Raw genomic sequence first — 72,089 nt, 5'->3', positions numbered from 1 at the left:
TGATATAACGGGAGATGACGCGGAAGAGTAATTGTTTGCAAAGACAAATTGCTTTCTGTTGGACAAAAAATCTTGAATCCAGTTAATTACAAGTGGGTGAAAATTCAGGCGCGATAGCTTTAAAAAAAGTCTTTTGTGCGGGACCTTGTCAAAGGCCTTTTCAAAATCGAGCAATAAGGCATCTACTGGTACATTAACATCTATGGCGGAGCTAATGTAATTTATAAATAAAGCTAATTGTGTCTCACATGAAAGGCCTTTTTGGAAACCGTGTTGGTTATGGTGGAAATAGTCAACAGAAAGAAGAAACTTAGCTACATTTGAGTAAATGACGTGTTCTATAAGTGTGCAACATACACATGTCAGTGAGAGGGGTCGATAGCTGTTAGGGGAGAAAGAAGTACCTTTTTGGGGGACGCAAATGATCTTTCCTACTTTCCAGTTCCGTGGCACCACTCCAGTTGTCAGTGACTGCTGAAAGATGCGCTGCAGGATTACACTACATACACGTTTTGTACTTTTCAATATTTTAGAATTTATGTTGTCGACACCTGCAGATGATGATAACTTAAGAGACTCGATAGCTTTTTCAATTCCTGCAGCAGTGATAATAAGTTCCGACATGGGTGGATGATCAAGAAATGGAGTATCAGGCAAGGTGTCGTCTTGCTCATCAATGAAAACAGAACAAAATGCAGAGTTCAGAACATCGGGTACAGCGCAGTCAGGTATCACAATCACCGCGTAGCGAGACCGATTTGTCGGGTTGTGGGTTTACTGTTTTCCAGAATCCTTTCGGATTATTTCTCAACATGTTTGGAAGGGTAGAAGAAAAGAATGTACGCTTTGCTTTAGCGGCAAGAGACTGAAATTCTTTTTCGGTGTCGCGGTATATCTGCCATGCTAAAGGCGTATTCAGTGACCTAGCCGCGCGGAATTTTCGTTGTTTTTTGTTTTTCATTCGTTTGAGTGATGAATTAAACCATGGTGTTCCAGATCGCTCCCTAACCGTAATAGTAGGAATGCGAGTTTTAGTTAGTTGCTGCACTTTATTTTTAAAAAGGCACCAATTTTCCTCGACATTTCTCTGGGAGAAGTCGCTGAGAAACCATTCACAAAAAACACCTAATTCATCATTAATGGCATCGTAGTTACCTCGGTCGTAAAGCGTTATTTTTTTTTTACCTTTGGCGGATGTGGTAGCTGATACTTGTAAGTAGCGAAAACAACTACATGATCACTCAAAGGTGTAAGATAAGCAAGTGAAGAGACATTATTAGGGTGAGACGTTAGAAATAAATCGAGCAGGCTTATTATTACTGTGACGCGTTGCTGCGGTAATGATTTGCTATAAGCCAAAGGTTAGACAAGAATTTACAAAGTCACTTTCTACGCTTTGTTTAGTTGCAGTAATGAGAGATCAGACCAATTGATACCTGGGAAGTTAAAATCACCTAATAATATTAGATGAGCATTACTACATTTTTCTGTAAGTAAGCGAAGTGCTTCATGGAATTCAGATAAACGAAACATCAGCGTCAGGGGGACGGTAGCAAGTTCCTATGATAACAGGCGGGTAAGATAGATTACAACAGATAAATAGCAATTCTAGGCGAGAGGGAATATCAACCACCAGACACTGAAGGCGATGGTGGGTGGCAATCATGACACCTCTACCTCGCCTGTTATCGCGATCCTTGCGAAAGATGTGAAATGATGGAAAGGACAACGCCAAATCACTATCTTGGATAGATGGATGTAGCTATGTTTCTGTTAAAGCTATAACGTCAGAGATGGTGGTTTCGATTAAATGTCGTAGTGCGTCTCGCTTCGGAATAACACTTCTGATGTTAGTATAGATAATGGACAAGTCCTCTAGATTATTACGTCGGTGCTTAGGGTTCTTGGCTTCTAGCTATGATGATTGTGGTATCACTTTTTGAGTAGCACGGTCGAACACGTAAACGCAGTTATCGATAATAAGTTTATTGTGACGTAGCTTGTACGGAGTGGACTTATCCTTTGCAAATGCTGCGAGGTTTTTGCGTGCAATTCTGGTGTTGTGGGAGTAGTCTTCAGAAATGCTAATTCCTGAATCCTTCAGCTTCCTGGCGCATGACAGAATTTCTTCTTTATCCTTGAAGTTACTGAGGCGTGCTAAGATCGGCCGATTTTTATTTTGACAAAAACGCCCCAACCTATATGCTCGCTCAATGTCCCGGGATTGCATGGTCACGCCAAGGTTAGTCTGACAGACATCTATTACTAGCCTCTCAGACTGCGCCCAGGTCTCGCGTTCAGCGTCCATGATACCGAAGAACACAAGGTTATTTCGGCGTGATCTGTCCTCAGCATCATCTATCCTTGTTTCAAGATTTACGATGCGGTTTGTGATTTGTTCAGTGGTTGTGCGAAGGCTGCCGATATCTGTGTTAAGTTGCTTTATCGAAGAACAGTCGCTTTCAATCTTTGACAAGCGTTCTCTTATTTCAGAAAATGCGTCTTCGTTTTGTGCCAGCGTGGCGTGAATTGATTTGATTTCGGTAAGCAAAGATGCCTGACTTGACTGTATTTGTTGTAAAGAGTGTTGGCAGGGCCAGGGTTTTCTTCTACGTCGCCAGCGAGAAGCAACAGCTGTAGTATAACGCGAACACAATCATGCACAATCATAAGACAACGGCCAGGGCATGGCAGTACTACTAATCCCAAATGACGAGTGCGCGGTGCGAACAGGGATAAAGTGTTTTTTACCTGCACAAAAAGCAGTCGAGGTCGTTTAGCGCAGGTCATCGTAGCAGTACCGCCATGCCTAGTGAAGATAGCAGCAGGATCACCGAGCTTTATAACCTCGTGAATATACGTCACCGCAGACGTAGTTCCGCGTGGTTTTCTGAACGAAGTCGGGTGTGGGCGGGGCAGGTCAGATGATTGCCTCGGAGTGCACAAGCACTGGGAAGAAGGCATCGAAACGCCCCTTGCCAAGGCAGTGCGCTGGTCTTGTGAAGTGTGGCTCTTTGATCCGTGGAGGACCCGAGCCGATGGCACCGAGGTTCCGGAGGCAGCACAGGGCGCTTCATGGTAAGATGCTTGAAGAATAGCCTGCAGATACATCTGCACAAAAAGCAGTCGAGGTCGTTTAGCGCAGGTCATCGTTTAGCGCAGGTCATCATTCCATCAAACGGCCATTTATGTTTTGCCTTACCTCAGACAGCGCCTCCTCTATGTTGAATCGGCCGCATCTAGCTGGCATTGATAAAATAGAGGAGGCGCTTTGTGAGATATGGACGCCATCTGGCAGTGGCGTCGGGAAACATGAGCTTGTGCAGAACCCAGGGCCACTGCCAGGTGGCCGCACAGTATCATCGACAGAGGGCTTTTTCGTGCATAGCGTCGCATTTTCAGCGCAGCCTAAGAAACACTAGGGTCTTTAGAATTACGTATCAATGTATTTTCTAGTAAAGGAACATACCACCTAATACCTACGTATTGATGTTGCGCCTCAGATATACGTAATATTTGGTTTTTGATCGACAATGTTCACAAGTATGAACGCAGCTACCAGTTCAAGATGGCTGAGCGTTCAGCAAGTGCTTGAAGTTTGGCCGGGTGGCTCAATCGTGTGACAAACAGACAGGCAGAAAGACAGACCAAAATTTCTGCGTTCAAATATCCCAAGAAAGACTATCGTCTTTGTAACGTGTTTAACACATCAGCGCTACCGCAAGTCATCCTTACGGTAGAATAGCGCAAATACCACGACGAGAGAAGATGGGAGACGATCTCTCGTCTTGGTATTTGCGCTATTCTACCGTAAGAATGAACCAACTCGCCCAACAAGTCACCTTACGCAAGTAATCGGCAAGAGGGAGGATCTTCCCGATGATAACGTCTGTGATAGTAACACTAACATGTTTCGACACAAACTTGAGGTGCATTTTGTAAATATGGCGTCGTAAGATTTTTATCGTTTAAGTTTCAAGCTTTTTTATTTTTGCTAAGCGTTGCGCTTTCTTTTCATTAACGTGCTGCAATCTGCTGTTGTATGTACTGTTCCATCACGCTGACGTACTGCATTGCTCGAGTTGTTTCGCTGTATTTCTTGTTATTATTCCCTTGCGCTACTGCAACCCTGTTCCTTACGTGTTTCCTTCTGACTTCACTGTAACTCCCCTTACGCATTGCCCTTTGGCCTGTAACATAGTTTTCAATAAATGAATGAATGAATAAATAAATAAATAAATAAATAAATAAATAAATAAATAAATAAATAAATAAATAAATAAATAAATAAATAACTCCACCTGTTGTTTCAATGAACTCATCGAGTTTTTTTAATTACCCTGACCGTTATTTGGACGATGCATGATGAAAGTCATCACCAGCTTCATGCTAGCGTGAAATGAATCACGCCGTTCCCTTAGATCTAACCGTTGACGTGGGAGGGTTGAAGGTTATCGGCACGACCATCTGGAGATGGTCGTTTGTCAAAAAGAGTAAGGGCGTTTTTCTTCCTTCCTTACAACCTTTGTCCCAAAGAAAAAAAAAGGGGGGGGGGAGCGCAATGATGACCCGATTGATATTTCGCTGATTTCAGTACATTCTAGCGTGCATTTTGTTGAACGCCGAAAACTTTCTTGGCCTGTATAACTTCCAGAACTACAGAAAGAATTTTCTCTGAACAGAAACAGAAAAGTTGGAGGCTTGGACACAGTACCTGAACGCACGCTATCTAAAACAACGAGATGTTACTTGAGGAGGGCTACTGATAGCACCATCGACAAGCAACAAAGATGGCGATGACAAGAGAAGTCTGTAATGAAAGACCTCTTCCACACTAATATGATTGTAATTTTCGTTCGTATAATAAGTCACCGAATATTCAATGCGTAGGCATTAAAAAAAGTTTGACATTCTACTTTTTGGAGAGCCGAAGCGTATTGCTGAACTTCCTCATTTTCTTGTTTCTGGTTTTATTTTGTTTATTATTTTATTTTACTTGCGTCAAGCCACTTTAAGAACAATATAAAAGTGTAAATTTCATCGCGATTTGCTCTTACATTCTGATTATTTGTGCGGCGTCAGCCTGAAATAAGAGTTTTAGGACGCGGCAGGTGAATGTTGTATGTTGCACCCATAACTCCGCAATGTATTACACAAGCAGAATATTTGAGCAGGATATTCCTAAGATGATGTGTGCACAGTTTCCAAAGTGAGTTTCGCACTCGATTAGTCGCATGACGCCATTGCAGGCCGATCGTGGGTTCATATTAACTGCAAAGTTTAGCGCCTCCCGAAGCATGAAAATTGACCGCCGCCGTCGGCGGCAACACGGGTGATCAAAAAACGAATCATCAGGTGATGACGTCACATACCTAAAAAATCTTTAACGTCATCATGACGTCACTATGACGTCGTCATGGCCTGACCTAACGTGACGTCATGTGATGACATGACATCATCGCTTAGTCAAACGTGGGCCCATCACGGAGGCAGTCCAAAACCAGGTGACGTGCAAAAAGTGCGCAATGCCTCCGATCCTGGAGGCAATGCTAAACCACGCTAGGTGCACAAAAGTTTCGGAGAGGGACGGGAGAGGACCAATACATCGACTGAGAAGAATAAGTAGATGGCTTTCGCCTTTGACCCGCCTTAGGTGAATATACGAGGTACCTTGTGAGTTCTTTCGCCCAACCGCGATACCTTTGCCAACAATGTCTCATAAGAACATTGACTTTCTCTACTGTAACTCGCTGATCTTACTAGGGAACAAGTCAGGTGACTTTGTGTCTGATTTTCTTTCTTATTTTCTATTTATTGACTAATGATACCAGCACTATTATAAATTATACTATTAATCATATCATTATTACGTAAGAGAGCTAATGGTTGGGCTCGTTTTGTTCATTTTTATATGGAGGGTGGTTGCAATCAATTTTCTGCCGGGCCAAACGCACGAGTGCATCGAACGGCGAAAGAAACCCCTTTCCGTGCCATTTGTGGCGAACCCGCACAATGGAGACGCTCACCGCACGTATATAGGCCTACATTACGCGAAGCCACCGCGCTTCAATGTATCGACCATTTGAAACACCCGGCGGTCCTCAAAGCTCCTGAATATCCCTTGTGAAACGGGTTGTTCCCACTGCATGCTTACTAACCGAGCCCTCCCATATCGTCAGAACCAGCCATGATCGTCCTCTGCTCATTTGCGATTTGGGTGATTAAGGGTACATTTCGCGTTCTCTCCTTTCGTATTGTTTGAGGCCGTGGGCCTACAACGGCGCCTGGTCACGTGCTGGAGTGCTAATATGTGTAAGTGTTCTTCTTTTCTAACTAATATAACGGACAGGCTTCGTTTTCTTTTTTTTTAAAGTTCATATTTTGCAAAGCTTGTGCTAAGCTGGTATGGCCAGTCGTTAGCAGTCGTTCTGTATGTGATTGGATAAAAGTGTGCAACTACAGTGCCATGAAAGGAGCGATTGGCGGCCATCTGCCGTTATAGATACCCTTGCACGCATTAATGGGAGGACTTCGCTTACAAAGTCTTAGCGTACCGCTCTTTGTTGTCCTTTTTTACGTTTTGTAGAGCCCTCTGTGGTGTATAGCACTCTCTGCTTTCGACCTTTCCTCCTTTGTCTCCTACACAGCGCATCCGATCAGGTTATGCTCGATGCCTTTCCTTTCTTCTTCTTCTTTTCTCTCTCTGAAATTTTTTATCGCACTGCTTTTGCGAGGCGGCCATTCTCAAAACCCAAAGCTGTCAGCTTCGCACTGTACAGCGAGTAGCGTTGTTCCAGCGTACGAGCGTGGCTATGGTGAGCTACTCTTTGTGGAGGTTCCGACGAGAGCGCAGCGAAATTGAACCGAGCGAACAGGGTTGCCAGGTTTGGCTACTTTGCGCAAATGTGGCAACTTTTTAAGGTCTTTGGTGGCAGAGAAATCGTCTTGGCTACTTGGCTATTTTTGGCAACTTTTTTGTTGAGTTCTTGCCCCCTCAATTTGAGCAAAATTATCAATATCTGGTGACGTCGGAGCTGCTGGTGTTGGAGTATATGGGGCCAAAACGTGGCAGTCAAATCCTGCTTTCAAATCCGAAAATTGAAATCGGTACTTCTGTTATGCAGATAATGAACATTAATGAGAAGGGTGGCACAGCGGCATAGCCAGACGTAAGGGTAAATCGTGGCGATCATAATATAAATATAGAAACTACACAAGTGATAAATTGCCAGTCGAGCAGGCCTCACGCACGCAAAAACAAAATCTTTTTGGATACCTGCAGCTGGCACTCAGCGAGAACTGTTGCATGGGGCCCCATTTAGCAGACCGGCCACTGCTGCTTGAAAATGTGCGGAAAACACGGTCACTCGAGAAAGGCGATAAAATCAGGACGACGCGCTTGTGGAAGCGCGTCGTCCTGATTTTCAAGCAATGCGTCCGAACCAACTCTCCCCATTTTCAATCCAGCCATTGTTGAAAGCGGCTTCAGACCACAATTGGAAGTAAACAGGAATCAAAAGCGTTCCGCATCTATGGCGCTGTGCACTCATCGGCATTAGAAATCTGGTATCCAACGTTTAGCACAGAAAAACCACTACACAAGAGACAAAGGCGGCAACAGAAGCACTCACTGACAACAATTCTTAGTGACCGCTTGCATTGCGGCCTTTGCCTCTTGTGTCCTGGTTTTTTTATACTCTATTTAGAATGTTGTACCAACTTGCGCCACCACTCAATCTCTTTGTAATATCCGACGAACTGCTTGTATCATTTCTTAGGCTTAGGTACGTACGGCGGCCGCGCCACGGTGGTCTAGTGGTTATGGCGCTCGACTGCTGACCCGAAGGTCGCTGGATCGAGCACATCATTTATTCGAACTTAGTTTCTTTTCTTGAACAGAATTCGTTTTTTTTTCCTTGTCAACACGGTTTCAGGAAGCACTTTTCCTATGAAACACAGTTACTCTCTTTTACTAACGATCTTTTTCGAGCTTTCGACAATAATTTCATAAGAGACTGCATATATTTAGGTTACGCCAAAGCCTTCGACACTGTTTCGCATACTCTCCTTCTTCGTAAAATGAGTAAGCTAAGTATAGATCCTAACATCCTTTCATAGCATCCTAACATTATGCCTTCATAGGGCTTTCTTCCAAAACCCCATTCGACTTGCTGCGCAGCCAGCAGGAAAGAAGGATTGAGGCAGGAAAGAGCGCTGCGCTCTTTCCTGTCTCAATTCTTCTTTCCTGCTGGCTGCGCAGCAAGTCGGGTTAACAAATATGAACCAACTAGTCTGCAAAGAAGTATTGTTCCAAAACCGTTTCAAGACCTGGCGTGGCATTGTGGTAGCATGCCCGACTACCAGGCCGAATGCTTGGATTCAATTCCTGCTGGGATAGTGATTTTAAATGCGAAGCATTTCTTAAAATGTACTTGTGGGTTAGTCGGTTGGTCATATTTACGATAAATGGCAGTGCACACCGGGTTAAGGCACATACACGAAACACGAAAGCGCTAGTGTCGTCTTTTTTCGTGTTTCGTGTATGTGTCTTAGCCCGGTGTGCAATGCCATTTATCGTAAGCATTTCTTAGCGAACATAAGGCACCTTGGCCGTATCTATCTATCTATCTATCTATCTATCTATCTATCTATCTATCTATCTATCTATCTATCTATCTATCTATCTATCTATCTATCTATCTATCTATCTATCTATCTATCTATCTATCTATCTATCTATCTATCTATCTATCTATCTATCTATCTATCTATCTATCTATCTATCTATCTATCTATCTATCTATCTATCTATCTATCTATCTATCTATCTATCTATCTATCTACGTGTGGACGCTCTCCTGGTCTTCTCCATAACTTGTAGTACACCAAAATTGACATAGCCGGGGATCCGTGTATGACGAACACGATTCACTGGTCATGACGTGAATAATCGAAATACCTGTCGCGTACGTAATGAAACCCTTTTGCTCAGTCCCGTGTGGCACATACCTGCGTACCGCAGTTCATATTACGCGGGTGTGCGCCACAGGCGATTCACGGTCTCAATTAAGAGATTAACAGCGAACATAAGCATCGAAACGCAAGGCAAGTGAGGAAGCTGAAGGCCGAACGCCCCTGGGACACGCTCGACTACAATCCACTCGTACACGTGGTCCGCCAGAATGACGCATTATCACTCATGCTGACTGAGGATGACGTCAAATTGATTGGGAGCCGCTTTGTGATACACGAAGAAGCCGCCGGTAAATGCCCTGGCGGTTTACGGCTATACTACACCAATCAGGACGTCAACAGCTATAACTTATATTGCCTCGATGCTACGATCGACGTTTTATGTCATACCGTATGGGATAACATAACTGCCTAAAAGATTGAGCGCGTACACAGGAATGCCCTGGCCGAGGTGGCAAATATGAACGCAAGCGACATGGTTGGCCTGCCAGCCTAACTTTGCCTTGGCGTCGGCAAGCCCTACTTGGTCACGGCCAACATCGGCGTAAGCGACGGCCTCGTTAATGGAAACATGGGAACATTGCGGTAAATTGAGCGTGACGAACACGGCAACCTCGTGCGACTGTGGCTTGAATTTCCAACGTCCACGGTGGAAATTGTCGTCCCAGCTAGGACGAAACAGATCATTGCCGAACACTCCTCAATTCAATCGAAATGTGTGCCCGTGGGACTGCGAACCACCGCAACTACGATATATACGCCAGACAAAACATCTCGTGTAACCGGACACAGTTTCCCCTCGCGCAAACAAATGCCACAACTATACGCGTCACGAGGGGCCGCATACGCGCTGGTAGTCTTCGAATACCTTCTGCGATATTGCGCCACAGTCACTTTCTCGCGGTATACTTCGCGTAACATCGATTCCCATGGTACGTGGGATCTGCGGAATTTTTTTTTCTTTGCATTCGTCGGGTCAACACTGCCGATGTCGGTTTTTCTTACCGCTCTCGCATAAATTGCGAATGCCTGTTCTCGCCGTTCCTGGGTAGATATAAACTGTCAATCACCTGTGGGCGTACCAGCGTACAAGGCTGGTATGCGCCACACACAAGCGCTAACACAAGTTAGCGCTTGTGTTCGTCTGGTACCTCTTCCTCGTCCCTGTGTCTTCCCGCACAATGCTACTAGCCAATTTACGATGGACCATCAAGCCCATATTGGTACGCTTGTCGAGCATACAAGGACCCGTTGTTTACGGGTAAGTGTCAAACGTGTCTGTTGTGTGACGACGTACACAACAGCATTTTTATATTATTCACGTCATGACCAGGCAGTCATATTCGCCAAACCCTCATATTTTCCCATACAACTTTTGGTCTATATCAAGTAAAGGCGGTGATCACGATATCACCCGTAGCCATGGGGTGGTACACCGGGCCCGCGCCACCCCCGAATTTTAGGGGCGAAGCTCCTTAAGGCGGCACCCGTTCGTCCCTCGTAGTCGTCGTCGTCGTAGTAGTAGCAGTAGTAGTAGTCGTAGTCCGTAACAAGTCTTACGCTTTGACCTCCAAGGTGGTGCCGGTGGGAGATTTTTCCTGCGCGTTGTTGAACAATAAAAAATTCGCAGCGTGCGCGTTAACTAAAAGCCGAATTCTTCTGTCTCTCATTCCCCATTAGCAGCCATTGGCATGTTCCAGTAGGAAACGTTAGTAGAAGTAGAAGTGTAAGTGTTAGCTAAAAGCCGACTTCTTCTGTCTCTCATTCCCATTAGCAGACATTGTTTACCTCCAAGGTAGTGCCTGGTGAGATTTCTCCTGTGCGTGATTAAACAATAAATATCTTGTTCAAAACGCCGTTGATTGATGAAATAAACCAACGAAAGATGCCAGATGTTTTGTAAAAGCAAAACGAAAGAACGCCAGATGTTTCTAAAGCAAAACGAAAAGACGCCAGCTGCTTAACGAAAGACGCCAGATTTTTCGAAAGCAATGGTTTTCTAAACAATGAAAATTCACAGCGTACATGTAAAATTAAAGTGAGCTGCAAGTCGTCATAACTCATCTAACCATTAGTATAAACGTTCCCGATCTCACGTCGGTGATGATGTACTGGGCAGAATTCACGGAACATTCACGGTTTACCGATGAACCTCCGCAGCTTCGCCCACTCATCATCATTCACTCCGTGGATATGCTGTGATTTTTTTATTTGCCATGGCACATAGCACACAGTCTGACACTAGACCACATAGGCCTGTCCGACTACCACTTCAGATCAAAGAGGTGCCCCCTACCCTTGAAAAAAACATTGGCGATGCATGCACTAAGCCGCGCAAGCTAGAAACAGCTAAACTGGACAATTCTGAAGACTGATCTGGTTGTTTCTAGGTTGTCTATAGGCCTTAGCTAGGTGATGCAGGTTGCTTCTACGGCGATTCTCAGCGCAGAGAGTTTCGAGTTACACCACAGACAGTCAGGCACGATATTCATGTCCAAAACTCCAGAGACAGAAACTTGCGCTGACACCAAGGGTTCGCGCCTCTCATAGATCTACGGGCACGTCGTCGTTACCGTAGGCATTCCATCGCTTCGGGGCCATCTCGCATCGGCCGTTACCTTTCACGTTCCCTTGTATTGTGTCTGTACGTACTCGGGTCTTCGACTCGCCACCGTCGCTTCGCAGCCATTTTTTGGACTAACTGCTACATTCTTCATTTTCAGTGGACCAGTGGTGAGTACTAGGATTTGCCCACCTTCTGTGGCACACACCCGTTTATGATGATGATAGCTTTCTGAAAGGCCGCACAAATTAAGGCTATATTAAACAGCTTCGCTGTTAAAATCTGATTATGTCGGTGAAGCTGCCCGACAGCACGAACTCTCCAGGCCCCCTCTTTTCGCACCCCACCGAATTATCGTGCGGTTTAAACGCCGGGCCTTGAGTGAGCTGAGGTATACGCATCGCCGTATCATCGGCGTTTTCTTTTCTAAGATTTCAGCTCCGGCCAAAATCTTCGATTTTTAGTGGACCAGTGGTGAGTAGTGGGATTCGCCCAATTTCTGTCGTACCTACCAGTTTATGATGATAGTATTTTTGGTCCTTCGGACAAGGAACGATTTGCTAAACAGCTTCGCTGTTGAAACTTCGACCAATGCCTCTGGTACAATGTAATCTTTTCTTGAGCAATGAAAAGATTACCTGAAAAGATTACCTGTGAAAGACTGATTATAAAATGATTCAGTATAGCATATTCACAAAACTGAAGCAAATGTTTACAGGTGAGCTTAAACGAATGCACTGTTCTGCGCTTCCAGCCTCAGTGCATTGTATGAGCGCTCCTTATCCGCTCACTGTGTGGTTTGGAGTATAATACTTTTTATATGGTGGCCGCATGTCTAAACTGAAAAAAATTGAAGATGTACAAAAAATTAACCGCCAGATGTTCTCACGAACTGACACAAACTAGTTAATATAGTTTAAGGTTCGTTTAGTGGATTGAACGTCCGTGTTGTGTACATTTCAACACAAAGATCTTTAAAGACATATGACGGATTATGCTACTGTTCTGTGAGAACTGGTAACTGGTTTCATATTTTTTGTATAGCCCATTGTAGCGGCTTAGTGGTTAAAGTGTTCTACGCTAAGCAAGAATTATTGGCCGAACGGCTGAAAATAGAGCGTCCTGGTACATTTCAAAACTTTTGGGAGGTGCATGAAACGATGGGAGAAGCATTTTTTCCCCACCATGTATATTTTCCAACATTTTGAATGAACCATGCTGTATACTCAGCCATGACACTTGCATTCCTACATTAAAAAGTAAAAATTCTTGTGACCCTAGATTCATGTGCACAGTAATAAACTTGAAGTGGTGAAATAGTACTGGAGCTTTCTATTATTAGGTGCCTCATAATGAGATTTTGATTGTCCCCAATATTTTTAAATGTTTAATTTTATGCATGCCTTGTCTGCAGACTGCTGAAAGGACAGCACACTGCGTGGTCTTCAATGGACTGGGTGTTGACGATGCAGTCCATTCTTCATCACATCCCCAAAAACAGCTGTTTGGGGTTCACGACCTCACTCAAAGAATTGCAGCAGTGGTGGAAGCTACTCGAAGGGTGCAGCAAACATCTTGTACATTTATGGAATATCCTTATGATGCGAAAGTTTCGAGCTCAAGCTATGTCACCTGCCTATTTATTTTCCCAAAACAAGCAGCAGGTTGCCAAAAGATTAACAGCATGCGCATGCAAAAACTATTTACAGATGCATAATGTCAGCAGCATCGCATGAAGAAGTGTAGACGCCCACCTGCGTGCAACTTAAAAGGGTGACTGACAAACAGCGTGTCATCAATGCAGCAGAAGGTTGTCTGTTTATTAAGCCCTCTATTTACCGCAAAATCCATTGGAATTGCCTCCTTTCGGGCACTGGTGTAACCCTGCTTTTTTTACAGCTTTAAACCAGCTGCGCGAGCCAAAATTGTTAACATGTGCATATGTGGCATTCATATCTATTCACAGTGCTTGTTTAATGTTTGTAGCACTCTTAAAATGTGGTTTACAATCTCGAAAGATGTGCAGAGTCAGTCTTTAAGCTTTGCTTTGAAAGGGGATTTACCAGCAAAGTTTATTTATCACACATACAGTTTCCAGAATAATTTCAGTTTACTTGCCAATTTTTCAGAAGAATCTGTTGGTGGGCCTGTTGGTACGTACTTGAAGAAACGAAAGAACCAGCTTACGGACATATACACAGGAAGAGAAGACGACAGACACTCCCTGGAACTAGCAACATGTTTAATGAAACCATCACACAAAACGTTCTCAGGAAAGCCAAGCGTGCCTGCGTCGTACATAAAGCACATGTAATTCACAAAAAAAGAGAGACTGACATCAGTAACCTCATTTTTCTAAATAATCAATCTCTTTCTTTGATAGTGACACAGAAGGTACACTAATGCATTTTTTCGAACCATGTTTCCAGATTTGATCACTTCACGTTCATATTGCGTGATTCCCTTACCAATGATTTGCGTGCCTTTCAGATCCGGAGAACAGCCGCACACCTGGCAATGAGCAGGCAGATTTGCTTCTTCTCCTGACATGATAGCCAATTTGCCAATTTTTGCTTAGAACATATTATTGACATTCAAGAAAAATTTTGGTGATTAGTGTGGCCACAACAAGACTTGAAGACAACGGTTTAATGATAGAGCACACTATAGAGCAATACATGGTTTTTTTGCACTTTAAATATCCATACTAGCTTTTACAACTGTTCTAAAATCATGAAAGCAACTTGTACTGGATAGGCCTATGGTATGCACACAGTCAAACACATAGTCTGAAACACCCCACCACGGTGGTCTAGTGGTTATGGCACTTGACTGCTGACTTGAAGGTCGCGGGATCGAATCCCGGCCGCGGCGGCTGCATTTTCGACAGAGGCAAAAATGTTTGAGGCCCGTGCACTTACGTTTAAGTGCACGTTAAAGAACCCCAGTCGGTCGAAATTTCCAGAGCCCTCCACTACTGCGTCTCTGATAATCATATCGTGGTTTTGGGAAGTTAAACCGCAGATATTACATATTCTGAAAAGGCAAGATGTATCAAACCGCATGTGAGTTCCTTGTACGCAGAAACTGTTTGTGATTCCAAACCATCTAAGTTTTTTCAGACCAATTGACCGACGGTTATTCACTAATCAACTGATGGAACCTTTGTCAAACTTTGCCTAAGGAATCTTTGTCAAACTCTTGATTGTGCAAGCACATACCCACTCACATAGAATGTTAGGTGCTATACGCACTATATATTGGGATCAGCAAGCGTAAACCAAGAGGGTCATCCTAGGCGAACAGTCCGAGCTGTGGGGCTGGTACATCTCAGATTTTGCTGATAAAATGTGTGCCTTTTTGCTGGAGCATTCTGGTAAAACAACTTGTGCATGAAAACAAGTTTTATTTTCTTGACTTCCTCACGAATTTTGCACCATTTTATAAAGCTGTGCGTAATAGAAAAGTTTCTATAGAATCTTTTTTGTATGCTGGTGTGAAAACTGCGCTTGCGCCACAGCACTGGTTCTGTGCAGACGTGCAGAGATTGTGATTTAATTTCCGCCTTGCTTCCTTTTGTCCATCGGCATTTTCTGGAATTTGTAGGGGATGCGTTCTTTCTTACATTTTTATTAAAAAGCACATTGATGCCGTTCCTGGAATAGCCGTTACCTTAAGTGTGCCCCAGTGAAACAGCAGATTTAATGTGTATCTTATAAAGAAAAGTTGTATTGGCAACAGGCCTGTCAATACTTTTTCATTCTGTGAAGAATGTGTTGGTCAAACTAGAGTGTGTGAATTTTTCAGAGAGCATCAGCTGTCTCTGGGGTAGGCTGTGCTAATGCATTTTTCGTTCCCCTTTTCAGAGAGTTAACTAGTCATCTTGGAGCATGCAAACTAGCTAATAAGATGGATAGCAGACGCATGAAACATCAAACTTAAAGCTGACAAGTGCTTATCCAAACCATCAGGTTCCTGATGACCAGGAATGTACTACCTGGATCAATTTAAGTAATTTTGTGCATTCCTGCTTTATTAAACCTAACTCTTTGTTTCATGAGTGCCAGGCCTTTATGTTGTTTTATTCCTAGATGTGTATTTCATTTCATTTATTAAAAACAGTCATTGCCACGTCATGAAATCGCTCATGTGTCCTCTTGTCTTTCCAATGTGTCACATGCTATATGAACCCAAACCAACCAGCCCACCTCACTATATATGCGCAGCTTCATTTACGCTGTAGCATATACTGCAGTTTCTCTCAGTTAAAAAACTTTGATGGTATTTTTGTATTCATATTTGCGTGCTGTAATTGATTACTGTTTCACTGTGTTTTAGAGTGTTCATTACATGTTGTTTGAAATTGCATTGTTTCACGGCAACATCTTCTCGATTATGTGATGCGCATATTATTTTACATCTTTACATCAAGTATTCTGCATGGTTCGGATGCAGTGACACTGTTAAGGTATTGTAATGGTGGTTATTGTTTTCACACCAGTATTATTGCTTCCCCAACATTCTGAATGTTTGAACAGACAAGAAATAATGTAAAACGAAAATGCTATTTCAAGACTGTCTCGTCATTTTATTCATTAGACTACAGTATTGCTAGTCATGCATATTGCACATCATGCATGCCACGAGACATGTAAACTGTGGCGTACGTATCAATGCGGAGATTGCAATGTGCTTTGATATATTAGTAATTCGTTATATTGGAGAAATAAGGCATGCTGCACTGCACTACTGTTATTACTGCTGTTTGTATGCTTCACTACACTATACGTGTGTGTTGCATTGACGTATGTTAAAACCAATTCTTCGTTGCAAAGCTCCAAAAACAGGCATGACGTTCCAGCGGTCTTCTCAGCAACCAACAAGCTCTCGAAGCTTTGTGCCCGTATTTCTTCGCAAACAGCGAAGCTTTCATGCGAAGAGAAGCACGCCCGGTCAATTCTGCGTTGCATGGTGGGCGTTGTTTATGAAATGCCGTTGAGCTGTGGGCTGTGGCAATTCGTACGTAGGCCAAACAGGCCGCTGCTTTAATGATCGCGTTAGGGAGCATATATTATCAATTATTAATGGTTTGGGTTCACACCTGCCCTTACATTGTGCATCGTGCGGCTGCGCACCACTGTTCGGAAAAACTCGTGTGATAGGACTAAGTAGGAAAACGTTAGCACGTGAGGTACTTGAAGCATATGACATACGGAAGAAGTGAGCTGGCCTCGCCACGGTGGTCTAGTGGTTATGGCGCTCTACTGCTGACCCGAAGGTCGCGGGATCGAATCCCGTCCTCGGCGGCTGTATTTTCGATGGAGGCGAAAATGTTTGAGGTCCGTGTACTTAGATTTCGGTGCACGTTAAAGAACCCCAGGTGGTCGAAATTTCCGGAGCCCTCCACTACGGCGTCTCTTATAATCATAGTGTAGTTTTGGGACGTTAAACCCCAGATATTATTATTAAGAAGTGAGCTGAATGCGTCAGTGTTCCTTCGATCGCTTTGTACAAGAATGAATGCCTATTTTTAGATAGCGCTGTGCGATAGACTATTTTTTTTTCTGATTGTGCTGTGATAGCCGCTTGTTCTTCGCTCTCTGTTTGTGCGCATATCTGAAGCATATGTATTTGGGTGATGTGAGGAAAATAAACTAGTTGAAAGTCTGGCGTCCTATCCTGTCTTTTCTTGTTTCCTTGCTTGCCTCAGTTGCGCCACATATATTGTATTAAGCTATGCACCAACTCGCCCAACGCCACACCCTGCTAAAGAAATCGTGCACATATCTAAAGACTCTGAGAACTTAGGTGGCTAGGAACCTCTACTGCAGGATTCTGTAGCGGAGAGCAGGTTGTAAAAAAATGGCTGTAGGGGTGGGGGGGGGGCGGCGCTTGCTCGGTTATTGGCGCATATTTGAAATCTCCCGATAAGGGCAATGGGGCGCTTGCTCAAGTAGGGCCGCTTGCTCGGTATGTTACGGTAGGCTTTCTAGTGCTTACATGGGAGCCATCCGGGAGGGTAGGTGCCGCTCCAATATTCGAAGTTTTTTGCAAGGCTCTGGGGTGTAATGTGTTATTGCGCCCAACAAAAACAACCTTACACCCTCTGGGTGAAAGTTTGGGAATACGCCTATTTATAGGCGTTGTCCTGCTTGTTACACCGATTTTGTGGCGTGTAGGGGTGCGAGTTATAGCCACCAAAAATAGCCATTTGGGTGTAATCTGGTTTACAGAGTACTGTGCAATGTCAGTGTCCGTTAAAGAAAAGCTCATGGTCAACATTTCCGGAGCTCTCCTCTGCGGCGTGCCTCATAATCACATCGTTGTTCTGGCAAGTGAAACCCCAGATATCTTTATGCCCCATCGCGAGGCAATCTTAAAGATCTTTCATCATTCTCGCTCATACGCAATTATCGGTGAATGCGTGTCCGGCCTTGCCTACGGTACCTTATACCATAAAACACTTTTATTAGTCTACGTTGAGAGGTGCCTTCATTTCCAAAAGTAAATCCTTAATCTATACAAGAAATTTTTCTTTGACCGCGACAGCCTAAAATTGCCGCTTCATGGAGGCCAGTGCGGAATACTTGAGGATAAATACTTCATCTTATTTTAAGCAACAAACATAGATAGGCCATGGAGAGGAAAAAATATACAACTTTGTTGAGATAAGAACTAAACGCAGGGTTATTGGACGAGCCGTGAGAGTGTGTAAGCGTCAGCGTACGACAACAAAGCACAAACAAGTTTTTTTTTTTGAAAATTTGTGACGGCGAGGATGTTAACGTCATAACTAAAATACTTGTTGTGGTTTTATGTTGTAAAACCAGGATAATATTTCGAGAGAAGCCATAGCGGAGGCTTTCGGAAGTGTGGACAACCTGGGGTTCTTTAACGTACACCTAAGTACACGGGCCTCTAACATTTTGCTTCAGCCAAAATGCAGCCGCCATGGCCGGCATCGAACCCGCGACTTGTGGGTCAAGTAATGACGGCTTTCTCTTTTCTTACTTTACTTAGGCATCATGACGAATACATGGTACGAAAAGACCATACTCTAGTACATTGCTGGTACGTATTCATTTTGTTGATTTCGAAGTGCTCGCCATTAATTGGTCCGAGTGATATCATCTTCTTCCTCGGTAGTTCTTGGGGATATTTTCGCTCAGCACCCGCGCTAGTGAGAAAGCAATGCTCGCAGTTAATAAAGCGAAGGATGTAAAAAAAAGAAACTACAAGAACTTAAGAGTTAAACTGTATCGGCAACTTGCGAGAACTCACGAGGCGCCTAAGCCCCTCCAACGCTGCCTTCCTTCCAGCGACTGCGCGCAGCTGACGAAGAAGGATAACACAACACGCCTAACATTGGATTTTTGCAGCGTCAGTGCGGGCCAAATTTTTTGTACAGCTCGAGTAAGCTGAATGTGCTCGCTATTCTTCTAGTGAACCCTCCAAGCATCGCCGTAACCAGAATGTGGTAATAAGTGACTCAGCAGAGTGGCAACGATGGGCGGTAACGATACTGTCGTATGTCCGGCAGGGAAATGAGCTTAGCCTCCCCTCGACGCGTTTGTCTATTTTCAGACAGCGCCTTTTCGCTGGATTCGTGGCGTGATCTCCGGTCACTTAAGTGTTGGACGCCCGATGCTCGACGAAGGTGTGTTTAGTGATCGTTTCTTGGGGTGAGCCAAACGAATATTTTATTTACTCAACTCTTACGCTATTCTATACAGATTAGAAACTGAAACGAGGTTTTTGATCAAAAGGAAGTGGAGGTGCCATCATCCAGAAACCGTGGCGATTTCCATGCCAGTCGACATCAGGTATCAAGGCGAAAGCATCAGATGGCTCATCAACCGCGAATAGTGACCGTTGTCATGATGACGTCATTATGACATCACGATGGAGTCACAGCACGACATTGTCGCTTGGTCAAAGATGATTCAGCAGTTACTGCAAGACCATGTGTGCTGCAGAAAGCGTTTTGGGTAGGGGGGTTCCGTACAATGTATAGAGGAAAAAACCAAGAAGATGACTTTCGCCTTCGAGTCGGCTTTGGCGCATGCATGAGGTACCACGTGACTTTTATTGTCGGGAGACTTTCCCGTGTTCCTCGTGATCGTTCATGGAGAGGGCACAGCAAATGGTTTTGTGTCCACGTTTTACAAAGTTAGTGCGAAACCTTTCATCTTCATTCTTTCTTTCGATGTAGGCCCTTAGCGGCAAATAAAATATCACGAGGTGGAGAACGCTATTGCATGTAGCAGCAAGCTGGTCCTTTCTGCGCGCGAAAACCGGCAATCGAAACGAAATAGAAAAATTGGCCGCGTATCTGCGTGCTTCGCCGCAAATGTCGTCTAAAGACGATAGAAGAGGCGCTGCGTGAGATATGGACGCCATCTGGCAATACGTCGGGAAACATGAGTGCTGTGTTGCGGGCTGGTAGTCCCGGCGCAGCGGCAGGCGAAGACCGGCGGTGACCAACGCGATCAGCGGGAACGCCAGCCAGCCCGAACACGTTGTTTGGCGCGTTGCGCCGAAGGAGAAGAAACGTCCGCACTCAACGAGTACTCTCCACAAACTCTCTTATTTACATGTCGCCTGTGTAAAACAGGAATGCCAGAGCGGCGCCCACTGTCATTCGTACAATGCAATACTGATCCGAAACCGAAACACAACATGAGCTTGTGCAGAGGGCACGGAGGAAGACAAGTTTCAGCGCAGTCGCATTTTCAGCGCAGCTTAAGAAACTAGGGTCTTTAAAATTGCGTATCTATGTATTTTCTATTAAAGGAACACACCGCCCAATACTTACCTTATGATGTTGCGCCTCAGATATGCGTAATATTTACTTTTTGATCGACAACATTCACAAGTATGAACAGCCGTACCAGTTCAAGATGGGTGGGCGGTAAGCAAGTGGTTCAATTTTGGCCGGGTGGCTGAATCGGGTGACGTGCCGACAAACAGAAAGACAGACCGAAATTTCTGCGTTTCAGTTCCCCAAGAAAGACTATCGTATTTAAAAAGTAACACATAAGCATAACCGCGCACTGCATATCAGGTTAACGGAAGAGCACCGGCTAGCTGTCGCCACTTGAATGACTTCAAGCCCAGTGCCTTCAGAGCACCCGCTTGCAAAGCGTGCCTCCGAATGCGGGGTTCGCTCAAAGGAGCCGAAATCAATGCGATATCTGTCACACAGCGACGTTCAAGTGTCTCGAACCCTGGAAGGGGCGTATTTGCAATTCAGATAAGTTTCGGAGTCACCGTTTGTAACCGCCGGGCACGCACCGCTTATACCTTAGCTGGCTTCACAATTGACAAAAACCCCCTCCCTAAAGTTCGAGAGAAACGCGTGACTTTTATTGTCGTGTAACGGCTTGCGCATTCTACATTCTGAATACCGTGCGACCTAAGTGACACCTCGCTTTATTTGTTTAGTGATGATCTTTTCCACATCGTCATGGTTTGAATACTTGATTTCGTTTTTTTTATGCAGGGATGAGAACATGAATCTCTTATAAATTATTTCGCAAGAGGTTCCTCATTGTTTTACCAGGCGTAATTTGGTGAAGATATTTCAACTTATCCTGGCGAACCCGACAGTGGTGCCTCGTTTCTCAGTTTTCTTAATGTCCCATTCTATAGAATTTTTCTTTCTCTTCCCTATAGTGGCAATCAACCTGCGCAACATTTTGGGATGTAAAAAAGTCAGCGCAAACAATACGGAACACAAGAAAAGAAGGACACAGTACGAGCACTGTACTGAAGCTTTAATGAAACAAAAAGAGAACACGACGAAAACCAACACAAGCCTGCGCAGAAAAATTTAGGTGACGTCAAGGAAATGGTATCTCGCAATCTAGTAGACAAACAGACGGCTCAGATATACAATCATTGCCCTCATTTCTGATAAAGAACGCTTCAGCGAGCTCACGCGCCCTTTTGTCTTTATGTTTCAGCATAATAACAGTGTTACTGAAAAACGGTTTGCATTCACATGATCTGGAATGGGCCGCATGATCTGCAATAAGCATCAATTCCATCTCGCCCACCTCTCTACCTTACTGCAAGACGCGATGTAAGCACTACATCTTAAGGCCCAAAAAAAGTTTTGTATTTAAAAAAAAGATACAAATTAGATAAGTGTAAAAGTAAACGTGTTGGAACACGAATAACAATAATAGGCTTGGCGACGTAATTTTGTCGCAGACATGAGGTCTGAAAATATCAGGGTGCTACTGCTTATATGATGAGACGTCATTAAAATGAAGCGATTGAACGCACTCGTTCATCGCACATTATGTTTTATTTCATGCATCTGGTACTTCGCTTAGACACTTGCTTTGCAAGAAAAAAGAGAGAGGGGACCACAATATCTCTTCAGGCAACCAACACATTTATAAAAGATCAAAGGAGAGACAACGCACGTAATAAATGTTCAGAAGTTCGTGAACCTTACGCGAGGATTGGTCATGGTTCCTAACAAAAAGTTTAAACTTGCGTACATTCTATATAATTTGATATGTGTCTTGATGCAAGCTGAAATATAATTTATCGCAATGGGCCTATCGGCGATTCAGGTGAACACTTCTGTTTTTCAACCTTGTTCTTTTTGCTGGCTAAAGCCAGCCATCGGATATTCCTTAGAATCAATCAATCAATCAATCAATCAATCAATCAAATCAAATCTTTATTTCCAACTAGAATTGGGGGACCCTAAGGCGAAAAGCGGTTTTAAAAAAGTCACAGTTTCGCCGCAAGGGCGAAGCAATGAATGCGATAGCAAGAAATTAATGCTATACGAAGTGAGGCTCGCCAATGGATACTCTGAGTTTGAACAGCGTTCCCGTTGCAAAGGCGGCCGAAGCAGCGAAGGAAACTAGCGTGCTTCAACTGTCGATCTGTGACACTTGATAGTTCGCGCTCATCTTCTGTTTGTTCGTTTAGCGGCGTCCCTTCAGCTCGAGTGACTTTCGTACGATCGGTAACATGAGCGCGGACATCACGGTGAAAGCGTGAAACATTCCTCTTCCCCTCACCGCGAGAAAACCGCGCGAGCAGACAACGGAAGGGCAATGTTCTCGCTGCGCAAATATAAGAAGCGAGTGAGCTCGACGACGACTTTTAAATGCGCCCGTCGCGCTGCTAGCGCCATCTCGCTGATAATGAAGAAACGCTTATTATCGCCTGCCGTCTCTGAGTCCGTCCAGCGGTAAAGGGTATGTATATAACGCTCGCCGTTAGCTACGTGGAGGATCTGCGTTTCGTGGCGTAGTGGATAGCGCCACTCGCTGCGGAGCAAGAGGTCCCTGGTTCGATTCCGCGCTTCGGAAGCATTTTTCTGAATTATTTTTCTTTGGGGCTTTTATATATATATACATACTTATACATATACGGTGCATGACGGCGGCGACGGCGACGGCGACGGCAAAATCCAGCCGAGACTGTCCATATAATTGCTATCGCAATAAAAAAATCACAGCATATCCACGTCGTGAATGATGATGAGTGGGGCGAAGCGAACTCGCGCTGCAGCACGGCGATGGCATTGGCGTGAGCGTGGTCCTTCTTGATGGAAGATATTGTGACTAGATTGTTTAAGAACCACAATCTGTTGCACACACCGCAACTATGGCCGAAACTGTTATCAAGGAAGTCCCGCTGGAAGCGCGCGTCTACGCCTTCGGGCAGAGCCCGCCTCATGCGTTTTGCAGCCACTTCACGTGCTCTAACAGCCTCGGGCTCTGCAGTGCCGGTACGCGCTCTTTCTCGCCGCTTCACGGTCTTTCACATTTTGAAGATCCGACTCGCGTCGCAGCCGTGCAGCTTCGGCCTCGCGGGCTCGAACGGCGGGGTCTTCGCGCCGCAGCCGTGCAGCTTGTCGAGCAGCTTCGGCCTCGCGGGCTCGAACGGCGGGGTCTTCTCGCCGCAGCCGTGCAGCTTGTCGAGCAGCCTCGGTTTCGCGGGCTCGAAGAGCGGGGTCTTCTCGCCGCAGCCGTGCAGCTTTTCGAGCAGCTTCGGCCTCGCAGACTCGAACGGCCGGGTCTTCTCGCCGCACCCGTGCAGCTTGTCGAGCTTGTCGAGCAGCTTCGGCTTCGCGGGCTCGAACGGCAGAATCTGCTTCGCGGCGTCGACGTGCAGCTTCGGTCACGCGGGCTCTCACCTCAGGATTCTGTCTGCGAGCGCGCGCTGCCGCCGCCTTCCGTGCCCTCCGTTCCGCAGCCTTGTCTTCCATCTGGCGACTCCGAGCTAAAGACAAAGCGTGCCAAGAGGGAGCCTCATGGCGCGTTACTTCTGAAATGTTGTCTTCGGGTGTCGTTAAAAACACGAGACGTAGTAAAGAAGAAAGAACGCCACACAGGCGAACACGCACGAGAGTGTCACTCGTCAACATCGTCTTCTTCTTCTACTGCATACCAGAACGCGCGCAGTAAATAAGAAAGAAGGCCACACTGGCGAACACGCACGAGAGTCTCACTCGTCAACGTCGTCTTCTTCTACTGCATACCAGAACGCGCGCTTCTCACGAACATGAGGTGGCTACTGCAAACAAACCTACAAACAGAGGATGGACAGACCCAAGGCATAGGGAGCTTCGCCCGTAAAACCACTTGAAAGTGCCTGAGGGCCCACATCCATAGCAGCAGTTTCAAATCGGATTTTTACAAATAAAGTACAGTAATAGCAGGGAGGGAGAAAAAGAAAAAAAGTACATGGAAAGAAAAATGAGGCGGATGTTGTACAAATATAAGAATAGAACAAATTATATATGTACACTAATAACTAAAACGACCAATAATAAAAATAAACGTTATAAAAACAAAGAACGCGATACGCGTTCATATGGTTCACGTCCGTGCATAAGATGAATGCAGACACGATGAGGCGGTCACCACGTGGACCCAATGGAGGCTGTGAGAGAGCTTTTATGGCCCACCCACCGGTACGTTAATAACAACACTCTGTCAGTGATCGAAGCACGTGAGGCGGAGCACTTATGGCCATGCATGCGGTCGTCACTTGTTCCTCGTAGCTCTGAAAACATGGTCATGATGGTCTTATTGTGCTGGTGGTGACAGCGCGTAAACCCCGCGGTTATAAGATTTAGCTTAACTGCAGTTCAGCAACTTACGCAGCTTGTATTTCCCGTCATTGCTACATGCTAGTCTCCCTCCCAGCCTTTCAGTTGTCTGGACATTGTCGGCGTTCACGGTGTGCTAGCGCCTGCATGCCACATGGCCCCCGTATTGTCGCAAAAACTTGCATCGTATCCTTAGAGTATGGTTAAGTACAAATACCGGAGAATACAGACGTGGAATATTAGAATACGAGAAAAAGCAGCAGCCGGTTTACCCGTTGCCAAGGAGCTCTGAAAAACCGTCCAACCAGTGATTTCACTAAACACAACCACCCCCCCCCCCCCGCCTTCCCCATTCTTTTTCTGAAAGCACCCCCTTAATTCTCAACGGCTTTTAGTTCTTGCATTTTTACACGCGCCACAAAATTTTGTGGAATAGCGCCGGAAGAACGGCATATGTACGCGAAAGGATACATTGTCTGTAGTTTGGTTGTGATGGAAGTACGCCGAATACGACGACCGCGAGTGTTTCAAAGCCTCATGGCCGGGGAGCAAGTGTGAGAAGCGTGCAGCAAGGCAATGTTGCCGCGTGGTGACACCGAAAAGAAACCCGCGGCGTGTTGTCTTTGTGCGGTACGGAGCAACGCTCTTGCAATCGTAAACTTTTCGTTATTTTTCGCATAATTCGCTGCGTCGTTGTATGCTCAGCGCATAGGTGAAGGGCCCCCCAGGGATGAAATTCTACTGTTTCTAAACACGGTTGTGCTTCTAGGATCAACAATAGTGTTGGCGCGGTCTCAATTGCAGCGCGCGCGCTGTCTGCGGATGGCTCATATACCCTTCTGCGTACTGCTCTGTTCTAGCACTGTTCTAGAAGCTTTGCGATTGTAGTAGATCGTTTTGTTAAGATTGCGCGCCACACGTGAATGTTCCAGCTTTGTCGAGAGGTAGCGCCGCCACAAGCGATATCGCTGAATATCGCTGGAAAGTTCTATAGCGCCTGTATAAAAGCCGACGCGCTTGACCGCTTGTCAGTTTTTCGACTGTCGACGCTCTGTTCGCCGCTATCGGTGTACGCTGTGTATCAGTATACTGCGGTAGTTTGGCTTGCATTTTCCCGGCCACAAGTTAATAATAATAATATCTGGGGTTTAACGTCTCAAAACCACGATATGATTATCAGAGACGCCGCAGTGGAGGGCTCCGGAAATTTCGACTGCCTGCGGTTCTTTAACGCACACCTAAATCTAACTACACGGGCCTCAAACATTTTCGCCTCCATCGAAAATGCATCCGCCGCGGCCGGAATTAGATCCCGCGACCTCCGGGTCAGCAGTCGGGCGCCATAACCACTAGACCACCGTGGCGGGGCTGCTGCGCTCTGAACGTGAAGAGACTGCGGGAAATCCTCTTCTTTCCCTGGAGCGGTCGTATTCTCTTGCTCGAGCGTTTTGTAGAGTTACGCGAGACTGGATCTAAAAGAGTTAGCTGCCAGCCTCACTTCGCATAACATGAGAATTTCTTGCTATCGCATTGATTGCTTCGCCCTTGCGGTGAAAACGTGATTTATTTTAAATGCGCAGCATTTCTTAGCGAACCTCTGGCACTTTGAGCGTTTCTATCTACGTATCTATCTATCTATCTAGCCGCCTACGTCTGGGTGCTCTCATGATCGCCTCCTTAACTTGGTGAAGACCAAAATTTGCATGGGAGGGTAAGAGGATTTGACGAATATGATTGCCGGGTCATGACATGAATAGCTTTAAAATCCTGTCGCGTACGTCGTCAAATCCTTTCCACTAGACACGTGTGGCACATACCCGTTTACCACGGGCCGCGGTGTACGGGTATGCGCCACATGTGATTGACAGTTTATAGCTACCCAGGAACGGCGAGAACGGACATTTGTAACTTAAATGGGAGAGCGTTAAGGAAAACCAACAATGGCAGCGTTGACTCAACGAATGGAATGAATGAAAATTAGGATCCCTGCAGGAATCAAACCCAAGCATTCTGCGTGGCAATCAGGTATTCTACCACTGAGCCATGCCAGGTCTATAAACTGTCTTGGAAAAACAGCCTGCGCAGGCGTAATATCGGTGCAACGTCAATTGTGGTTGTAGTACTTGCTATCTAATTTTACAAGAAAGCAATAACCACTACATGATACTCCTACGATGTGTACTCCTACGATACAGGCATCATATCAGATTAACGTCAGTAGTTCCAGTGTTGGCTCCGCTTTTATAGCAGTCTAATAAACATTACGTTTGTATTCATATGATTCAGCAAGCTATATTGAAGCATTGCTCGACCCCGGAGGAATACATTAATGAAAGTTACATATGATATTCTCATCACCGCACCGTAAATTGCACTTAGTCCGCAAGAACGAAGCAGTGTCCACTTCATTTCTTACGAGGCTGGGCGATGGCCTCATGCTGACCGAAGATGATGCCAGATTGATTGACAGCCGCTTTGTAGACTAGGCTACGTAGGCCACATACGCCCAGGTAGTCTAGGAATACGACAAATACCATCCACTGATGTTGGTCCGCGTAGCACTATCCAGGCCTACCAGCCTCGACGGCCTATACCTCACCAACGCGAAGGGTGGCTTCAGGTTCCTACTTGTCGCCGGCTCTGTCGACAGCCGATTTGTCGACGAAATGACCGAGGCATAAGGATGTAGATGCGGTCACAGACCAAGTCAAGGTGAAAAACACAGAGACGTTTCGGGACCCATACGGGTTCCTTGTTCACACTAAGCAGGCAAGAGCCGTGTGTCGCTTTTTTATGCTAAAATGTGACGTAATGAACGGGTGTAGGTGTAGGAACCGAGGCATCCTAGAATTCCGACAGCTCTACTATACCAAATACTTCACTACACATGGACCCCTCGTCACCACGATCACGACCGGATCCTATAACAAGTCATGACCAGCTGCTGGTGCTCACTGATCGCGGTGATTATGCCCTTGTTCAAGAACTGTCAAGAACTTCTTCCACACATGCACACGAGTCCGTGAAACGTGCGTGCGTTCTCGGGACTCATATGCGGCTCTTCAACTTATATATGTGTCGTATAAAATTTAAACATATGTTTAGCGTCATTTTGTAACGTGTCGCTGAGTAAAAAAAGTTACGCCACAGTCACCTACCCGCCGCATGCTTCGCATAACATCGACTCCCACGGTACGTGGGATCTGACGAATTTTTTGTTCTCTGCTTTTCTTCAAAATAAACTCAACAATTAGCCCAACTGGCCATTTTGTACAATAAAAGCTTGGAAAACGGATTTTAAGATGTAAAATTAGCACATATTCACATGGCTAAAGATGACATAAAATCAACTAAATTTACGCAAAGGTAGGATTTACGCATGGTGTTAAAGATGAGTCCGCAGAAATTTGACAATGCGAAGGGCTGTTGTCAAGTAAACACATCTCACAAGAAGTGGTTCTGGTAACCAATTTTTTTAAGATACCGAGATTGGTTTCGACAAGAAAACGTGTCACAAGTATATATATATATATATATATATATATATATATATATATATATGTGTGTTACTGTTCTTTCACGCTGCCTGAACAAGATAGTCTCGGCTCCACTCCGAATAGAAGAATGGACAGTTTCACTCTAGCGCTTGGCCATCAGCTTCAATATTGAGACGAGTTCAACAGGCCAGGCTTTGAATATTTATTGTTCTTTTTTCTTTTTTTTTTTTTACTTCCGTCGCTGTATTGGTGCCTTCGACGGGTTTGGACAAACAACGTTCTGGCCGAACTTCTTATCCGCGCATTTCATGGGGTCATTTCTACGGAACTCTCGTTCATTAGAGTGACGTTGATGGAGGTAAATAGCACTTAGCGCTAATGCAATGAAAGCGAGCAGTGTTTGTGTTTTCTCTCAATCTTCGAGCGGCCCAGTCTCGTGCAATTTAGAGGAGGAGTCTCACTTAAATACGAGCGTGATGGACCATTGAGAGCACTTTTCATTCCAAAGCTGGAGGGCCATCCTATAACATCTTATAGTTAAGAATAAATAATACACATGGTCGTCCAGCTTAGTAGCAAGTATTGCTGCTGCGCGTGGAAGGTTTTACTAAATCCTTCCACAATTCACTGTGTGTTAGTTAAACGATCATAAATGTACAGTGTATATCTGCTACTGTGTAACAATAGTGTATGCATTAATGAGAACTAACAGACAGAAATGCCAAGGAAAATATAGGGGGTGTTCTTTGTAGTAATTTGAGTACAAATCTGAAGAAAGTAAAGTGGACGAAAACATAACTTGCCGCCGGCAGGGACCGAACCTGCGACCTTCGAAAAACGCGTCCGATGCTCTACAACTGAGCTACGGCGGCGATCATCTCCTTGTCCACCTTATAGGGTATATATATGCATTTAAACTTAGGAGTGTTAGTCAGCGCCAGTCGCAGCCATGGTGGCGAGTGTGGAACATTCTTTTTTCTGCCTAATTTGGCAGAAAAAAGAGTGACTGGTTACTCAAGGGGAGACCCCTTGAGTAACCAGTCACTCGGCCAGCAAATGTTTATTCCCTATCTCTTTCTCTCAACTCACAAGTGAAATTTGGAGCCACTTGGATGGTTCCCTTAGCGCATTGCCTTTCGAAGGGCTCGTTGAGCATTTACCTACCGGTATCACTGTCATTCAGTTTTTCTGCGATAGCGTTAAGGAGCGTCTCGCAGAAATTCCGCTGTTGGTGTCAGTGTTGGCGTCGGTGTCATTGGCATTAAGCGAAAATTTGATGCGGATGCAAACAAATAAATAATAAACATCTTCGGATCACGTGGGAATTGAAGCCATTCCTTCTTCGTTAAAATCAGGTTTTACCACACAGCTGCCCCAGTGCTTGAAACTGCTTTAAAAAAATGGCCGCCATCCCACCATGCGAAAGTGTATGTCCAGCGAAGCTGTATCAAACAGCACATATGCTGAGAGGAGGAGGGGGGTACGTTTTATTATTACTTTAGAGTGATGGTAGTGATAATCGCTTTCTGGTAGCTTTGGTAGACCATGATTGGACCCGAGACCACTTTCAGCAAGACCAATTTGTTGCTTTGGTCGATCATTGTACTGACGCTGTTTTTCAGGTGTCATTAATTTCCGTGGTCTACCCATGGCAGTCTTAGAATTAACAGAATCAGTTGCTAGACGGATGTTCCTTTTATATATGAAAGCCGGAAACATATTCGGGGAGAACGAAGGGCCTTTTGATGTCATTCGAAGCCTTCGTGTGAAGTTCAAAGCAGCTGCAACTTAATCTTTACCAGGAACGCGTGGAAAGGTGTTCCCTTTGTTTCTTATCATCGAGCATGCGGTTTTGATGTTTGTTTAGTGGTTTCCTTTATTGAAACGAATACTGAGCTCTAGGCTGTATGCCTGATTGCAGAGAAAGTTATGACATTTGCCTTCAATTGTTATAGGGCCCCTAAACCACCCAGAGGTGAAAATTTAGTTCCGGCGTTGCAGTTGTGCACGAGTCTACAGCGAACGCGTTCGTCGGCTCGTTTCTCCACCCAGTCTACCTATACGAATGCGCTTCCTCATCCGAGGTGAAAGCGCAACGAGCGTGCGCATCTGCTAACAGAGGAGCCCGCAATTGAGCGTCTGCTGGTGGTTTAGGGGCCTGGTGTTTTGTTTTTAGCCTATGGAGACGGAACCGTTGCGGGGTAGAGGTTTACCGCTTCGCTGTAAAAAGCCGACGTGTCTACAAATGTCTGTCATAACCACTTCAAGAATTCAAGTCACGGGATGGGCAAGAAATACATGCTTGATCTAACAATAATAGGAATCGGTTTAACACGAAAGTGAACCGTGTCTTCACAGGAGTAGTAGACAGCTTATTGTACGTTGATGTATGACAGCTTGCACAATGTATATTAGTGTTTGGAAGCTATGGTACCGTTGTACGTGGATGCACCCACGTTGACACCTAGTGGCACATCTCCATCCCGACGACTAACGTCCATGATCTTGGCTTAACCTTTGTGGTAGCTGAAGTAGTTAACATGCACCCGGACACACCATAAGGTGAATCCCGCGCAAAGATGGCATGAACAAGCGAGTAATTAACTGTGGTACTCAATATACACTTATTCAAAGCGTCGTCATCTGAGCAGACACATGCAAAGGCGTGGGCTCTACAGTAATAGGGTAACCTACGCCTGTGCTGAAGTGCCTGAAACGCTGTGTGGCACACAGCGTTTCAGGAACGCGAGAGGCAGAGCTCTTATCTTGAGCCGTGAACGCGAGAAGGCGTTTTACTAACGGCTGGCGTTTCTCGCTGCACCAAATGACTCAGTGCGCGACATTCGCCCGTCGACACTGGCGCTTCTGTCTAATTAATGAGAGCCTAGTATATGCTAGAGACATTGTGCACGAGAAACCCATTCGTGTGTGCAGATGCCGTGGTTCTTGTCGAGAGTAGTATAAATGGGTGCAAGTTTGCCTAGAGTATGACGGCGAGAAGTTTAGGGATGAAGCGCTAGTAGTGGTCTAAGTCAAACTTGACTTCATCTTATCAAGACCCGATATGACAGGCATGAAAATAATACACTCTGGAACGACGTGGTCACATTCGGAAGAGAGTGCGCTAAAGCTCATATCTGGCATTAGGCTCGCCGTATACCAGCTGTCAAAGAGAATATACCATCGATGTTTCCTGAGCATTTCTCTATTGGTGCATTCCCGGAAGCCAAACGGTCATTGAGGTACCTTTTCTATAAGAGATAGCACCATTGTAAAGAGAAAACCGTACGGCCTGAGTCATGACAAGAAAGTCTGGTTAAGGCAGGAACTCAAAGGAATGTTAGAGGTGGGAACCATCAGGCCTTCCACTTCATCATTTGCTTCGCGCATTACAACTGTCCCGAAGGAAGATGGGTTATTTCGCCTATGCACAGATTATGGACTAATAAACAAAGAAACATTTCTTTTCCCATACCCAATGCCACGAGTTGATGAAATCATTGATGAAAGCGGAGGATCTCAGTGGTTTTCCCGCATTGACTCGTGTAAAGGATACTGGCAAGTGCCGCTAAAAGAAGATACTAAAAAAATGACCGTATTCGTCATCCCTTTCTACATCTACGAATGGAATACCGTTTGGATAGGAAAACTCTGGATCATGGTTTCAAAAGGTGATAAACGACGCATGAAGGACTTCATCGAAAGATTTTGTAATGAATGCGTGGATGAGATTCATAGGCGTATCTACCGGGGGGGGGGGGGGGGCAAGGGGGCCTAGCCTTCCTCCCCTGAGGAATGTTAGGGGTGCGGAGCCCCCACATATTTCGACAGCGGTCATTGTCGCCTGCGCACTGGGAAGCTAACAACTGCGGAAAAGCTTTCTTCAACAGTGGAGCAATCCCGTAATTATATGATAAAATTTGTCCCTCGCTTCTGCTGCGAAGGTAGGCCTCCGTGTCTCACGACCACGCATTTTAGGGTCCGTGCGGTGCAGGCTGCTGATGCCACTCTTTCGCGCCTTGCTGCCCAACATTGCAGAGGAGGCTGTCGCTGAGTATTAGATCGCTGAGGTAGTATTAGATCACCCTCATGCTTTAATTCTGCTCTGCCTAGCCAGAAATGTAAATCGTCGACGACGCAATTACGAGCCGGAACCAGTAAACGTTCTATGAACCGATCGAACCTCTTTCTGTTCAGTAAATTCATTTTCTCTAATCGAAAAGGAATAACATCAGCGCTGCTCTATATTCAAGCTGGTGTGAGTCGATGAGTGCGCAGAAAGTGTTGCAAGGTCGACAACTGGGCTAGTTGGTAACGTTGCATTGTGGTTACAGCAGACACAACGAGCATTTTTTGTTGTTTATCAAATTCCTGTGACCTGTGGGCTCGTATGCATTGAGCAGACGGCACGCTGTCTAAACACCCGCCTCAGAGAGCATAAGAACAATTTGAATGCTATTTATGGTTCACATTTAGCTGCCCACTGCAAGGATTGTAAGTGCACGCCTATTTTTTATAAGGCGACAATTATGTATAGGCACCATAGGTCGGCAAACTCACTCATGAGTTGACTCACTCAGACTCACTAAGACTCAGATCAACACGTGAGCCCGAGCCTCAGTGAGTCTAAGTGAGTAATGTTTTTGTGAGTCTGAATCTGAGTGAATCCGGTTCAGGAAAATTATACTGAGTCTGAGTCCGAATGAGTCTGGTTGAGGAAAATTTTGGTTAGTCTGAGTCCGAGTGAACCTTAAAGGCAAGATATATTTCACGAGTGAGCCTGAGTGAGCTCCACATTTTTTGCCGTGACAGAAAAGGCAGTTATATTGGGTGACAAACACGCAGGACAACAAGTACAATAACACGGTTCGCAAAGGAAATATGCAGTCCCACAATGGCCATGTGAAATGAGGCTCCATGCGTCCCTGCGCTGCGACCATCGCTGGTGTGCGGCGGCCGACGTCCCGACGCAGAAGGAAGCAGCTGGCTCAGGCGAAGCCGCAAGTAGCAGGCGGCCACAGCTCGTTCGACGCGGTAGCCGGCGGCTCCGCGGCCTCGAGCACTCTCGCCGTCTCGACGATGGCCGGCAGCAGGGCTCTCCCGGAACTCGTGTCCGGTCACGCCATGGCCCGAGGACTTCAACGGATTGAACACAGGAGTGCGGCTTTCGGAACCTCGCGCGTAATTGCGGGTCCGCAGTAGGCTCTCTCGCCTCGTCTTGCCGGCGTTCCAACCACCGATCGCCTGCGCGAGCCCTTCTTGTTCGCATTCGCTGCGCGAGCTCTCAATCTGCTCGCCTTTTTTTAGATGCGAAGTATCTTAAGGCGGAGCTCAATCCGGTGGTGGTGGTGCGCGGCGTGACCACCCCTACTGCGCATGCGCATACCCTCCCCACTCACCCTCTCCCATCCCCTCTCCACTTCCCTCTCCACTTTTCCTCTCCCCTACCCCTTTCCACTTTCCCTCTCCCCTCCCCTTTCCACTCTTCCTCTGAAACGCGGGCTAGACATGCCGAAATTCCCTCCTGCGCAACGCCGCGATGAGCTCGAGCGCATGCGCGTCCCCTCCGCTTCTCTCTCCTCTCACACGCTGCCCCCCTCTCGCCCGCCTGTCGACCGCGTTCCCCGCTCGCCCTGTGAGAATTAACGGCCAGGCTAGATGGAAGATACGACGCGCGTAGCGTCCCTCTTCGCGTTCCACGATGCGAGATCGGTAGCATGCCCAACAAACGCCAACGGAACGCGATCGTGCAAGTGCTCCGGCTTCGCATCGCCTCATGGTCCCCTTTAGCGGGAGATGGTGTAATTTTTTCTCCTTCTAGGAGGAGGCAGCGCTGTCGTCTGCTTCACCTCTTCACAGTACCCCACAGTATTTATTGCCTATCTCAAACACACGAATAATTGTTGGGGTTTAACGTCCCAAAACCACGATATCATTATGAGAGATGCCGTAGTGGGGGGCTGCGGTAATTTCGACCACCTGGGGTTCTTTAACGTGCACCTAAATCTAAGTACACGGGCCTCAAGCATTTTCACCTCCAACGAAAATGCGGCGGCCGATGCCGGGATTCGATCCCGCAACCTGCGATAACACACGAAATCTCAAATTCGCGTTAATGAGCAATCCTCCTGGGTGGTGTGTCTCTGGAACAGTAGCCTCAGATCTCTTATAGTAGCATGCACGGTACCCTAAATTGTTCATTTTTCGTTATAAACATAGGCATATAGGTAGTTATAAAATTTGACATTTGCCTGATTTCAAGGCCCCAGTTCACAAAGAAGTGTACCTTCTACAACGAGGATAGAAACAAAAAAAAATATTGTTCAAATCCAGCGTTAATGTCGTTCTTGTGTAGCGATCGGTGCAGTTCTAAATCCTGTGCTAAATGCTGCTCTACTACTGTGATACTTGAGCAAGTGCCTAACACGGGCAACCTGCTACTCCAGTTTGTAAAACTGCTGCGTTTCCAAACCACTGATGCGTCAATCTTTAAGCGTATATGGTTTCGCCGGCACGAGTAGAATCTTGGTAGGGAGATTCGCAAACTCGGCGTGTGACATGCGCGCTACTTTTAGCTGCGCTTTATCGCCTTCCTGCTTCTTACGGCAGTTGATACACGTGTCGTCTGAGCGAGTTCCGTCAGGTTGTTTCCCTCTTTAAATATAGTGACTGTGGCAGGCGCAATCGCGCGCTTGGTGGCATGGTCACGCCCTATATTGCACGGAGCGGATGTTAGCCGCATGTTTTCGAAGCGTTTTCAGCGATTTTCATTTGAATAATCTGATTACTTCGATGTTTGTGTTAAATATAATATTTTAAACCTTCCTCGTTATTTTAACCCGGCTTTGAGCATTGCTATCCTTGTTTTAGGCCCGTATTGACCACCTGATTTTTAGCGTGATCACGGCACATGATATCTACAGATGGACGATAAGCCATGCCCCTAATGTGCTATACACTTAAAGCTGAATATCTTCAGCTTTACCATCTGCGCCACCGTTTGTTCTCGTCGGCGATTCATGTGCGCGTGCTGTATTCAGCGACACGACAATGAATTGTGACTCAACAAGTGTAGTGCGTGCATGTGAAATTCTCAAGCGTTGAAGGTAGATAAGTTGCACCGGGCCGAGTTATAAAACGTTTTCATATATGATAAAATTGCCCCTCTGTCATTTATGCAAATTACATTTTGGTTGCACTACAATACACATGACACTTTGAGAAATAATGAAAAAAATCCGTAAACAGGGGGTGTGTGCTCGAGCCGACGTTTCGACAAGTGCACTCGTCTTCTTGAAGAAGACAAGTCCACTTGTCGAAACGTCGGCTCGAGCACCCACCCCCTGTTTACGGATTTTTTCGTCGCACGCTTCCATCTTCCACTTCCTGCCGTTTTTCTGAGCAATAATGCGTGCTCAGAGGTACTTCATATATCCCAGACTATCTAAGGCGAAGTTTCGTAATACTGTTTAGAAGAAAAAGCGAACGATTGAGTGTGTCATGTACTTAACTGCGGGAGAATGTTCGTATTCAGAAACTATGGAGATGATTTTGAGTGCTCGCTTAAGGGAGTACGATAAGATGTCCAACAAATGACACTGGTGATACGTTCGCCTTGGCGCTACCGCGCATTTACTCGGATAGCAACTATGTCAAGCCCACTTTCGATTCGGGCCTGAAACGCTTTCTTTTTGTCAGCATCCGCACTTCTGTGCTTGTTTCCGTGCTTGTTTTCTAAGTGTCTAAAGAGTTATATTACAGACGCATACTTCCGCTCTTACATTATCGTGTAAGGCAGAGGTAACGTCGACTGCACCTGTCTCTACTCAGCCGTACACACACAACCACTTGGCTATAACAATTTTTTTCCTATCACTACCCTGTCTGAGTTCTGATCCAGATTTCAATCTGTAAAACTTTGTTCCATTACTTCTCTGCACGCTGTATCTCCGCAATTGCGCTCAAAATGCGGAGCCAGCTCCGAATCATGCATAAAAGAGGGCCACATACATTCGAGAAGCACAAACGGCGTCAAATCAAAATGCTGTTGCTTCACACACTATCGCGACAGAAGGGCGCTGTGGGAGAAGCCGCGGCAAAAAAAAAAAGAAAAATAAAAATGATAGAGAAACCATGAAATAAAAGGCACAAAGGCCGCACCGCTTGCCGTGGAGAAAGCGTACACAAGAGAGGCGGAAAGCGAAGTGCTGTGACAGATTGCATTTTGAACAGTAGTGGGAGCCGAGATGAATGCTCGCTGCGGACAGGGTAGTGGGCTCGCTAAGCAAGGTGGCGTTGTCGTGTTGTCATAAGCGAAAAAAGGACAAAAAAGAAACGTGTTTGCGTTGAAGGGAAGGGGAACACGTCATGCGTTGGAGACACCATGAAAGGGAGCACGCGAATATACGAACAAAACAGGCTCGTAGAAAAAAATGTCGACGTGCCGGTTTTGGGCGCCACATCCGACAGCCTCGTCAACAAAACGATGTTGGCAAGGGTCCTTGCGTTGACAAGCTTACGCCAGCGCGCACACATATTTGTAGAGCTTCGAAGAATATTTTGTTGGTATTGTTTGCACTCTTCGTGCAGAATAGCAGTAAAGTTTTCTTTTGCTACTCTTGTTCACTTTATTTGCGCATTAGAAATGCTGACAAGGGAAAAGTGATGTGTGGTCTGAATCACACTCCTCTAGAGCAGTTGAGTGCATAGCTGTGGACGCTGGTACCTCCCACAGCTTCTATGTTGCATCATCTACAAGACTCCGTTCATGCTTGAATTATAGCTCAAGGACCTGGCATATGCTATTAGTGTGTTTGGCATTATTACGGCATCGGTCTCTTCATGCGTCGGTAAAAAAGAAAACGGCGATTGAAGCGGCCGACTTGACTGGCCGATTTTGACAAGTGTGATGCAGACTCAGGTGAATGATCTGAAGCATGTTTTTTTATAGCAACTGGTTTTCCCTTGACATTGCTCAAAACGCATTTGGCCAGATTTGACGAAAATGACTCCTACCGAAATACAAGAGGACGTGCTGTCGTAGGCCTGCGTGAATTGAAAGAAAGGGCGCAGATTCTCACAAACCACGATCGATTGAAAGCGACGTCGCAGTATAGGACTACGCTAACGCTCTTCAGACTGTGTTCGAGAATGTGCGGGAGTGACATGCTGGCGATGCATAGCGGTCGATCTAACGGTTACATGCGCTCTAGAAGCAGTACGCTGTTTATAGAGCGATGTTGTTTAATAAGTGCACCCCAATGAGAGTGGGCGCTAAATAAGAGACGACTCTCCGAATGCGTAGGTAAAATTGTCATCTGGCCATTTTCTCATAAATGCGTGCAGACACATTGCACGAGCAAACAACAGATGTAGTCTATAGAAAAAATAAACAAGAAAAAAATCTGGAGACGATCCTAATCCTTGACTCAGGTGTTTGCTACTGGCACTCGCACGTCGGCGTTCGTGTTCCCTGGTGTATTCCTTCGATAAAGTTTGTGTTTCGCCTGCTGCTCATGGCAGACCTCAAAGGCCACGTAAAAGAAGTAAGATCTGCTTCACCAGGTGCCGCCACAGTCCCAGCTGCTCACAAAAAAAGCGTCTTCTCATGCGATGTACTCATTCAGTTTAGTTTCATTAATTATGCTGATAGTTAATTTATCCTTAGCTTAACTCCACTTACGCTCCGACGTCGTATGTATTCAATATAGCTCTTAAGTGGAACCAGAATGATCGATTTCGCGCTTTTTTTATGTTTTCGATGGATGGATGGATGGTGGAACTTTATTAAATATAGTCCTGAGAGACGCGACTAGCGCGCAGTGGGCTTCTCCCACGTTGGGACGGGCAGGCTTAGCCTGACCGCCGCATCGTGGTCTCTCTGGACGGCCCAAAGCTGATCCCCCTTGTTGGGGCTTCTGATGGCGGAGCTCCACTTAGCTGGGTCGGCTTGTTCACTGCCCAGTAACGAGGGGCATCGCCAGAGCGTATGCTCTAAGTTAGCTATTTCCCCACAAAGGGGATGTTTTCGATTACTTTTTCTGAATATTCGAAAAACCGGATGTAAGTGCTCGGCTGGAAGTGCTTGGGAGGGAAACCAAAGCGTCCCTCCTTGCTCTTGCCACTAAAGGGAAAACCGAGCGAAGCCTGGAGAACCGTCCAGTGTGCCGCAACGCAAGCACTGGCTCTGAGCTGATGAACGGTTCCGTGTGTTCAGTCACTTGCTTGCAGCTTCACCGATCAGTGGGCCCTGCTTAAAAGCGACTACATATAAAACCATTCTGATGCGGTCTGCTTGAACATGGGCTTGTACAAATTTGATGGCACTTACAAAGTATGTGCTCTGTATTCGTATAAATACTTCAATGCAAACTTTGTCTTGAAGAGTGATTTTATTCCCACCTTCTAGAACATTAAGTCCTAGTTAGTCTGACCTATATATGTGAGGGACGAGCTATACTTGGAACAGTGTAGCAATGATGTCATGTTAGCCTGCGTACTTTTCTTCACCTAGTTATATTGTTTCTTCCATGGGATGCCCTTTCACCTCTTTCTCATCTTTCTTGTATACCGAAACGCGAACATTACAGTGCAGCAGTGGAAAACTGCAAGAACTAGTTACATTCTCCAGCCTGTTAGAAAAGCTGCAATGCAACATTTACCCCCGACACTATTCCTGTTACCATGCCTATGCTCTGTTATAATTTTACGGAATGAGAAACTTGGTAGAATGTTTATAAAATGTTCACAGATCACGGCTGCAGAACGAGAGAAAATTTTGTTTCAGTGTACATACTTTACGTAGACAGCAGTGTCGCTGCAAGATCATTATCTAGGTCTGCTACACTTTTGCGTCTGAGACGTCACCGCATGTACACTCATTTATAACCTGGAGAAGAAAATAACAGAGCCAATAAACAGGTACCAACGTTTCCGGAATTGGTGTATTGAGATGGTTATGAATTTAGTTTTAAAGTTCTCAAATATCTGAAACCATATGTTAAGCTTTGAGATATTGCATTCATAAGATATATCGTTATCACTCACACCTCATCAATCACCAATACTAGAATCGACATCCTTTAATGCTTCTGATGTAAGGTGCTGTAAAGTATAGTGAATAATTTGCTTTCTTAAGCGGTTTAGTTATGATATAAATATAGTATCTCATGAAGACTGTGATATTCACACAAGCCCACATTCTAATGAATTGTAGCAATGTTTCGTAATAATAACATTGGACATCAAGTGACGCAAGGCATGCTCATTGTTACAGTCGTTTTGATGAGCCTACTAGACGGCAAAATAAGTAAGGATCAAATGTAGTTATTAAGAATTATGATTGAATACGCCACTAAAATGCAATTAGCGAACATTCACGCAGTATTCATACCTGGTCCGAGCGAAGAATAGGCGTGATGTGCAGAAAAAAAAAGCACAAATAACAAGAAAAATAGAGAACAGCTGTTGCGGGAACAATTTCAATAAGGGGCGTTGCAAGCCACTAGCGTGACTCATGCCGTACGTTTTTCACAGAAGCGGCATCACGCGATGTCGTACGTCCCCAGTATTTCCTCGAGCGCGAGCTGTTTGCCGATCTCTCCGAGTAATTGTTTAGAGTACATGGTCCTGCGCTACATCACTGGTCGATCAGCTTTACGCTTGCTGGGGAGTGTATTGTTTTGCTTGTGCAACGAATTATAGCATGCGGAAATCGACTATGATATGATGCGTCTCACGAAGGAGTGCCATGAGCTTATCTCATTCTTTGTGCACATTTTTTGAAAGGTAGCTCGCACTTATACAAGTATTGCGCAGTTAATACTGGAAAAATGTATTTGTACGTAACAAAGGCATTTTCACTATTTTATTGTGCCTAAACAAAGTTGCGAATAAATACGAGTGTCTCTTATGTCTTATCCTTTGTAAAAATACATCTACATGTTCTAAAATGAGGTGAGATATGCCACCGATAACTTGCGATTGACGTTGAAACGAACTGTCCCCTTGAGTTGCTTTTGTTAAATGAAATAAAGAATGTGAAAAAGGGCTATGGGGAAAGGAGCCATGTAAGCCAGCATGACGTTATCTTCAGTTTTATAAGAATTACAGAAATTGAATGATCGTTACTAAAGTTTATGCAGATTTTTTAGATACTCCACATAACGGAAATTATGGTCACTGACCGAGTCAATACAGGACATTGTACACGTGACACATCACTCGTATCGCACAATCTTCTTTTCATTTCATTGCTCTAAGTTTTATACTACTGCTTATTTTGTTGATGGGGAGGGGGAAGCGTGGCAAAAAGCTGGAAAACGCAAGCATTTTTTTCGATAATAACATAACACTGCATGCAGGAATACTGCGTCTCCAGGAAATGGAAAGCCTGGCCACCAGGCGGCAGCACAGGTGATGTGTGTGCGAAAAACTATTGCCGGGGAAGTTTGGCAAATATGTGGCGCTTGGGCAAACAGAGGGGATGGGCGAGCCGACTTCCCGCGCTAGTCGTTGCGGCACGAAGCTTAAACTGGCGGCCTGGCGTGCGCCAGCTGTAATATTCCTCCCCACACGCTTTTCTCGAGCAGCCTTCCCCTTACGTTCGCTGTCCTACAACATTCTGTGTTACCATTAAACCATGTAGGCATGCTAAACGAAATAAAGAAAAAAGTGGGGATATAATCGAGTTCAACGATAACACGAAACGTCAAAATGGAGCCCGTCGTTCCCCTGTTAACGCGAGGGAGTATTACAGGTCTCTAAAAGCATTTGCCTATCCATGCGGGTTTCGTGCCGCGGCTGTTTGTTATTGGGGCGGCGCCCGTATCTCGGCAAATATACATCACGATACAATCTAAAGTTGTTCGCATTTTTGTTCGAGACAGATGCTCGCAACATGATTGTCACGCAAGTTTTAGTAAATAAAATTTAAGTAGTCTTCTCGCCAAATAAGGAACTTGGTGTCAAACTTTGTCAAGATTGAAACAACAAGCCTCCGAAGACTTACTGTAGCAAGACCACGTTTTTCGGGTATCACTCTATATTTCTGCAATCACGGAAATCATTTTGCCTTATTTGTCGTAATTACAAAGTCTTGCAATTCTTAACCTTTCATAAAGATTATTTTTTCAGAAGTTAACAAAGCAGCTATCACGTCAACGTTGCAGGACGTAGAAAAAAAAAATACGCGCGCACGCGAGACTCCGCTGAACTCTGCGCCAGTGTCGCTATCTTAACTTCGTGATGCTAAAATGTTCACATCATCGCTGCCCTGCCAGACAACTCGCGAATTGAGAATGAGTGATCTGCTTAGCTTCGTTACAAATAAATATTTTGTGCTTACCGAAATCAAAGTATGTTTTTCTATTAAAGTGTAGCAGTAAGTGTAAAAAAAAACAGAAATAATGCAAGGCGTGGGAGCGGGCTGGTTGGTATTCCATAATGCTAAAACTTTAGCTTAAAAAGTGCAAAGCGGACAAAGAAACGACGGGAGTGTGTTCTTCAGCGCTTGTCCTCGCCGTTTCTTTGTCGGCTGTGCACTTGTTGCGCTAAAGCTTTAGCATTAAGAAATATTGCGGTGTTTTGTACGAACGCAACCTATAAATAGAAAACCTTTGAGGATTACTGACAAAAATAGCTGAGGCCAGCAGCGAAACTTAAAACTTCTTTTTCTCCTGATGATTACGTCAAGAGTCGTGCATGCAAACAAATAGGCAGAAACTTTCAAAGACTAGCAGAAACAGAGCGAAGTATAAAAGGTAGTTTGTTCTCACCTCAAAAACGCACAGTGACCTGTGAAGCAGTAAACGTGTGATCCAGTTCCTGATAATTACTCAATTTACATTGGTTGCACATGTTCAATAAAAATAACCGATATTTTATAACTGTATACACTGTAATGGAGGCCGTGGACTCGGGGCTCGAGCAAGAGAGAAGAGGAGGACGACGTAGTGTGATCGCTGGCCTGCTTCGTGTTAGCCCTTGTGCTAGATAAACCACTGCCTCGTCGGGTCAACTCCTGCCTGTGAAATATGCCACTTCAACCGGTGGAGGTGCGCGGTACATCTGGTCCTCACCCTGGAACTGCTGGAACTTCGCAGCCGGACACTTCGACGACCTTTCGCGATGAATGATTCGGTACCACATTAACTATAGTATCGTTTCATGGGGGAACGCGTTTGCTTGTCACTTGCCATCAGTACAACATATCAAAAATCACTCAATACGCACAATCACTTTTAGTTCCATGCAATGAAATGCCTCTGTGTAACTCCACTCTTTCAATATCTTGTCTGTCATTAATTTGTTTCAGTTCAACATTGTAGTCTAATTCCACAAAATGCTTTATAACAACCTCACGCATCCATTCATGTCACGTGATTTATTGCAGAATAAAAACCTGGCGAGATTTGCAGCTAATAACAATTTTTTGTTACCAACAGTTCACACTAATTACGGCAAAAACACATCTGCATTCACTGCTATTTCATTCTCGAATGATTTACCTACATATAAGTAATCTTGTGTTTCCCTTTCAGTCTTTAGAAGTGACCTTGGGCATCGCTATCTGTTTTAAGTGTACCAACGTCATGGCTGTTGTCTAATCGACTTTTTTGTTGTTTTTTCTTGTACTTTGAAGTTCTTCTGTTGTGTTTTTATTCATATTTAACTGATCCGTATGGAAATGTTTTATCTAATATGTTTGCTGTTGTTAGTTATTAACTACGATGCTTGTATAATGAACCGATGGTCCAACTACATTTCTTTTACTTTGGGACCCTCGCCTGTATATTCTCTAATGTTGTATTACCTTTTGAAATCAATAACTGAAACTGAAACTGACCCTCTTAGGGCACTCCGGATCCCGCGCCTTTGCCTGTCTTCTGCCCTGGCGCACTCCGGCGCACTCCGGTGCACTCCGGTGCACACGTATTATCTGCAATTATTTTGGGTGTTGCGCAGCTCGAGCGCCTGCGCCTTTCGTACCCAGTTTCACTGTTTCCATAACAGTGAAATCCCAAGAATATTAATAATAATAATATCTGGGGTTTAACGTCCCAAAACCACGATATGATTATGAGAGACGCCGTAGTGGAGGGCTCCGGAAATTTTGACCACCTGGGGTTCTTTAACGTGCACCGAAATCGAAGTACACGGGCCTCAAACATTTTCGCCTCCATCGAAAATGCAGCCGCCACGGCCGGGATTCGATCCCGCGACCTTCGGGTCAGCAGTCGAGCGCCATAACCACTAGACCACCGTGGCTGGGCAAAATCCTAAGAATAAAACTAAGAGCTCTACTCCGAAGTATTCGCGTTCTTTGAGCCGTGTTGGTGAGATAAACGGTAACGCATTTGCTTAGTGCGGGAAATATTCAGTCGTTCAGCCTATACATGCATTTTTTGTTAAAGTATCCGCCTCGATTCTTCGACCAGTACGGCCACGTGCACAACTGCCGTGGGTGACGTCATTTTCACTTTAACGCCGTTGCTTTTATGTGCACACGTACAATTCATGAAAAAATAAAAAAAAATTAATTGAACCTACGCACATGCTTCCAGCAGCGACGACGATGCCTAAGGGCAGGCTTTTGACTTAAAAAATGTTACAATTTATGCATCATAAAATTATGCTTAGCAAACTCTCATCTATACTACCTGCATGCAAGACCCCTCCCACAGTGCCTGTAACAGTCTTACGTGTTTTCTTTTTCTATTCCACTCCCGTTTACTCTTTATAAAGGATCTCATAATGAGTGCATGCTTCCTAGAAGAAACGAAGCTGTGAAAACCACGTTGTTTACGAGTAAAGGCGAAAATGCCTTAAATCACTGCATTACGTGCGCTGCCTTTGAACAACGAGGTTAATTTCCACTGTGGCAATACTGAAAACGGTTAGAACAAGGTGTGATTGTTAAGCACGTTACGCAATCGCGGAACCGGTGCGAATGCACCGGTTCCGCGATTGTGCTTTATATGCTTTCAAACATTCCGTTCGCCTTTTTCTGAACCATCCTTTGGATAATTGAACTATATTTAATCACTGTCGTTACTTCATCGCCGCTTTCACAATGCTTCATGTATTCTTTATTCACTTTCATTGCATTCTTTTTCATGTGAAATATTTAATAATATACTATCCTAAAGATAGCATCATTACACATTGTTAGCTCTTACTTATTTTGCTACCTTTCTTGTATTTTCAGTGTCAAATAGTGTAAATCGTCTTCGCATACCATAATGCCTCTCCTGTTATTTTTTGTGCACATTCTATCCTTGTTTGGCGCTATTTCTGCTCATGATCTTATTTTCTTATGTATTCTATAACAAGAGGTCCCATTGCAGTGTTCGCACTAAGGGACCTCTTTCTGTATACTTCTCCCCATATGTAACCCCCATTCAAATACGTTCAATAAACTGAAACTGAAACTGAAACTGAATAAGTGAAAAAACATGCATCTTGCATTGACGCGTGCCGGCACGTTCATTCTCTTAATTTTATTATTAGAGAAAGAGTACGAGGTGCTCGTTATTTGCGTAATGGGATTTTTTTTTTTGTGACTCAGTTTGAGGAGGCATTTTTTTCCTTGGCCAATCTAAACACTTTCCTGACCGCGGAAAAATTGGTCGTTTTTGGGTAGTCAAGGAAATATTTTAGGGGCAAAGCTCCTTATAGCATCACCTGGTGGGCCGTCGCTCCATCCGGCGTGCACACGCCGTCGCGTCTTCCGTATCATTCAATAGATGGCGCTGTCCAAAAGAGATGTGTGCAATATCGCGTTTGGGTGAATGCACGCTAGATGGCGTTATAGGTGCCGCTGCTCTCAGATTGCATGCTGCGCCCGTTATCTCTCATTCTCCTTGATCGTCGCTGTACGTGGAGGAGTGCGCTTGCCGGAAGCAGCACTGCTTGGCGGACCATGGACGACGAGGAGCGCCGGGGGCGGAAGGCCGCTGCGTCTCGTGCTCGTCGGCAGGATCCCGAAGTGCGAGCTCGAGAGGCTGCCGCCAAGCGAGCGCAGCAGTAATCAAAGCAGCACATCGCTTTGAGTACTGCTGGGCAAAACCACTGAACATTTCACGGTGTAACCATGACTGCTTCAGGAGCTTCGCCCAAGCTCTTCATCATTCACCCGTGATTATGCTGTAATTTTTTTCCTGCCACAGAAGTTTTTTGATTATAAAGTGTAGGGTATCAAATGATAGAGCAGGATTTGGTCTGTTTAGGATTTACAATTTCAAGCAACAGATTTACTTTGAATATTAAAAAAGTCATAAAAACAAAGAAAACTGCAACAAAAATAAAACGTCAGAGTTTCACCGCAAGGGCGAAGCAATGAATGCGATAGCAACAAATTGTAGTGTTATACGAAGTGAGGCTCGCAGCCAACCGTTTTGTATCCCATCTCGCGTAACTACAAAAACCTGGTGTAAGAGAGTACGGCCGCTCCAGGGAGAGATGCTCTTCGCATAGTCACTTCGCGTTGAGAGCGGAGCACGTAGAAGGTTATATGAGCCGCTCGCTGTGATGGCTGTCGAGATAGCGCGCGCGACCGCGCCCTTAGATTCAGAGTTCAAAGCCGCTGCTCGCGCGACACCCCCCCTCTCCTCCACCTCGCGTCTTTTCATGGTCGTTAAAGACGGGCGGGGCGTTTCCTGTCTGCTTTGACGGCAGGCCTCCCGAGTGGGGTGATGTTATCGCGTTCACCCTCCGAGCGACGGAAACGGGCCTGCTCGTTTGATCTCTGCTTTGGCCGCCTTTGTCGCCCCCGCTCGCGCGCTTTTACCAGCGGTAGAGCATACGATGCGCGGGAGGATCTTATCAACTTCGACGTCATACGGGAGGGGCATGAGCACGACGGCGACGGCAAAAACCCGTCGAGACTGTCCATACAATCGCTATTGAAATAAAAAAAAAATAAGAACATCGATGCTAACCTCCACAGGGTAAAACACTGAAAAAAATCGAAATGTGCATTTTGGACACAAAGCCCTTATAGAATATTACTGCAAATATAAGCTTTGTAATTACAGAAGTGAATTCGATATATAGAAAAATATAAGCACTAGTGCCTATCATGCTCCCGTGCGAATCATGTTCGCGACGCTATGAAATAAATGTTGGGTCACTGTGCATTGGCTTTTCGAAAACGTTGGTTCACGCACACTTATTTGTGTGGTTCCATGTTTCTCTGACGACTTCTGCGGTGAACAACAACAACACGAAGAAGCCTTCGTGCGGCCCTCCAGAGCGCTAGGTCAAGGTCCACTCCAGGCCGTCTTAGCGCCGTCTCTCCACTCTTTCTGAAGCTGGCGTTAAGTGTTCCCGCCCAAACAAAGCTGACACCTTGCCGATAAGAGCTCTGACCTTTAGTACTCACCCGATACGTTTACATTAAACGTGGTGTCGTCCTTTTTTGTGTTTCGTGTATGTCTCTTAAACCGGTGTGCGCTGCCGTTTACTGCCTCTCTGACTTTTCGGTTAACGCTCTTTGTTCACATATTGCTTACATTACCAGCCGTTTATTTACTAGTGAGTCTCCTAGGGCTTTTTCTCCACTGTGTTCACAGTGGAGAAATGCAAATAACGGAATACCTTCTCTGCACCCACTACTCTCCTTCATATTCCTTAGCCTATCATCGAACCTTATTTTGGTCTGAGCTTCCCTCGCCTCAAAACCTGCCCATCCCATATTGACCTTTACAGCCTCATTTGTCGTCTTCCCGTGAGCACCCAATGCGAGGCGTCCCACAGTACTTTGATTTACATCCATTCCCGATTGCCCCTCTGCCATCATGCACACCACTGAGTTCCCAAAAGTAAGCCCTGGAACCATTACACCCTTCCACAGACCTCGAAGCACTTCGTACCTATTGTATCCCCACAAGACTCTCTGCTTCATTATTGCAGCATTCCTCCTTCTTTTTGCTACCGAGGGTTCTTCCTGTACCTCCATGTAGCTGTCACTCTCATTTACCCATACTCCGAGGTACTTGCATTCGCTTACCCTCTGTATTCCTTGGTCTTGTATTGACACCGTCTTTTCACAGGGGTCATTGAATACCATCAATCCACTATTCGTTACAATAAATTCTAGTCCAAGAGCTTCACCTTCCCTTCCGCATATATCCGCCAGCCGCGACTGTCCGCAAACAAGGCGATATCATCCGCATAAATAAACCTCGAAGCTTCTGCTCAATCATCGCGCCGCCCTGATTATGTGACAGAATTAAACCAATGTTGTTACCTTCTAGCGCTTTTTCCATACTCACCATGTACATCATGAATAGCAGCGGGGACAAAAGACCTCTCTCATCCCTGTCTCAGCCCCTTGCTAATATCAAGTTCCTTTGCTGCTCATTCCTTCCCATTTTATGCAAGCTATATTTTCTCGGTATATCTCCCTCAAAAGCTGTATACAGTCGTCGCCTATGCCCATTCCTTTCGATATATCCTACAAAATTTCCTGATGAACGTTGTCGTACGCCCCAGTGATGTCAGAAAAGCTTTCTACAAGGGCCTATTTTCTATTTTACATATTCTATACACTGAGTGAGAACAAACAGGTTATCGTCTAACCACCTGCTGACTCTAAATCCATTCTGAAGTTCTCCCATGATACCGTTATGTTCAGCCCACGTTTCTATTTTCATTTTTACTGCTTGCATCGCGAACCTGTAGAGTACGGATGTAATTAGTGGCCTATACGAGCGAATCTTATCCTTTTCTCCCTTGCATTTATAGATTCAGTTCATTCTACTCTTTCGCCATCTACCCGGCAATTGCCTGTCCTTTAAGCATTTTTCTACGGCTTTCAGCAATACTTCTTTAGAGTTATGTACTAGTTCGTTAATGAGGCTAACGGGAGCCCCATCTAAACTCGCGGCAGTGCGCTTTGGAATTTTTCCTTCGGCCTTTGTCCAGTTCAAATTCTCAAGAACTAGTTCTTCCTCTGTTGATCTCTCTACCACACTTTTACTCACGGGGTAAATCCCCTGAATGCTCTTTTTAAACGAATCGGCTGTTACCTTTCGGATGTAACCTAGCGCTTCGTACCCTTCCATTTTATTTCCTCCTTTTACAATATGTCGTTTCATTGTGAACGACTTCCTGCCTAGCGCATTTGTGTGGCTCCAAAATATCCTAGGCGCGGCCTCCTTTTTACCGTGAACTTCTGTCGCCGAGCGTTCACTTTCACCTTTAATTTTTGCCTCGACCAATTTCTGTACAACGAATTTTTTCTCTAAAGATATTTTCCATTTTTTGTTGACTTCGTCCTGTGGCCTCTTCTTCTTTTTTGCCATTCTGTGCTCCCGTGATGCTTCGCGTCGCTTCTCAATCGCCTGCTGGATTTCCTTCTTCCACCGACTTCTTGGCTTCCTCTTTCCTTTCCAGCAAATAGTTTTCTTCTCTCTCCCAATCTCTTTCGTCATTAGATGTAACAGCTCACTATACTCGCAGTCCTTGTCTGGTATTTTGCCAACTTCTTCCGCGACTGTTGCGGCTATATTTATTATTTGTTTGTCATTTCAATACGAGCTGCCAGACTTTGATTTCATGCTTTTATATACAGTTGCATATCCCATTTGTAATGTTATTCGTTTATGACCACTACGCAAGACTTTAATCGATTCCTCGTCTATTCTCATGTCTCTCAGTTTGTGGTAAATTCCTTCAGTCATGAGACAATATTCGAAACTTGATTGCTTGTTTCCGACTTCCCACGTGGTCTGCCCGTCACATTTACGCCCCGTGTTAACTATCTCCAGACTAGGTTGCTCTCAGAGATGTAGTAATAATTTACCATTGATGTCTGAATATCCGTCAAGGTCATGTCAAGGTATTTAAAATGTACAGCGCCATCTGTCGACAATCCCGTAAGCTCAATCCGCCATTTTATTTATTTTATTTGTCAAATACTGTCAGCCTTTCACAGGCCATTAGAGGGAGTGGGTCAAAAGGTACGCAGAGAAGTACAATGCACAATAATTCGAACAAGACATTAATAATGACAGCCAAAACAACAAACAATCCGTAAACCTCGTAATTAGGAAAAGCAAAAGATTATACGAAAAAAATACAGCTGTGCTATAGCGTACAAAAATATTCTTCTACCCTTTCCACAAAGCTATCTACGCTATTCATGCCAATAATTTCTTGGGGCAACGCGTTTCATATTTCAATGGAAGCCGGAAAGAAATAAAATTTGAATGGGTCTCATCGTGCGACGTATTGCCTGATGTGCTTACCATGGCACTCTCTACGGGAGTGACGATGCGGTGGTTTCAAGTGCTCGTGCTTATCTATGTTTAGGCGATCATTATATAGCAAGAAAGGAAATTTCACCGCTGACAACCGCCGCCGGCAGGCTAGTACAGGAATTCCTGCGGCATTTTGAAGATCAGTGACACTATCAAGGCAGGAATACATTGAAAAAATAAAACGTAGTGCCTTGTTTTGGATTCATTCCAGTCTATCTGTGAGGTACACCTGGTGGGGGTTCCAAAGTGTACTGCCATATTCAAGGATGGGGCGCACTAGAGTTTCATAGGCAGCTAACTTAACACATGCAGGAGCCGCAGCCAACTCCCTTCGCGGAAACTCGTGTGCTTTAAATGCTTTTATGCATGTGTTTTCAATATGAACGTTCCATTTAAGTTGCTTGGGAAGGTTATACCTAAATATTTTATAGTGTCTGTTCGTGTTATACAGAGCCCGCCATTTTATAAGTGAATGTAACAGGTGATTTCTTTTGGCTAATAGTCATACACTTTGTTTTGTTGACGTTTATTTCCATACCCAAGGTTACGCACCATTCAGCAATTTTATCTAGAGAAGCATCTAGAAGCTTTTGATCGTCAGTACCACGCACCCAAGTGTATACAACTAGATCATCGGCAAATAAACGCACTTTCACGCCTTCTTCAACACAGCTAACAACGTCATTAATGTAAATTAGAAACAATAGCAGTCCTAATACTGACCCTTGAGATACCCCCGAATACACCCCAAGTAAATCAGAGTTAGTATTATTAACCCTGACATACTGTGTATGATTGCAGAGACAGGCAGTAATCCAGTCAATTAATTTTGGTTCAATACCAACAGCCCTTAGTTTCTCAAATAATTTAAAATGCACTACGCGGCCATATACTTTTGAAAAATCAATGATTATAGCGTCGATTTGGGACCTATCGTTAATTGCTGAAGCGAAGCCTTTAGTTATCTCTAAAAGCTGCGTTACAGTAGACAATCCCTTTCTAAAGCCATGTTGCATTGAGCTCAAGAGATTATTTTTTTCTAAGTTTGTCATAATGTTTTTGTTAATTATGTGCTCAAGTAATTTGCAACAGCAACTTGTTAGTGATTTCGGCCGGTATTTGTCTACCAACGTTTTTTTCCCATCTTTGTGAATGGGGGGTAACCTTAGCGCATAACCAATCCGTGGGTAACGTTGCTGTACTAAGCGACTCAGTAAGTATGATGTGCAAGAGGGTCGTTAACTGCAGCGCATAACGTCTCAGTTACATATTAGATATGTCATCGGGACTGGGCGCTTTATAGGTATCAATTTTTAAAAGAAGATTGAAAACACGTGACTCTGATATTAGAATCTCGGGCATAACAATAGTAGGCTCAGTCAAAGGCGTGCTTATCCAGGGTGAACGAGTGAACATGGACTGAAAATAATTATTAAACGTATTCGCTATCATACCTTCATTTGTTACCGATGAGAAACTAATTTCTAATTTAATTTACTTGCACGATCCTCTGGTTTAGACAGATACCTCCAAAGCTTCTGAGGTATGTTCTTCATAAAATAAACTAAGGTATTTGAAAAGAGGTTATTTCTTGGAGTCCTAATCTCCGACTTTAAAACCCGTGATAGCTTACGTATGCCTTTACAGGCATTCTTTTATCCCTCATTCTTTTGAGTTTCTCTTTAAGGTGGATAATGTGTCGTGTTATCCAAGGAGACCTATTCCTGATCCTCTTTGATTTTTATGGGTATAAAACTCCTTTCGCATTGCATGATGGCTTCCTTTAACTTCAGCCACAATTCATTAACACTTCCACATGACTCCACTGAAAACTTGTCGAGTTCTTCCTCCAAATATTCTATGACGCTCTCGTCGGCAGCCCGATTGTAATCTCTGATTTCGATACGCGAAGGTTTAATGCGATTACTAGTACTCATATCTGCGCTGCGCACTGTCAACACTAAAATCTTATGATCTAAGATACCATCATCTATGCTAATACTTGTTGACAATGATCCTGACACGACAGCTAGGTCTAGTACCGATTAGGTATTTCCCTGCAGACGTGTCGGTTCTTTGACAATCTGAGATAAAGAAAAACATAACAATATATCTAAAAGGTGCTCACTACTTTGTTTTTATTTTGTGCCCCCTGTTATTTCTGCCCAATTTATGTCCAGTAAGTTGAAGTCACCTGTTAAAATTATTTTAGTGCGAGAGTTTGTCATGTAACAAAACACGTTGCGGGGCTAGTTGGTGATACATTCTTATTTAAAAATTGTAGCGCTACATTGGACGAGGACAAGAAGAAAGGTACACGACCATCCTGTCGTGTACCTTTCTTCGTGTCCGCGTCTAATGTAGCGCAACAATTTTTAAATAAGTTTGTCATGCTTTGTAAATAGTCATGCACCTGTGATAGGTATTCATCTGGCGCTTCTGGACATCAATAAATAGCTCCTGTTAGGAGTGAAGTGTCGTTAGGCTTCACCATACACCACGTGCTCTCGTGATTTACTATACCTATTTCTCGTTGGAAAAGTAGGTGATTCTTTACCGCAATAGCCACTCCACCTCCCCGACCGGGACGATCGCTGCGTAACAATGTATAAAAGGAGGGGACTACCTCTGAGTCATGGATTTCCGGATGAAGCCAGGTTGCCGTAATTATGACAACGTCTGGAGAGTGCAGCAGCAATATTTCTTCCAGTTGATCAGTTTTGTTAAAAATACTGCAGGCATTGAAACAAAGCAATGAAAGCGCGGCAGAGTTTCCGTTTCATCAGACGGTCGTACCACTGTTCCCCTTCACCTTGTCTCGCTTAGGCTGCCTTATTTGGGCTCGCTTATTCTTTCGATCGTTCCACACGAACAGTGTGTTGTCCACGTTAAGCTTGTCATATACAAGGGCTACCTTTTTACCGTTTGCACTATTATCTTTCGCTGACTGCCGTAGTTTTCTGCGTCTTTCGAGAACCTCGTCAGATATAGATATCGAACTGTCTTTCAGCTTGAAAGCACTGCGCAAGATTGTCAGCTTCTCTGTGAACTCATAAAAGCGTAGGATCGCGGGACGCTCTCTATTATCTTTTTTTTAGGGCCAACTCGATGAATACGTTCCATAGAACGTACTTGAACGCCCAGTGCATCCCTAATACCACCTTCAACAATTTTTCGTTCAAGTGTTGCGTTGTCCTCCCGTGCGCTTTCCTTGAATCCGTAGACAACGATCTTATTTCTTCGGCTGCGATTTTTTAAATGACAAGTTTTCTTGCTCATTTGGCTGACATTTATGCGCACTGCTTTGACAGTTGCTACGCACTCATCAACTCTTTCATGGTAGTGTTTTAAAGAAATCAATGCAGTTTCTACTTGCGCTAGCCTTTGCTGTACACTCTCGAGTCCACTTTCTAGAGTAGCCTGTGGAGACTTAATTGAAGTCACCATGGGGAGAATTCGGTCGAGCTTATCCGGACCGGGATTCCCCTCGACATCACCACTAAGTTGTAAAAGCATTTGAACAACAGAAAACGACTCGTAGCAGCAAGATATCAGACACTGTGGGCTTGGCAGCACAATAAGGCCTACGTAATAACTCTTTACCCAATTGGCAAAACACCAGTTGTCACTAATCTTGACAACGAAGAGCACGAATTCCAAGATCGTGCGCTGAACGATGCCGCCAAGCCCACTGTTCTCTCCGTGCCACCATGCTCGGCTTTTAACCGTTTCCCACGATGTTATCGATGCCACTGGTAATCCAAGTGACGGATCCAGGCGAAAGGTTGCTCGCAGCGTATCCCTGTGATGCGGCGGCGTCAGCAGGGGCAGTGGCTTGACTGTTGGGCGAGGCAGCACAGATTGATAGTCGGTTGTCGAACTTTGGTGATGCAAGAGCAAGGGCACGGGGCCATTGCTTGACCGGCGTACTCCCTTTTCCCCGGCGTAGGGTAGCCAAACGGACTGCTGTCTGATTAACCTCCCTGCCTTCTTCCTTTCGTGTTCCCTTCCTTCCTTCCTTCCTTCCTTCCTTCCTTCCTTCCTTCCTTCCACGGAGACCTGTCCAAAGAAGAGCACGAATTTTAAAGTCGTGTGCTGAACGATGCCGCCAAGCCCACTGCACGCTACATGCTTTGTTGGGCGCGGAAACGAAATCAGTCGCATATCGTAGCCTTTCAGGTGCTAGATACTGGTTTTATACCTTCGTTCTGCGATGACTTCCAAATGCTTCGTGCGCTGTTCAGGCAACGAGGGAGCCCTGACAATGCCGGGAACTAGGTAACACTATTTTTAATTGAATTTATCAGTTACCTCAAAAAAGGAAAAAAAATGTACCGACGCGAACTTGTTTCGTCAACAAGATCGGCACTGTGCTTTGGTTCAGGAATGATCGGCGTTAGCAAAGGCGCTCTTCAACCTCATTTCTTATTTCTCCGTGCAATTGAGTTGCTCGCCTGCAACATCAGCTAGGCTTGCAGAACAATATATTGAGACGCATTTTAAAATATTGCATCTTAAAAGAGCCGGCCGACGTCGCACATGCGCGACAGAGCATGGTTTATCAACATTAGCTTGTCGGTGTTGCAGATCGACGAAAGCAATGAGTTACGTATATAAACGCGGGTAGGTAGTGCCACACACGCAGCTGCGCGCGTCCGCGGTAAATCAGTGCCGCCACGCGAGACTCGATCGACGCAAAGATTGCGACAGGCATCTCTTTGCAAGCTTCGCAAAACAGTGTGCGCCGAAGTACGAAGTCCGCATGCCGCGTCTGCCCTTCGCTTTACACCTTGTTTATCCTCCCCTTTTATTTTTCGTTTGCTTTCTTCGATCAGCCTGCGCTGCGAACACGGAGCGAAGAGTTACGGAGTCGTACAGTAGATGGAGCTGTTTGTTCGGTAAAACTAGAGTTACTGTATATGCTACCTCCAGGTAGCAGAGTTGCGCATCTGTCTTCCAAACGCCGCCAGCAACCATGCATTGCGGAGAAGTTGACGCTCGGGCCGATTTTTGTATTTTTCGACGCCGCCGCTGCAGCAACCTGAATTAACACTAGTCATCAATAATCAATGTTTATCGCCGGTCTTCGACCCGCCGGACATGTTAATTGCCGACACGGTAGGCATGTCGCCTGCGCAAACGGAGTGCCACTTCATCGCATAGCTGTGGTTGCTAGCCGGACCTATGCGCAACTCTGCTACCTAAAGGTAGCATATACAGTAACTCTAGGTAGAACATCGCGCTCATCTTTCCGCTGATTTCAGGCCCTCGCATGCTGTTCTCTGTAGATTCGTGGCACGCCAAAGCAAAGAGCACAACATTTCAAGGGATATGGCAATGAACACACGCGTAGAGTGTTCAAGAAAACCAGAATGAGAATACTAAATCAGCGCGATTGAATGCGAACACAAAATATAAACGTCCAGGGTGCAGTAAAAGAGCATTACCCGGGCCGCTCTCTTTGTATACAGTTGAAACGCGCGTTCAGTATTTTTGTTTGGTTTGCGGCGCACCGCTCATGCACATGTCCATGCCTTGTTTATTTCGAAAAAAATCTACGACATGCGCCTGTACAGGGTGTAGAGATACTTGTGGCTATAGTGAACTAGAACCAAGTTCTTGTGGCTAAAGAAATGAGCCGAGGATAGCAGCACAGCGTTGCACTGTTCGCGCAGAAACAACGTGGTGTCGATATCTGACGAGTGTTTATGACGCGTGTATAAAATCGCAGTGGGAAATACGATGAGGCTGTATTGCAGTGCAAGGTTGTGTTAGAGGTTTGACAGTCACACCTCCTCTGCAACGAAAACTTTTCTTGAACGCCTACCTCAGGTCGGAAGCGCACGCCACTAGAAAAAGCTATTCGGCTTTGTGAAGTAGTGCGCCTCTTGCAGATATGCCGTCCGAATGAGGTTTTAAGCGCGCAGAGCTCCGATTTGAGTTCTCGTCGATTTTCGGCAGCACAGTGAGGTCCTGTGACCGTTCGGCGCTGGATGACGAAAGAAAGAGCCGTATTTTCTTGGTCCCAAAGCTTCGCCAGCGACTGCGGCTCAGCCTCTACGCGAGCACTCCTTAAGGAGACGAGCCGACGATTCCGCGACGGCGCCCTACAAAAAATGGCGGACGCACCCAGTGTTGCTGGAGGACCAAGCATTATGTATAAATACCTCCTATCGGTTGCTTCAATAGCGCTTTTTTTCATAACGATATATGCAGTTATGCGCAAGCATTAGACCCATGGTTAATGCACAGAATCAGCATCAGCATGTTGTCGTCGCAGTGATTTGAAAACGAATGTAGAGGATTACGTCCGTTTGCAGGGATTCTCCTCTGTACTTTATGACTATCCAATTCTCGCAATAGTGTAGTGCTCCAGAGTGTGCATATAAGATGCAGTCGCAGGTTTCTAATAAGATTCCCTTGCACAAATTAGCATAATCAGTGCTCAAATGCGGCCTCGTCTCTCAGCGCAGATTTCCATTCGTAATTGATGAGCATGTTTCATTCGAGCGTAATCCATTTACGTCTCATAAATAAGAATTTTTTTCGTGGTTATATATGTGAATCAAAGAGGTTTCTGAGTACATTTGCAGTTGTACACGCACTTTATTTTGTGCAGATAACTTATTCAAACAATGCTCTCAAAGTTTTAGCGTTACTCGAATGATAACCCATCCCATTACAGTTTTTTTTCTATATTTTCCGTCTAATTAAATCAGGATACTAAGTCAAGATAACGTTTCCAGTCTCTGTTTCATTATTAAACATCTGCAATTCTAAATATTCAGCGACTGATGTTTTCTCGATTTCAAATTGGGAGAACATATGCGCAAGACAAGTAAAGCTGTGGTTTTTGAAATTCGGCACAGCGCCTTACGCAGTCGAACATATTCATTGAAAAATGCATCAGTCCCATCAGGAACAGCACACTACATAGGCTTAGTTAAACCGTCTAACAAGCGAATACTTGAATATATCCTTTTCATGAACATTCAAATAAGTGGAATCCAATAATAGCTAAATTTATTGCAGTAATGGAGACTCAATTTTTCCATGACATGAGTTAAGCGAATAGTCCGGACTTGCGTGTCTGGCTTGGATCTCGTCCAGCGCATAGTCTCTGTTTTTAGTGTTTTTGTTTTTCAGCGCATATCGTCAGTGGGATTAGAATTTCGGTTTGTCGCGCCAAAACTTGATACCTATGCTTTGCAGTCACTGTCATACATATTTTTGTCGTCTCCCCCGTGTACACTAAGACTGAACGTAGTCTGTAACACACTGATTATTAAAATTAAGTCAATTAAATTTCAGCAGTGTGTCTAAACTGAATTATCTTGATCAATGTAAAGAATATTTCTAGTGTATGTGAGATTAGTGCAGGGAAAATGTTGGCTTCATCCAGGCATCAAAAAGACGGAACTTAAGGCCTAGATTTGGCTACTACAACATAGCTTGTCAAAGAACGCACTACCTTGTGACTGCCGAAAACAAAATTATGTGTACAACAGAAGCAAGTAAGAAAGTTTTGCGATCGGTTTTTTACGTTGCTTTCCTTGCTAGCTCAACCAGCGCTAACTCGTTGGCCGGGTCTGGTGGGCAGTCCTGGCCAGAGGGTTCCTCGAATAAGGGATCCTTCTACCTTGACTAACTAGCCACGCGTCAATTAGCGTTTTACTTTCTCTCTCTCTAGTGCCATTTGAGCATGTCAAGAGTGTGTGACACGACGTTTTCGGGAAGTTTCTTCTTGTTAACACGCCAGATGCAATACGCTAAAAGGGGCGGTCCTTCTAATGAGTCTAACCGCCTCACCGCCGACGAATGACACCGAGTCTGAAGATCAAAGAATTGCTGCATTCTGTTGCAAATAGAGCGCGGCCGTCGGGTATGGATTGACAGCTATGTCACTCTTGTAACAGGTGCATCCCGATGCTTGTGCTAAGTCGGTAGTCATAGCGGGTGGTACTTTATCGCTCAGTGCAATGAATTCAAGTTTCTTCATTTGCACCGCTACCTCAATCTGTTTACCATCTTATAATTCTATCCATTTGCGGAATGTTGTATATTCATATAGTGTTTCTCCTACAACAGTTATTGCAGCAATATTAATTCTCTTACCGGCCTAATTTGAATTGATAATCAGACATGTCTGCCACAACGAAATAATTTATCAAAATAACAGTAGTTGTATTGACCTTCATTTGAATAAGGTTTTCGTGGCTTTTATTATTACAAGCCATTGACCACTGATTCACAGTTTTTAGGCTAGTATCAAATGCCTAGTCACCAAGCTACAGTGTACAGTTCGGCACCGTTTTCTTTACTGCATATCAATGGCGTTACCTTGGCACCTTACGGATACAGTCTGCAGCAGATATATTTTGTCCTGTGAGAGTGAGTACTGGCTGTATAGGGTAACTAGGTGAATGCTAACTAGAGCAGCATTACCGATACATGGTGCCTAAGAATGAAACTTTAAAGTGCGGAGTACTTTAGGGGACCGGCTTGTCGTCCATCCATCTCATGTGGCGTGACCACGCTCACAGCAGAGCGCTCACTGCAGGCTATACCAAGGGTAGCAATGCTTAAAGCAGGGTTGAAATGTGCGAACAAGATCTAAAATAATAATAACAGAAAGAGCCAATAATTAATCTCAATAATTAACCTACAATCGCTTAAGCCTTGCGGAAACATGGAGTTGACTCCGGCAGGGCGCAAGAGAGGGCGCCACCGTTTCACCGAGCGGGCGAATGCCCCTCCCTGTGCGTGCCTCTGCGTCGGCGCTGCGTTGCTACGGGACATGTGATGGGGGAAACAACCTCACGGAAATCGCGGCACACGACGCGTATCTCAACTGCCGTAACAAGCGGGAAGTGTCCCCGCCACGGTGGTCTAATGGTTATGGCGCTCGCCTGCTGACCCGAAGTTCGCGGGATCGAATCCCTGCCGCGGCGGCTGCATTTTTAATGAAAGCGAAAATGTTTGAGGCCCGTGAACTTAGATTTAGATGTACGTTAAAGAACCCCAGGTGGTCGAAATTTTCGGAGCCCTCCACTACGGCGCTCCTCATAATCATATCGTGGTTTTGGGACGTTAAACCCCACATATTAATATTGTTGCGCGTACCTGCGAGGACAACGAAGAAGAGTGAACGTGCTGGCCGCCCCGCGCTGCAGCTAGAGAGAAGACGACGACGCTGAGGGAGACAACCTGTTGGCCGCTCCTGCGCTCACCTTCGAGACCTAATAAACGGCCCTTCAGCTGTAACGTCTCAGTCGCCTTCGCGCGTAACAGAGTGGTGAGGTGCTGGGTACGCGTTTGCAACGACGGAACCACCATTGCTACACCTTCGTCGAAGCCGTCGACTTGCCGGCCTCCCGCCATCTGCCACAACCGTGTCCGACATGCCCGAAGAAGGCGACGCCCCCAGGGCTGCGCCTTGCGGTCCACTCCAGTACTATCGAGTTCCACCGCCCTTCGGAGGAAAATCGGGAGAAGATGTTGACGCGTGGCTCGTCCAGTACAAGCGAGTCAACAAGTCCAACGGCTGGGATGCCGCCGCTCAGCTCACCAATGTGGTCTTCTGCCTTACCGACACTGCGCTCGTGTGGTACGAGAACCACGAGGACACGCTGACGACGTGGGACCGTTTTGTTCAAGAACTAAAGGCGTGTTTCGGGGACTCAGGCGTCAAAGGGAAGCGTGCGGAGCAGACACTGTCGCAACGCGCGCAGCTACCAGGTGAGACAATCACCACGTATATTGAAGATGTGCTGAAGCTGTGCAAGGTGGTCAATGCTCAAATGTCAGAGGAAGACAAAGTCGGCCATTTGCTGAAAGGCATTGCCGAGGATGTCTATAATTTCCTCATCGGAAATGAAAACCTGAGCTCTGTGACCGAGGTCATTCGGCATTGCCGTACTTTTGAACAGCTCAAAATGCGCAGGATTGCTCCAAAGTTTGGCCGGCTGACAAACGTTACGACGGTTGCAAGCGTCGACACGAGCTCCTGCCAAGACCTGTCTTCGACGATCCGACAGATTGTCCGCGAAGAACTTTCCCGCTATGAAGAGCTGTCACGTTCAGCAGTGGACCACCATTCCGTCCATGTGCCACGGGAGGCTGTGACTGCTCCGACCCCTCCGGCCCCTTGGCAACCGATGGTTAGCGCAGCGGCTGTAGAGTACAACGCAGCCCCACAGTCAAGAAGGACCTCACGCTTTCCAGCTCCCAGCTATGACCGGCGCGCTCAGCGTCCGCCTTCCTCGCGACGCGACATCTATCGCTATGATGTACGAGATGAACCGGCCCACTACACCAGAGAAGATGATGCTCGGTTCATCGAAGAACAATCAAGGTTTCGACCTCTCCCAGTCTGCTACTCCTGCGGTGTCCCAGGACACATCTCGCGGTTTTGTAACCGTCGCGTAGCCCCACGGTATGGCCCACCACCGCAATTTACACGACCTTCCGAACGACCTCACGACGTCCCGCGAGCAACACACCTTCCGCCTAGCGACGATTATTGGGCACGCAGCTTCCGGAATCGCTCCCCGACATCTGACAGAAGTTTGACGCCACCACCACGTCCTCGCGCTCCCCGTTCACCCTCACCGCTGCGTCGCACCACGTCTCCTTTGCCATCGGAAAACTAGCAAGCGCGGCCGATGGAGGTGAGGTCGCCGGAGATGTGCTAATGCGAGAAATACCTCCTGTGTTAATGCTCAAGAACAAAGTGCGTGTTTTTGTTGACGATGTGCCTGTGATGGCTTTGGTAGACACGGGGGCAACAATTTCGGTCATGAGTGCTTGTTTTAAAAATACGCTGGGACGAAAGGTTGTATTTAAGTGGGATGAAGCGTCGAAGTTTTGCGGAGTGAGTGGTGAGCCGCTGCAGGCTGTTGGTGTGTGTAGTGCTGTCGTGTTTCTGGGAGGCCACGTTATTACGACGGAGTTCGTGATTATTCCCTGGGCGACACATGATGTTATTTTGGGTATGGACTTTTTGCGGGAGTGTGGTGCCACTGTCGACTGCCGCGAAGGGACGATATTCTTAAGTGGACACGTACCGTCAGCACTCTTGGAAAACCCTGCGGAGGGCGAGACGGCATTGTGTGTCTGTGGCGACACTATCATACCTCCATCATCAACCGTTCGTGTTCCTGTTGTTTGCTGCGGCAGCCATTCCGCCAGCTTTGATGCCAACGTTGAACCAATGCACATCAACTGTATGAAGAAGAATGTCCTGGTTCCACATTGTGTGGTGTCGATCAAAGGCGGACGCGCTGGCTTATGGACTGTCAATTGTTCCACGGAGCCGGTCATGCTTCCCGATGGCCTGAAGTTAGCCGTCGTTAGCGGAAAACACGCGGCCTTATCGGTGACGGAGCTTACAGATGTGCCGGAAGAATATCGCAGTCACAGTTCCGAAACGGCTCTTCTGTCAATGGTGAATAAGTCGCTGAGTACGAGTGAACGCCGAACGTTGGTGGATGTGCTTTCGAAGCACGTCTCTGTATTCGACTTTGCGCAGAAGGACAAAGTGCCGTCGATCCCTGCTTCTCGGACACGTCATACTATCAACACGGGTTCGGCAAATCCGATTAGACAGAGGCCATACCGCGTTTCACCAACGGAGCGTCAGATTATTAACGAGCAGGTGCAAGAAATGATGAAAAAAGGAGTCATACAAGAGTCGGCGAGTCCATGGGCAGCTCCAGTGATTATTGTTAAAAAGAAAGATGGATCTTGGAGATTTTGCGTTGACTATCGCCGATTGAATGCAGTAACAAAAAGGGACGTGTACCCACTTCCCCGTATTGATGATGCCATCGACTGCCTTCATTCGGCCTCTTACTTTTCCTCCGTAGACTTAAGATCCGGCTACTGGCAAATTCCGATGCATCCTGAGGATAAGGAAAAGACTGCGTTTGTAACCCCTGACGGCCTTTTTGAATTCAACGTGATGCCATTTGGGCTGTGCAACGCTCCGGCGACTTTCGAGAGATTTATGGACACTATCCTTCGCGGCTTGAAGTGGAACATCTTCATGTGCTACCTCGACGACGTCGTCATCTTTGGCCGCACCTTCAGCGAACACAATTCACGTCTGGATATTGTACTGAACTGTATCAGAAACGCTGGTCTTGTTCTAAACTCAAAGAAGTGCCACTTCGGAGACCGCCAAACCCTTGTGCTCGGACACCTCGTCGATCAGGATGGCATCCGCCCAGATCCCCAGAAGACAGCAGCCGTTGAAGCGTTCAGTGCACCGCGCTCTGTTAAGGAGCTCCGTAGCTTTCTTGGGCTTTGCTCCTATTTTCGTCGCTTTATACCTAAGTTTGCCGACGTCGCGTATCCGCTGACATGTCTGCTACGAAAGAACATTCCCTTTGAGTGGACTCCGGAGTGCGACTCCTCTTTTCGTCAACTGAAGTTCCTCCTGACGTCACGGCCTGTTCTTCAACACTTCAACCCTTCAGCTCCGACAGAACTTCACACAGATGCCAGCGGCATAGGAATTGGCGCCGTCCTAGTTCAACGCTACGGTAACTGCGAACACGTGATCGCATACGCAAGTCGCTCCCTGAGTAGGCCAGAGCAGAATTACACTGTTACAGAACAAGAATGCCTCGCGGTAGTATTTGCGATTCAGCGGTTTCGGTCTTACCTGTATGGGCGCCCATTCACAGTCGTCACCGACCACCACTCATTGTGTTGGCTTGTGAACCTTCGTGACCCTTGTGGCCGTCTAGCACGCTGGGCGCTTCGGCTCCAAGAATATAGTTTCACCGTCTCGTATAACAGTGGTCGACGACACGCCGATGCGGACTGCCTTTCACGTATGCCACTCAGCAATACCGAGTGTGACGCCGATGATTTCGACCACCTTGTAGCTTCCGTGTCGCCGCAGTTTCCAGACCTCAGCACTTTCAAGGACGAACAGCGAAAGGACACTAAATTAGCACTGCTCTTCACAGCTCCTACAGCACGCAGTTTTTGTGTACGCGATGGACTTTTGTATAAGAAGAACTTTTCCAGCACTGGCGCACGTTTCCTTCTGGTGGTGCCGGAAAGCCTTCGGCCAGCGATTCTAAGTGCTATGCACGACGATCCTACGTCCGGACATCTAGGTTCTGCGCGGACGCTCTACCGCACCAAGGAACGCTTTTATTGGCCGGGAATGCGACAGTCTATCGAGGTGTATGTGGCCAGTTGCACGCAGTGTCAGCGCCACAAACGCCCATCTGCTGCTCCGGCTGGTCTCCTACAGCCGGTGCCACCTCCAAGCACACCTTTCCAACAAGTGGGCATTGACCTCGTGGGCCCTTTTCCAAAATCGGCGCAAGGCAATCGCTGGGTAATTGTATGTGTCGATTACCTCACACGCTACTGCGAGACGGCAGCCGTGCCCTCCGCAACTGCCATCGACGTCTCGGTGTTCCTGTTGCAACACGTTATCCTCCGACATGGCCCACCTCAGGTGATCATCAGTGATCGTGGACGACAATTTACGGCGGATATCGTAGAGGAGCTGCTTCGACTGTGTGAGTCCCACCTGCGTCACTCGTCTCCATACCACCCGCAAACGAACGGGCTCACGGAGCGCACCAATCGAACAATTGTAAACATGCTCTCTATGTATGTCTCGTCCGACCAGAAGAACTGGGATGACGTTCTACCATTCATAACGTACGCGTTCAACACCGCTAAGCACGAGACAACTGGTTATAGTCCTTTCTTCTTGATGTATGCACGCCCGCCACGGCACACACTCGACACAGTTTTGCCTTTCTCTACGCACGAAAACATCTCTGTCGCCGAAACACTATGCCTTGCGGAAGAGGCGCGTCGTATTGCTCATCTACGCACTGTGGCATCGCAAGACAAATCCAAAGCACGCTACGACATCCGCCATCGTCCTGCAACTTATCGTCCCGGCGATTTAGTGTGGCTATGGACTCCGGTACGGAGACGTGGGTTATGCCAAAAGTTCTTGGCCACATATGACGGACCGTTTGTTGTCATTAAGAAACTCACGGAGGTCACGTACATAGTAGCTCGCCTCACGAAAAGTGGTAGAAGAACTGCTAAAACCCAAGCCGTTCATGTCGCTCGCCTGAAGTTGTGCACACCAAGATGAATCAATGAACTCGCCCGGCGGGCTTCGTCTGCGTGGAGAGGAATGTTGCGCGTACCTGCGAGGACAACGAAGAAGAGTGAACGTGCTGGCCGCCCCGCGCTGCAGCTAGAGAGAAGACGACGACGCTGAGGGAGACAACCTGTTGGCCGCTCCTGCGCCCACCTTCGAGACCTAATAAACGGCCCTTCAGCTGTAACGTCTCAGTCGCCTTCGCGCGTAACAATATTATTATTGTTATAACAAGCGGGAAGTCGATAACGCGCATCGAAAAGTAGCGCACATGTCGCACACCGAGTTTTTGAATCTGCCTAAGAAGATTCTACTCGTGCCGGGGAAACCCTGCATGCTTACCATAAGCATTGGCGTCATTTACGCTTCGGTAAACGGTGGGAACTCAACGAGCGGGAATCGCTGGAAGCCCGTGCGACGCACTTCCTCACGTTTTACACTACGGGAGTTGCCATACGTCTTTCTTTAAAATATAAATTACTCACGAACATCAACACCTTCTGAACAGCATCAGGAATTCTTTATGTTGGCACTTTTATGAGACAGCACTTCTCTAGCGTATTCCACAGCTCTACCTCACAGCTCTACCTCATCTTATGCTTGATGAAAAATAAAGGACCTATTATTATTATATTAGGGTCCCTGATATGTACTACTATTTAGACCGCACGGCACCTCAGAGGAGGTAACATGACATATTAATGGTATCATCACATAGCCAAAGTATTATCACAGAAGGTATCGCCCCAGAAAGTAGCCTTGGCTCAAAAAATGTTTCTCACTATGCAGCGAAGACAGGCAAAATAGTGGTATTTGCTTCTACTATACGATATTATTACAGACATTCAAGGCTACTTTTTATACGGTTGGAGGAATAAAAACTGTACCCAGAAAAATAGATACGGTCATATCGAAAGAGAAGGTAATGCTCCGACTGCCAGTCTACAACCTCACCTTGGTAACCTCACAGCGAAAAAAATGGGCGAAACGTAGAGCAATGGCCGTCAGAAATCCCGCCACGTTCACAAGGAAACAAATAAACAAAAAACCTGAGCCACTTGTCGCCGTTATCTTCATCCAGTCACATTAGTATGCAGCGCGCGCACGAAATCAATGAAAGGGAAGTCAGACGCCCAACCAATCTCCTTACACTATACTCATTCAAGGCACGATCCCTGTTCTCTCGATAGCATCGAACTATGGTAAGCGCAAAGCGACAGCTGGGGCCGAGACAGCGAGAAGTCACGAAGCTTTCGGTGCCGTAAACTCCGCTCGTGTCCGCACAAGAGCATTTGCTGATCCCATTTACTACAGAGTTTTGCATGTCGGAGATCCTTTTACCAATCTGGTCCCGGAACTAGATACGTGGGATTCAGCTCACAAGTCCTCCGAATATTCGACATTCTGAGCTTACCTGCTGGAGGATGTCGGAATTTTTCTGGACAAACCATTCATTGCCAATGCATTTCTTATAAAGACTCAACTCGATATTGCAGCTTGCACGTGGTGATGATAATGTGGAAGGATAATAGTATTGTCCATTCGTTTTGGAGCACTAAGTTACCAAAGATAGCTACACGGATAACACGAAAGAAACCTTCGTTGTTGACAAAAATTCGTAATGATCCGGATTTCGAATTCGTGGTGCTTCTGTGCAGTGGCGTACCAACTTGTTCGCGAGTTGGGGGGGGGGAGGGGTGTCAAGCCTCCCTCACTCTTTAGGCCATATATATATATATATATATATATATATATATATATATATATATATATATATATATATATACGGAGAGAGAGAGAGAACTTCATTCGCAATCAATGTGATGTCATTTTCAGAAAGTAAGAGCACAGAAAAAGTACAGTTTTACATATCATGCACTAGGACAACCGTACATACGCGTGTAATGCATATCATAGTATCATAAGGAACAGTTTTTATGCATTAACTACACAAATTTATGCATGAATAAAATTATGTCGATGGCGGCCTTCCAATAGTGTAGATTCGTATCATTCAATGAAATTTTGTTAACCTCTAAAGGCTGCTGACTAACAGCGTTTTTTAATGTAAGTTGCAATGACTGCACCTTTTCTTTTCAGTAATTCATACTACACTTTCTTGCCCATATTCAGGTTTGCGCATATTATAATTTGCCGTGTTTTTCTACTAACGCAATTAGTGTTTCAAGCACGTGGTTATTATTGCTATTATTATATTACTCCAAAGGTTTCACAGCGCATACAACGAGGACGAGCAAAGAAGAGACATACACAGCGCTGTGTGTGTCTCTTCTTTGCTCGTCCTCGTTGTATGCGCTGTGAAACCTTTGGATTATGCTGCACCAACTAGCCCAACGCTCAACCTTAGTAAATTATATTACTATTTTTGCTATCCCTGTTTACTTGTCGTATACCTTGGCCTGTCATTTACTTCGCCTTTTGCTTGCATTATTACTTGCTTTATTTAATTTATTTTTTCATTCTATTCGTATTTTGTTTTCACCCTGTCATTGCTGACGCAGGGTGGGCGGTGCTTAGTCAAGCTGCAATAACTGCAGCTTTTTTGCCGTCCCCCCATTTTTCGCCATTGTATCTGTTTTGGTGAAAATAAACACCACAAGTTCTTTTTTTTTTTAAATTAAGAGCGTGTGCTATAAGAGACGTAGTACATTCTGTATACTCACCGTATTTATATTTGCAACATTGTTCGGAGTGCCCTCCGACCCGTTAAAGTATATACATCTATGTAAACGGTGTGAGCAAAAGTTTTTTTTTTCAATCTGGGCGAATGTAACGATAAACTACCGCGCACTGTTTTCTTCCGCATTGGTCGTTAGCTGTTTATGATTGATGATGATGATGATGATGATGATGATGCAAACTTTATTGGGGTCCAGAGAAGACTGGTCGAAATGTTCTGGGTCATGCACACAGCGCCAGCTCGTAACGCGATGCAACAAATAGCGCGAAAATGATCAATCACGTAATGACCACTTATCTACGACTACGTGAAAAATAAGAGAAGAAACTGTTTTCAAAAATTCACCGCCTTATTCACGAAGTGAATGACGTTAGAGGAGCTTGCTCGGAGGTGATCGGCTAACCCGCGAATGCTCGTACACATTCTTCTACCATCATATATAGACAATGTTTATTAATGTTTACTAATTTGCAGTTACGTATATAGACAATGTTTATTAAGTTACGGTTGATGCACTATATACATTTTGATGAAGTATATATACATTTGGATGAACTAGAAACATTATATATACACAATACCTGTTATAACAAGTCCAAACACATGTCCCTACCATCATATATAGACGTGACAACGTTGTTATATACGCACTACATACACAATGTTTATCAATTTTCGGCTGTATGCACTATATAAATTTTGGTGAAGTATATATACATTTGGATGAACAATAAGTATTATATATACAAAAGAGATGTTATTTTACAAAGTACAAGAAGGGCGTCCCTCGATGAGCTTGGGGACTGGTTCCCCTTTAAAGATGATGGCTTTATGATCAATGAAGTATATTGCCAAGGGATCATGGAATATTGCCATGGGACGCAATGGAAAGTTTGAGAAGGATGGATGGATGGATGCTATGAGCGTCCCCTTTAAAACGGGGCGGTGACATGTCTGCCACCAGGCTCGAAGAAAAAAAAAAAAGCTTCGTTGTTTCATGTTGGCCTAATACCTTATCTACATTGATTAAATCTATGTTATTATACCAAAACAATATAAATTCACGGTCCATCTCTCTGCCTCTTAAGGCAGAATGACCTTATTTTCCCCCCATTATTTATGTTTGTTCTTTATCTCTACTTTTCTGCCACCAATACTCTAACCGTCTCTTACTTATTTCTATCGCGGACGTGTGCAGCTTTCCATTGTTGTCCCTAAAACCCAAGGCTTCATGTAGACTCGTGCCCACACGTATACCTGGGTGAATATCGCCACATTCAATCAGTACATGTTCCATCGCTTCCTTAGTTCCCCCGCAGCATGTACATTGTTCTTCTTCGTTACTGAATCTCGCTTTATAACTACGCGTTCTAAGGCAGCCCGACCTTGCTTCAAACAGTAAAGCGCTTCCCCTTGAATTATCATAAAACCTTTCCCTCCTTATTTCGTTTTTTTTCCTTTCGGTAGTTACTCAGAGCCGGCTTCTTTTCCATCGCTGCCATCCAATAAGTCCTCTCCGCCTCTCTGACCTTCCGCTTAATGCTCCTTGTTGCCATTTCGCCCACACTGCTAGCCATATATTTACTGGTGAGCCTCCTAGTTATTTTTCTCCACTGCGTGTCAACGCTTTTTCTATGCAAATACCTGAAAACCTCCTCTGCCCATCTACTGTTCTTCATTTTCCTCAGCCTCTCTTCGAATCTCATTTTGCTCTGAGCTTCCCTCACTTCAAAGCCTGTCCATCCCATATCACCCTTTACAGCCTCATTTGTCGTCTTCCCGTGAGCGCCCAACGCGAGGCGGCCCACCGTCCTTTGATTTACATCCATTCCGGATTGTACCTCTGACTTCATGCACACTACTGAGTTCCCAAATATAAGCCCCGGGACCATCACACCCTTCCACAGCCCTCGAAGCACCTCGTACCTATTGTATCCCCATAAAGCTCTGTGCTTCATAATTGCAGCATTCCTCTTTCCCTTTGCTACCGATGCTTTCTCTTGTACCTCCATATATCTATCCCCCTCATTTACCCATACTCCGAGGTACTTGCACTCGCTTACCCTCAGTATTTTTTGGCCCTGTATAAAGACCACATGGTCTTCGTGATTACTGAATACCATCAATCCACATTTTGTTGCACTAAATCCTAGTCCTAGAGCCTCACATTCCCTTCCCCATATATCTGCCAGTCGCTGTATATCATCTTGACTGTCCGCAAATAAGACAATATCATCCGCATAAAATAGACCTGGAAGCTTCTGCTCAACCATCGTGCCGACCTGCTTGTGTGACAAATTAAATCCAATGTTGCTACCTTCTAGCGCTTTTTCCATCCTCACCATCTACAGCATGAATAACAGCGGGGACAAAGGATATCCCTGTCTCAGCCCCTTGCTAATTTCAACGCTGTCCTTGCTACTTATTCCTTCCCATTCTATACAAACTGTATTTTCTCGGTATATTTCCCTCAAAAGCTGTATACAGTCGTCACCTATGCCCACTTCTTTCAGTATATCCCACAAAATTTCCTGATTAACGTTGTCATACGCCCCGGTAATATCTAGATAAGCTACGTATAAGGGCCTGTTTTCTATTTTCGATATGTCTATACTCTGGGTAAGAACAAACAGATTATCGTCTAACCGCCTGTCAATTCGAAATCCATTCTGAAGTTCTCCCAAAATATCATTTTGTTCTACCCACGCTTCTATTTTTAATTTTACTGCCTGCATCGCCAGCCTTATAGCACCGATGTAATGGTTAGCAGTCTATACGAGCGAATGTTATCCTTTTCTCCCTTGCCTTTATAGATTAAGTTCATTCTACTTTTTCGCCAACTGTCTGGTATTTCCCTCTCCTGTAAGCACTTTTCTACGGCTTTCAGCAGTGCTTCTTTAGTCACCAGGGGCACCTGTATCGAAGGCAACATCGATACAGGTGCCCCTGGTGGTGGTGGGACGTTTGCAGTCGTACGATACCCATCGGAGAGCGTAACGTGACATCATGTGTTGGACTAGCCAATCGCTTTGCATGATGTCAACGTTCAGATCTCCGACGAGTACGAAGGGACGGCGTTTGAACTCGGTGCTGTATCGTTGGATTGCCTTCTCGATGTACTTGGCGACATCTCTTTGTGACAAGTTCGGTACCAAGTACATGGCCATGACTACTATCCCGGCTGAGAGCTTCACAGCGGCGTGCTCCCCGTTATGGCTCTGGCTGGTTACTGGCAACGCGAGATCTTCAGCCGCATCAGGTAGCTTGACGTAGATCCCGACACCGCCCGCAGGACGCTCCGCTTCTTTGGTGCAGGCAACTGGAACGAATGCATTGATGTGCATGTTTCCAGCGTTCCACATCTCGCCCGCACCACCGGGTCCACTTGACGGCGCGCCCGCCTCTCTTCTGCTTCGCTGGCCCGCAGCTCCGGTTTTGCTTGACGGCGAGCCCTCTTCGCTTCGGTCTCCCGGGCTCTAACTGCAGGGTCTTGGCGTCGAGCACATCGCGCTGCTGCCTTGGTTGGGGTGTTCATGCTGCGGAGATGTATCCTCGAGCAGTCACCCAGCTAGCGCTTGCGCCGAGCGCGGTGTGTGCCGCCTTGAGCTGCGGCGCGCCATCTAGTGAGCATTCTTGAAATCACCGGAGGGAGCGCAGCTGCGCTCCTGGCAGGACCAATGAGAAGTAATGAGCCGCTGGCGGGCACGCCGCGCACGGACAAGGCGCGAGCATAAGAAGCTTGGCGAGCAAGCTCCTAATAGGGCATAATTTTGGCCGTTGGATATTCTCCATTCGTCAAAAATGTTCGGTGTGCCTAAAAATCTCCTGCTTGTTACGTGACTACGCGACGTCCCAAATTGGTGGAATCCCACGGCGCTAAAATCACGGGTGCCCACTAAACTGCGCATTACTATGCTTAACGGTACCTAAACTATTTTGGAATAGCCGGGCGGTGCCTCTTTCAGAACGTAATTCAAGAAACTGCCCACCGATCACATTGGCAGCGTCTACTTACTATAGCGGCTGGAGAGATGGTTTCATATGAGTATAACAAATATTTTCAAATGTGGTGTGACGATGTCGATGTTTTTTACGTGTATACCACTCTGTGAACTCATCCTTACTGAGAAAGAGGGCGACAGAGAAATAAGCAGCGGTTCGCGTGTGTGCTTCTTTGCCGTCCGAGTTGTATTTCGCGCTGTACAAGTAAATTCAAGATGAATTAAGACAACTAACCCGGCTGTCAATTCAGCCTCTTGGTCCGGAAAACCGTGGATCTTGACCATCTGCCTACTCTGGTAGATGAAATCGCGGGGCAAGCTTGAAAGCTGGTTTTTCCAATGGGCTCGAGTCCACTGCCTTATTCGTCGCGTTGTTGCACGCCGCCACGATCACTGCAAGTTGATAAGCAACATAGCGCTAACAAACACGCACGACGAAGAACATGCAGACAGCGAAATGATGCCAACGGATGTTTGCGCCTTAAACAAGTAGGTAATTAGGGTCGTAGAAGAGCCACTCAGTGAGATATGCTCTCCGAGCTGGCTTTTGCTGCTACCACAGCACCTTCGTGATGCAAATATAAACATGGGACCGCAAGCGATTTGTCGTATACGTGTCTCGTAGGATCGCATGGATTCCATTAAACATACTGGCGTAAGGAAAGTTCGTCCGAGGCAACTTCTCCAGGGTGTGATTTAATGAGCGCACAACATCGCTTGTTTGCCAATCACAACACGAAATAGTTCATTAGCGCACAACTTTGCATACGTTATACATTCCTGCAATGATTCCACGTCGCGTTTCCACTTCGTGTTTGTAGTAGTATCAGCTTACGCCGTGCATGCTTGCTGATTACCTTTAGAGGGGACAAAAAGTTTATAAAAACAAAATGACACTAAGCATTTATTACTAACATTAGTTTTCTGTGGTAAGCAGAACAGTAGGAATGGCCGTTAGTATAAAAATAGCGACCACACAAAATAAAGTATCTTGTTAATGGAACTGGTGATAATCGTTTAAGTATTTGTTGTCATAGGATGTTACAATCCATGTGTAGTAAGAGACTGTAACCCACAACCGAAGGAGAAAACGGAACCAAAGAGGACGACGACGGTGTGCGCGAGAGAGACGCTCGCGAAGCTCGAGAGCTGGAGAACGTCGCCGGGCTGGAAGAACGCGGCCAGGAACGAGCGTCCCGGGAACGAGCAATCGTTACGGGCCGGACCTGGCAGCTGTTCCTGTGGTGAACGAGCGTGCGGGCCAGGAGCCGAGATCGTGGCCTCGGTGCCATGTCCAGGCGGTTCCGGCACAACCCGAGCTGCCCCGTTCCGGAGCAGAGATCGTGGCCCCGGCGCCACGTCCAAGCGGATCCTTTTCCGGGGTCGAGATCGTGGCCGTGGTGCCACGTCCGAGTTGGCCGTCGTCAGCGTGGGCCCGTGCGTTCCGCGACGAGCAGGTCGTCGTCTGTTTGTGCACCTTCGCATCACGCACCTGTCCGCTTCGTGCTGGGATCGTCACTACCTGACTGCGGTACTGTGAGTGACGTTCACGGGCCTATACGTCAGGACGCGCCGATCCTCTCGCGTGCGGGTTGAAACTTTAAGATTTAGGACTTAGGGATATTTGTATTGTTCAGTGAGACAAAGCGTGTGTAATTGTGTGTGTCAAATTTTGTGTGTGTCAAGTCGATAAATGTGTTTCTTGTTCGTGCCTTGGTTTTCCTGCATCTGAGGGCCCAAGAACCACCACACCATGGTTTTGAAGTAACGGAACGGAACGGGCAGAATTGGAGTTAGGCCTTGGTGAATACTCAAGGGTGGGATACAGAGAGAAAGCGAGAAGTGAGAAAACGGA

The sequence above is a fragment of the Rhipicephalus sanguineus genome, chromosome 9, assembly GCF_013339695.2.
Source record: "Rhipicephalus sanguineus isolate Rsan-2018 chromosome 9, BIME_Rsan_1.4, whole genome shotgun sequence".
Lineage (NCBI taxonomy): Eukaryota > Metazoa > Arthropoda > Arachnida > Ixodida > Ixodidae > Rhipicephalus > Rhipicephalus sanguineus.
Note: the sequence above shows the minus strand (reverse complement) of the source record.